Source organism: Scardinius erythrophthalmus (assembly GCF_964197995.2).
Source record: "Scardinius erythrophthalmus genome assembly, chromosome: 5".
Taxonomy (NCBI): domain Eukaryota; kingdom Metazoa; phylum Chordata; class Actinopteri; order Cypriniformes; family Leuciscidae; genus Scardinius; species Scardinius erythrophthalmus.
The window spans coordinates 23,744,210-23,816,298 of NC_138225.1; positions in this window are offsets into that span (position 1 = coordinate 23,744,210).

Below are 72,089 nucleotides of genomic sequence, written 5' to 3' on the forward strand. Positions count from 1 at the left end.
CTTAAATCTATGTTTTCATTTGTAATTTTAAATGAAGCCCAAACCTTGTCTACTTTTTTAAATTTATTTGACTTTGCTGACATTTCCTCAAACCTGGGTCTGTGTTAATCTGTAAGTATCGCCTACAGATTGCCAATATTTTAAAATGTAACCTCCCATGTGAATTTATCTCCTATGTTCATTCAGAATGGAATGTTTTATGGAAAGTAAACGTCTCTGATAGCAGGGCTGATAAATCAAGGTGCATGAAGAACCTTTGATAAAGTGGATATTTTGAACACTCATATTGGATTTTTAGTGCAGCCAGAGATGTATATGTTTGTTCAGTCAGTGACTCTAATCTGTTATCCTGAAGGATCTGCTGATGTAGAAATTGACTGAGAGCAATAGTTACTAAACAGATGTTTGTATCCAATGCAACTTGTATTATTGTTACTGGAACAACCCCATTGAACCCCAGTTTAAGTGTCATGCTGTGACACTGACAGCACAATGTGTGATACCTGGCCTACTTGTGGTGCTATTTAGCTAAAATGACTCTTGACCGTTTGGTATTTTGACTTAATGGAGGTCTAAAATGCTGCTTCACTGAAGGGGTTCTGGCAAAAAAATAGGCCCTTCCAGTCTTGTGAATTAATCGTTTTTTCACCAAAAATATATTTTTCATACCTGAGCAGCTGTACCGCACTGAATTGCAATGGTTGTGTGTACATGAATTCTTACAGCTGGAATTAAACGGCTAGAGTATTATACCATGAGTTTCCAGCTAGAGCAACTTTCTTGATCAACAAGTGCCAACTACCAGATGAGTGGTTTACTGTATGATAAGGTCAAAGATAAGACCACTGTCCAGACCAGTTGGATTGTTTGACATTGATTAAAATGAGAACAGACAATGATTCAGTTGGGCATGAACATAATTTGGATTCCATGTCAGTATATTTTGAGATACATTATACCTTTAGTCTCCGCCCAAAACTCCGTCCAAGTAGCAGTGCTTCGCCTTCTGAGAATATAGTTCCCAGTATGTATACAGTTAGAAGATGGCTGTGTCTCATGCATAGGCGTAATTTGCGGGTGGGACGGGTGGGACATGTCCCCACCACTTTTTGCTAAGGTCGATATTGTCCCCACCACTTTTGAAACATCTCGCGGCACGAATGTACAAATACAAATAAATAAAACATCTCCAGTTAACTAGCAGAGCATTCATTTAGTTCGTTTGTAGGAGGCGATCTAGCACTGAAATGTGTTGTTTTTGAAATCAAGTGATCAAAGTGCTCGTTGCCGCTGTGATCAGATACAGATACAGACACAGGCGCGGATACTGTGTTCTCTTGTGGCTCGCGCACAGTCTTCACTCGGACGCGTGCTTCAATCCGTTGTGGAGACTCTATTCGTTCCGGTGAAATTACAAAACAAAATGCTTGCCTGATATACAACCACTGATGATAAACATAATCGGTTTTAATGAAAAAAAAAAAAAAAAAAAAAAAAACTACGAGTCAACGATATAAAAATATAGCCTACGAGTGCGGATTAGAACCCACAACCTCTGCTTGGCAAAAGTTCTACCACTGGACCATTTCAATATACACATTTCTATAACGGATTTACCCAAACCAACATATATCAGACCTCATTAAACGACAAATTAAACCCATGCACTATTTCAATCGATTGCTGGACATCGTAATGTTATTGTACATACATCGATTTATGATTTAGCATTCATAAATCCCCCCCCCCCGGTTTTTTTTTTAAAAACCCGTCCCACCCACTTTTTAAAACAAAGTTACGCCACTGGTCTCATGTGACCTTGTTATTTGTACACGCTGGACTATACAAATCACAACATGTAAATAGGTAAATGTTGGCGTTATTTTGTCACTTATTGGGAGCAGTATGCTAGCTGGAGCCATTTACCTCCAGTCTTTGTGCTAAGCTAGGCTAGCGGTGGGTGCATCAGACAGAGTTACGGCATGCACGGAAATGAAAAGGGTATGTATGGACTTATCTAACTCTGGGGATACGGTGAATAATCTAAAGTCCCAAAAAGTTGGCATGTTCCTTTAAATTGACGCGTAAGTGGGTTATATATGGAAGGATACTTTACGTGAAGTCTTGAAATAAATGCAAATCTATTTATGTCCATAGCATATGTTCTGCTTTCATCAGCTCTTTCTTTTTTTCTGTTTCACCTTCATTTGTCATCACAATTTCTACTTACGTTCACACCTACATATTTTCTCATCAATTTCTGCTTTGGTTTTCTCAGGTGGACTTTGCTATTCTTGGTTTGGGCACTGGTGTGTATATGTGGCTTCATAAAACAAGCGTGACATCTTGGGCATTCATTTGGTTGGTAATAACTATCTTTTTGTCTTCTATGCATTCTGTCCATGTTAATGCTCTAGGACATACATGGGCAACATACGGCCCGGGGGCCGGATCCGGCCCATATATTGCTTCAATCCGGCCCCCGCGATGCGCTCGATGCACTCGCAATTTGGACATTCATTATTTATATGAAAACCCCAAATCGCACGAAAATCACACACAAAACACATAATCGTACAGATACTTAAATCGTGCATTTATTAGCTAATTGTTTCAGTGAAGAAATGTCACTTTAGCTTAGTTATCACGCATGTCCAAAATGAGGAAGTAGTGTATACAGGACGCGTCATGAACCACGTGACGTGAGATGATTGACAGGTCAAATCTGACGCAAAAGGAAGAGGACACACATCTAGCTCAGTCCGTTCGCTGTTTGAACTCTTCAGAACGCATAATTCAGTGGAAATGAATAGAAATGTTTTTCTGTATGACGAAATATTTTACTAACATGTGATAATTAATCATTATTTCTCCAAATATGCGCACCATTGGACTAATAGGCCTGGCGGATGCTGTATTTTTTATGTATTTTTGACACAAATAAACCGGAGAAGACGAGAATAAAGGTTGTGTGAGTAATGATTTCAATTCAAAATAACGATCGTTACAGATTCATTATTTTGCACTCCTGTCATAAATTAAGAAATTAATGTCACTGCAAGTTTAATCATAGTGGTCAAATATCGAAGCTGGAGTCTTAAACCTTTCTGAAGTTTCTAAAATGATGCTCAGATTGTCCAGAAGTAATAGTGTGATGTTTTGACGAGTAATGAATTTTGAACAACAATAATCTGATCTTTGAAGGGGTTAAAAACAATCCAACAGATGTCGCTGTGTGAAATTACAATTTGCGCCTTTACTTCTCTTCTTCACTCTTCAAAGTAACAAATTCTAAACGGCCGGCGGCATAAAAAAATTGTCAAAATGAGTGCAGTAAAAAAGAGAAAAGTTGACTCTGAATGTCGAGCATTCAATAAAGAATGGACGTCAAAATATTTCGTCACGAACGTCGGCTCAAAGGTGATTTGTCTGATATGTCAAGAGAGCATCGCTGTCTTTAAAGAATATAATATTAGCAGGCACTTCAATGCTAAACATGCTAATTATGCCGTGAATTTCTCCGCAAAGGAGAGGGAAGAAAAAGCCACGAGATTGTCCTCCAACTTAACTGCCAGGCAGAATATTTTTACCAAGCAGTCTAATGTACAGGAGTCAGCAACAAAAGTGAGCTATATGGTGTCACACAAAATCGCCAAACACAGCAAACCATTTTCAGATGGTGAGTTTGTAAAAGACTGTATGGTAGAGGCAGCTAGCGTGCTGTGCCCTGACAGCAAAAGTCAGTTCGAAAATGTGAGCCTGTCTCGCCGTACAGTTACTCGTCGCATCGAGGTAATTGATGATGAGCTGACATCTGCATTGCTAAAAAGGGCCACCGATTTCACATACTTTTCAATAGCGCTGGATGAGAGCACTGATATTAAAGACACTGCCCAGCTGCTTATATTCATCAGAGGTATTACTGACACATTTGAAATAGTGGAGGAGTTTCTTGCGATGGAATCAATGAAGGGGACGACAAGGGGTTCAGACCTCTATGATGCGGTGTCAGGATGCATGCAGAGAATGAACCTACCGTGGGCGAAGTTACTGAACGTGACCACCGATGGCTGTCCAAACCTCACCGGGAAGAACACTGGGCTATTGCGTAGGATACAGGACAGGGTGAGAGAGGATGACCCCAACTCAACTCTGATTTTCTTACACTGCATCATTCATCAGGAGGCCTTGTCTAAGTCGGTGTTAAAACTTGATCACGTCACCAAAACTGTGGTGAAACTTGTCAATTTCATCAGGGCCCGGGCGCTTAACCACCGCCAGTTTATCCAGTTGTTGGAGGAGAGTGAGGCAGAACACACTGATGTCCCATACCACTCAAACGTCCGCTGGCTGAGCCTGGGCACAGTGCTACGCCGTGTGTGGGACCTGAGAGATCAGATAGGGGTGTTTCTGGAGAATGTCGGGAAGGCTGGTGACTTTCCAGAACTTCAAGATTCTGATTGGATGCTTGACTTTGCATTTGCTGTGGATTTAATGGGCCATTTGAATGACCTCAATCGGAAGCTGCAGGGGAAGGATGTGTTTGTGCACGAACTGTATTCCAATGTGCAAGCATTCAGAGAAAGCTGACCCTGTTTTCCCGACAAATGAAAAACAAGAGCTTTACACATTTTCCAACTCTCACCACAATGAAGCATGTGCCATCCCGACTCACTGTCAAATACACCACTACACTCGAGGATCTGCACACTGAATTCAACAGGCGTTTCTCTGATTTCGGAAAAATTGAAAAAGAGATGGAGCTGGTGTCCGCCCCCTTTTCCTTTGACAGCGACCAAGCGCCTCCGGAAGCTCAGCTTGAGTTGATTGACATGCAGTGCAGTGGGATTCTCAAGGAGAAATTCACCTCGTCATCATTGGACAGGTTTTATGGTGCATTGAACGAGGGCAAGTTTCCTAACATGCGGAGGCATGCGCAAAGGATGCTCGTTTTATTCGGGTCCACGTATGTATGCGAGCAGACTTTCTCTGTAATGAACTTCAACAAGTCACGCAACAGATCACGACTAACCGACACACACCTGTCGTCCGTGTTGCGCATCTCAACGTCGAACACGACCCCAGATTTCGATGACTTAGTAAAGAAAGGCGACCGTCTCAATTGTTCACATTGAGTTACAGAACACCGAAAAAAAGCTCTTCATCTCAGTTCAGTTGCATAGGCCGAAATACATTTTTCTAAAGTAGGCCTAGCCAAAGTTCCATTAAGTTAACCTTGATTGATGATGTTATTTTTACAACATTGTTCAGTTTCATGTTGCCATTTCTTATGCATGTCCCGTAGATAGTGATGATACAGCTAAATCAAATTTAAATTTTGTGAGATGCATAGGCCTATATAGGCCCTTTATATCTTTCAAGCAAACATACGTGTGATGAAGTTGATCTGCACTTAAATTGTGTTCTATTTTATAAAAGATTTTAACAAAATATGTGAAAGAAATTACAAAAAAATTAATAATCACAACTGAAAACTGAATATGTTTTTCATTCAGTGATGAAGGTCTACCTCTGGTATATAGCCTCAATTAAATTTGATAATTCCAAGCCAGATTGCCTGCAGTCTGTATGTTAATGTAACTTGCACACATACATTTGCAGTTTTGTTAAGTTTTCTATCTTGAATAGCTACAGCTGAGCTGGTATGAATGACAGTTGAACAATATGCAGGGTAGTGTAGAAAATGAATCCTTGAAAGTAAATCCAGTTATTGTAACCTTAGAGTAGCCTAGGTCAGACAGGCCTAGCAAAAATAAGTATCAGGCCTTGAAATAGGCTGTCAAAGTAACTGTAGAGTAGCCTTATACATATTTGCATTTCATTAATTTGTACCATTTAATCATGTAACTATGTTTAATTGCAATTGTCCAAAGTGTGGCCCTCCGTTTACTTTGCCAAAGTAACTGTGGCCCTCAGACTAAAACTGTTGCCCACCCCTGCTCTAGGATGTATCTTTTATGGACCTATGCAATATAATATAATGAAGGGCGAGAGGAAAAAAGTAGAGCATATAGAATTACAATAGCCTTGCAGTGACATCTCAGGAGATTAAACATTCTTTCAGCACACACATAAATGTCATCAAAGATACCACTATACACTGTTAAAACCATCTAATTGTTATAGTGTATGTGCACACATAGCAAAATAGTTGTAATTGTGTACCCAAAGACGTGTGTGCAGACTGTGCACATGACATGATGTTAATTTGCCGGTCTACAATAGATCTGTTCAGTCTATAATCCTAAAGCCAGACACAAAAAAATAGCATTTTGTATACATGGGTTCTTTCTGGAGTTTGCTGTGCTTTTATAATTGCAGTTTTCAATTAATGACTAAATTAAGGTCTGTGGTTAACATTACTTGGAGAGACTTTTGTTTTGTTCTACAACATAAAGTACAATTAACTTTACAATTTACAATTTACAATTTACAATTAAGAGTGGTTGTCCAATTAACTACACATAATTTACCAAGCACACAGACGTGGGCAGTAATACTAGGCCTATTGAAGTAATGAAGAAATAAATGTAAAAAATAACATAAATTTCACTCTAGAGGTATGATTGAGGTGTAATTTTCAGGAAAATGGCTTCAAGTAGGCTAATGTTTACTCTAGCCTTTTTTTTTTTTTTTTTTTTACGCAGAAAACTGCTATTCTAAAATGTAAAATATTTAAGAGGGAATTAATTGCTAAATTAGCCTTCCTGGTTGGCCTACCATTGCAATTTCCTGAAAAAAAAGGGATTTGTACAATTTCTCTCCACTGACAAATGAAACGTCAATGGTTGTCTGTGTCACAATAGAGATGACTGATGAAGACAATGGACCCTTTTTACAGGCTGTGATGATGTGTTTCGTCAGTTATCAACTCCAGGTATTATCCCAGTTATTGCAAATCTAGTTGTCACGAACATTCACTTATTTTGATCTTAGTTTCATTTTCATGGACTTTTAGTTAGTCACATGTTCTCTGTTCTCCTTTGTTTAGTTTCCCGCCACTTATTATGGAGATTATATGGAGATAATTAATCATCACAGGTGTTTGTCATTACTTCCCTCATTTGCTTTGTATTTAAGTTGGAGTCTTTTCAGTGTTCATTTGTCCCATCCCGTCCCGTCCCAGCCGTTCCCATCCCGTCCCATCCGTTCCCATCCCGTCCCGTCCCGTCCCGTCCCATCCCGTCCCATCCCATGAGTGGATTATTAAAGACGTTATACTTCATTTTCATCGTGTTTCCTGCAACTGTTGGTGACACTAGTAAAGTTTTTCATATTCTCCTTTTTTTAAATTTCCTACATGGGCTATTTATAACACCGCACTTTGTGTTATATTACCTTGGCTGTAAATGACAAAAAATTAATTAACACTGCTGCAAGGGTGTTTCTAATACAATGGCTGGGGGAGTCTCTTTCTTCTGATCAATGTAATCAATCTCTGTAAAATGTTTTCCTCTTTTGGAAAGTCATGGAAATGCTATCATGATTTTTTGTTTCTTTTGCTATTGAAGTGAATGGAAATGCAAAAATTATATATTCTGTCTTAGAAAGAAAGAATGTGTTAAAAATGACACAACCAGTGTTAAATATTTACACATTCATGGGTGAGTTCCAGGACCACTAGTTTTGTGTTAATTTGAACTCATTCACTGTGTTAATGAGTTTAACACTCTAAATGTGTCAGAAAGGTTAACATAAAGATGTGTAAACGTGTAACATTACTACATTATGTGCTCTCCTTGCTACACATTGTGTTAAAGGTATCTAAATTCCTAAACAAAACGTTAGCATTTGACAAAATAAATATAAAGTCTGTGGTTGATTATCTTATTTATTATAATGAAATATCAAAAATTAAATTCAATCCAGAATAGAACAATACAATTTAAAGCAGTCAAAAAGGAAATGTCTAACATAGGACAAAACCGTTATTTTCACAATGTCATTATAGGTAACATGACACACAACCCCACCTTCAAAATAATTTCACTTATTTCCAAACATTTTTGGATTGATGTACATCGGTGGCCAAAAGTTTAGAAAATATTAAGCATTTCAATGTTTTTGAAAGAAGTCTCTTATGCTCACCAAATATTTAATTTGATACAAAAATACAGTAAAAACAGTAATATTGTGAAATATTATTACTATGTAAAACAGCTGTTTTCTATTTGAATATATTTTAAAATGTAATTTATTCCTTTGACAAATATGAATTTTCAGCATTATTACTCCAAGTCTTCAGTGTCACATGATCCTTTAGAAACCATTCTTATATGATGATTTGATGCTGAAGAAACATTTCTGATCATCAATGTCATTACTCTGTCTTTTCCACAGCATAGGAGTAAAGGTGATCATAAAAAAAGTCTTTAAAAAGCCAACCTTTGGGAATAAGCATATTTTGTCCACCTTTGGGAAAAAGTAAATGACCCTAAACCTAAATGAACTTCTCCTGTTCAGAACTTAGTCTTGTGTAGCCAGACCTATATCCCTAGACTCTATCGCAGCATTTCTTGACCAAGGACTGCCCAAGAGGACGTTTGACTGACGTGTAACGCAACCAATCACAGTCCGTTTTGTTCTGCATCATGTTTAGGGGCGTGACAATATTATGTCAATGTCCCTACAACAACAGACTGGTGTGCATCTAATAAATTATTCATTCAAGAACATTGAGCAAGTTTATTGCAACAATGGAGCCGCGAACTTCACATGCTTTGAAAATCCAGCGTTTAGTTGATCTTGGTAAGTGGTCATTGTCACAGTTGTAAGCACAAAGGCGTTCTTCTTCCACAAGGGGTTTTGGTGTCACGGCATTTGTTTCCAGGCGGACCGATAAAGAACGCGACACATCCCCCGGACATCCTGTAGAATTCAACCAATCAGATCGCAACTTTGAAACTCCTGAAGTGTTTCCAGAAAAGTGTGACATATGCATCAGTCCCCTGTTCCCTGGATGCATGTGTGTCCACAAACACAAATGTGCTCAGTTCTTGTTCAGAGAAGATCGCAGTTCCAACACTATATTAAAATATAAGAGGGAAAGAGAGAGAGAGGAGAAAGTTACACAAGCATCAAATTATTTTTAATCTCCACCATACTATAATTCAGAATATATATTTGTAAGTAATATCCTTTTGTCAGCATATTCAAACATTTCATCTGAACTGTAAACTAAATGATGCCAGATATTACTTACATTTCTCTCCAAAAATGGTGAGATTCATATACGTAAATACTGCAATCAAGGATTAAGCCAATTTCAGCTTGTTTGCAGTGAAGGAATAGCTGTTTGAGACAAATACACAGTGCAAGAAATCCATGTGATGATATATTTCTTTCCCTCAGTAGTTAACACACCTGTGCGCTGATATGCTGAAATCATATAGGCACCTTCCTGGTCAGATCGGAGTCGGACTCTTTCTGGTCAGGACGGACTCTTCGGCCTAATAATAGATCAAAATAATGCAAAAATAAAAACTAAAGGTGTTTAGAATGCTTGATTTGATATGAATTAATGATTTAGTAAGTTTTACTGCAATGCTTACCTGAATAAATTCAATCTGGTGAGACTGAACAAAGAAAATGGTCCATCTTCTGATTGGTTCATTTGCTGTGTAATAAATATTAGACATAATGCAAAAGTCACTTATTTGATATAAAGTTAGCAAATGTATCTATTGAATGCTACCTACAGTAGTAGCCTACTGCACAGCACCAGTGGCTCAAGAGCACTTATCACATATTGCTAATCATTTCAGCAAACTTTCAAATCCACTACGACTACATTTTAGACATAATCAAATCAATAAAGAGTACAGGTAACATTTTGTCTATTGTAAATCAAGTACAATATACAGTCTAAAGGTGCAGTCACGTTTACCATTGTTTGACGAAATTTTGTGTGCAAAATCCATTAATTTATAAAGGTCTCTTCATTATCGGGAATTTCTTGTGAAAGTGGAAAAAATGATCTCGATTTTGAATCGCGTTTTCCAAGCAAATTCGCAGCGTTGATCAACATAAAGCTGCTTGGTTTAGCCGTGCTTCAGCTACACTATAGCGATCTTCGCCCGTGACGTCACGACGCGGTTACGTGCGCTCTGGTTGGCAGAAGAAAAGTAATGGCCGCTAACAAAAAAGAAAGATGGTTGTATCGTGCTGTGTGATCAGCTGTGTTAACAGGTTCGATAAGAGTAACCCCAAGAGCTTCTACCGCGTACCTAAACAGCCTGAATCAAGAAGAAAGCTTTGGATTTCTGCAATTAGGCGTCTAGAACCCAGCGGAAAACAATGGGAGCCAGCGGACCACGATCGCATCTGCTACCTACATTTTGTCACGGGTATGTGCATTTTGCGTTAAAAATTAAAACTAATTTTGTAAATAAATGTTACTAGTAGGTTCTATCGCAATGATGGGTTAATTAATGAATGAATAACTGTACAAAATACCTCGGAAGACGTGTCAAAGTCAAAGTCTTTGTTTACATACATTTTTGTGTGCATGCTGTAAGTGTGACTAAGCAATGGAAGTATAATAACATTGATTATACTTCCATGGTGTGAGCATGTTGTTGACAGTGCAATTGTTGTTGTTGTTGTTTTTAAACAAGTTACGGTATTAAAAAACATAGCTGTGATATGCAGGTGTGAAAAGCAATGATCAGTCATCCCCTGATTATGTGCCATCTGTTAGGGATATGACAAGGATAAACATAATCCAGAACAACGGAAGGCAAGATTGTTGAGAGCGGAAAAGCGGGAGACTGAGAGAAAGCACAATGAGGTTGCATTGCCCCTCTTGGACGAGGAGAGTACTTCTGCAGAACCAGAATTGCCAGGTGTGTTTAAATTCCATCTCATTGAAATATATCTCAACATAATTTCAGTACAGATTTATTTTATTAATATCTGTTCATACAATTCCAGGTCCATCTGATATCTATCAGCATGACAGTTGTTTGAGAAAAATGGCTAAACTTAGACTGGAGAACCAACAACTTTACTCTGAAATGGAGAGACTTCAATCTGAGAATGCAGATCTCAAAGGGAAATTGGGACAGGTGTGTTTCGAGGAGCAAGTGACCCAGAGTGACCGCAGGCTGCTGTTTCATACTGGACTTCCATCTATGGCTTTGTTTTAGTGGATTCTTTCATATGTAACCAGCGACCTGCCAACAAGCAAAGTCATGTCATCTAAGAGTGTTCTTTTGTGCATATTAATGAAGTTAAGACTAAATTTACAACACCAGGACTTGGCTTATCGTTTCAGGGTTTCTCTCACTACAGTTTCAGATATTATTAATCAAGGTCTACCCATATTAGCCAAAAAATTGTGCTTTCTAATTCAGTGGCCAGAGAAAGAAAACCTGATACAGAACATGCCCTGTGTCTTTAAAGCATCATATCCAAAGTGTTGCAGTATTATTGACTGCTTTGAAGTTTATATTCAGCGACCTGGACAACTTACAGCAAGGGCACAGACATGGTCCAATTATAAACACCATAACACCATAAAGTTGTTAGTGTCCATTACACCAACAGGTGCAATATCCTTTGTCTCAAAAGCATTTGGTGGGAGGACATCCGACAAAGTGATAACACTTCGGAGTGGATTTCTTGACAAGCTTCAGTATGGGGACCAAGTGATGGCAGACCGAGGCTTCCTTAAAGGGTTACTTCAGGATTTAGCATTAAGCTTTGTATTAGTAGAAAACCTGTAGTATTTTCGAATTACCATGCTTTCCCCCCTCATATCCCCCTGAGAGGAGAGATTTATGTATTTTTTGTCTGGAAAAAATCCTCAGATGACGCAAAAATCTTCATTTTGCGTCATCGGAGGATTTTCTGTCCAGAGGCTAAAGACTACAGCCAGTAGATGGCGTTGTTCCGCATGTTTTCAGCTGGCCCATACAGGGTGGGATCTCACTCACAGAATGTACACAGTATCAGCCGTCTTTCTTTGGAAGCTAAGCTAGCATGCTCTTGTTCTGTGGAGAAAGCTGAATAATAGGAGAAAGCTGAGTAAGTAGGGGTTACCATCTTCCTTTTCCCGGACTTGTCCGGCGGGCGAGACTGTTAAAAATGTCCGGGTTTCGGCTTTTGCGTTCTGCGGTCGCCATTCATTGTTTACATGCACACCTCTCGTTTCAATCTAACTGAATTAATTCCGATCGGTGAATCTGACTGTAGTGTTTACATGAACGCTAAACAAGTGATCGGTTGATGTGCGTTTTAACATTGCTAAAAAAATTCCCGCTCCTCCGTGAGAGATGCGATACCCGGCGCGTCTCAGTGATGAAGCCACCGGCCTCGCGCCGTTCTCCCGCGGCCGTCAGCCTCGTCCTGCTCGCCACAGTAAACATGATGAATGGCGACTGTAGAACGCAAAAGCCGAATCCCGGACATTTTGGGTCTCTAAATCCCTGGCAAACTCATCACTTACTTAGGCTAGCCTTGTTGTTTTCAACTGTGCTCTCTAACCGGTAGGCGTGGCCTCCTAAGGCAGCGAAGCAAGTGCATTCTGGGAGTTGTTGTCTTTCATCCACATAAGCCAAAAATACATTTTCTGGCTTTTCTCAGTCTAGAAAGCTCCAAATTCAAAAATTTCTCCACATTTCTTCTACTTAAATGACCTATTTTAAATACACATTAATCTTCCCAGAGGTGAAGTATCCCTTTAATACTGAGGAGTTAGCGAATCATGGAGCAACTCTTGTCATTCCTGCCTTTACCAGAGGGAAAACTCAGCTTAGTGCAAGAGATGTGGAACAGACCAGGAAGATTGCCCATGTACGGATACATGTCGAGAGAGCAATTGAGAGGATAAAAAACTTTCACATATTAAGTACTAGCATGAGTTTGCATATGGTTCCACACGCTGACAGCATTGTGACTATTTGTGCTGCAGTATGCAATCTCCAGCCAAAGCTGGTGGCATGACTTTACAATGATTTGAATGGTCTGTGCCATTGCCTGAAATAAATGAAAATGATGATGATGATGATGATGATTAGTCATATTGCTTGTTATAGGGCTGATACGATGAATCGAGCTAATCAATTGACAAAAAAGCTTTGATTATAATTTCACTGCCTCGATTAAATCGGTTAATTTATATTATGACTTAAAACCATGTGAAACTGTAGTGCGTGAGCACAGGGAACATATTGCAATTGTAAATTTCAAAACCAAACCAATTTTGCAATTTACACATTTTATTTTACGCTTAAACTCCTTATTTGTATTAACAATGAATCATATTCTTTTCATATTTAATATACATTTAAGGATGTTTACATGTCATTTAGTTTGTCTGACACTGCAGCTTTATATGAATAAGCACCCAATACTACAAAAGTAATTACAAGAACAACATTTTATTTTAGCGTCTCTAGAAAATGCAAATGAAATTACCGGTAAGCATATGAACACAAGATAGATCTTGAGCTTTATCAGAAATAGTGAGACCTCAGTGTCAACAATAAAGTGCAGTAAAAGATATTTGTCACAAGAAGCACAAAACCACTGACCACAAGGTTTTCGTCGAATGCTAACACAGGGGTAGTGAAACCACTGATATGGACAGTCTTGACTTTCACATTTGATCATACGTCCGTATTCAGGCTCGTTACAAATGCACCAAGTGGTCCTCTCATGATTGTTGTTGTCATCGATTTCCACCTCTTTGTTCCTGGATGTCGGTTGTTCCTCCAACTTCCCAGTTAAGAGCTCTTTTAGGACGTGGTCCTTCATGAACAGTTCACATTTTTCCAGCAATATTTTGCAAAACTGCTCATCTATAGAAATCCGCACTATGACCATGCTTGCAGATGCATTGCACTTTGTGAACACAACAAAGTCACAATAGTTAGTGATGCACATCAGCAGCTGTACTTGGGTGTAATATTGGTGACCTTTTTCAGTTGTAGAGACTGATCCAGACAGAAGTCTTTATCTTTTTTTGCTGCCTCCTCAACTGGAATATCCCTATGTTTATAAGGGCACTTGATTTCTAAAACGCCTTTCACACAACAGTCACAAATTATTATACCATCTGGACTAACTCCTAAAAAGGGATGGGTAGGATCTATCACAAATCCAGAGAGTGCACATTTGAAATTCAGGTGGTTTATTTTCTGATGGTTTGAAAATACCTGCCTGCACTCTTCTTCTGTCTCTGTGCCCCATTTAACTGCAGCATTCTTTGACAAGTCATAAACATGGTAACCAGATATACGCCTTACTAAGTCATCAGGTGGTGTGGAGTCCTTCCTCACAAAAACATCATGAGCTTTAGATGCTGTGATCCTCCCCATTCTATGCTGGTACCACAACGGACTAATGTTTTGATTTCTTGTGGCCATTTCTAAGTTGCTGGCTTGAGCGTGAGACACTGAATATGATGCATACACTTCATCACATATCTTCGAGATGTCACCTTCACTGTCATCTTGTCTTAAAGTTGACAACAGCTTGGGATATTTTTGTTCAACAGGATCAGGGTCAACTGTTGGTCCAACACTTATGGATGTGAAAAATGCAGCATTTGGTGCGATGACGTACAATTCTTGAAGAACATCCTGTGGTGGAAGTGGTGATGAGCCATGTGCTTGGACGGAGTTTATTTCCTTTGTTCTTTTTCCCTTAATCTGGCCATACATTTCAGTAACTGTAGCTGGTATAACCTATAAAAAAACATAGCTATTTTAGACAAATATCAATAAGATAACAACAACAAGGGATTTTTTTAAAGTAAACACACAACTTTCACTTACCTCCTTCCGAAATGTACAGTTTCACTGGCAGGCTTTGCTGGTAGAGCTCGACTTTGTTAAACCCATCTTTACTGCCATATCCACCTTAAACAACAGTGCTCCTACGTGACTGCATACTTCTCCAAGCCTGAAATAATAATTACTCAATCAACAATATATAACAATATATAAATTGATTTTACACAATCTAAAAATTGAAATCTTGAAGATGAAAAAATAATAAAAATTTTATCCTACCCAGCCATGCAGGTGCAGTGGGCACAATACACTGATCCGTTAGCTTTCTCCAAATACACCCAGGATTCATGGGGCTTGTCTCTTGCTCTCTGTGATGCTGTCACTTTTGTCTTTAATGCCATATATGGACACTGGCCATCAATCTGATGAGATATAATTTCTTGAACATGTCCACTCAATACATACCTGGAAAAAAAAAAAAGTATGATGACATTAAAGACATAACCCAATGATTGGGTACTGTACTGTGTGTATCATCTGTGTACATACCCTTATAAATTAAGGGCAAATTATTGTATTTTCATACATTTTTACATATATGTTAACCAATGTTATATATCAGAGGTAAGATCATTTTGATTCAAAATAGCCCATGGATAAATTACACCTCTATTTTACTCTAGTTGTAACACATTTACCACTTATCCTTAGTTAAAACAAGTAATATTAGTAATTATGACTTACTTATAGGCATCTAAAGATTTGTACGCCTTCATCGACTCTCTGGTAAACATAGGCGTGTCGATGAGATACAGGCAGATGTCGCCGAATGTCAAATCTGGCCATGTGTCCGGGCTTTTGCTCCAATTCTCACTCAGGTGATATGGATCAGGCAGAGAACATGAACCCTTGTTATATAAAAGCTTAACCTTATATCTCCTTTTAGCTTCTTCGGACAAAGAATTAGCATATGCTGACAATGCACAGGTAGACTGCTGCGACATGTTTTGGTTCTTTCTGCCAACCATATCATATTCGCGCCCGCGCCCATATCGTGACGTCACATTTGACTCCGGCGAACATCGCTATAGAGAATGAGGATTTACGTCACAATCTTTTCACACAGCGTTGCATTCCGGGAAGGTGCCGCCATATTAGGGGGTTACGCTATCCATTGCCATGGTTACTTCGACAGTGAGGCTGAGAGAAATAGCGAAAGAAAGAGAGCGCACCTTAGTATTTGTTTACATTTTAGCGATACGCCGCAGTTTCTTGGGAGGATATGGTGAAGGAGGAAGCAAAAGAAAATGGGCACTATCGGGAGAGACAAAATAACAATGCTAGGCAGACAAAATAACAATGCTAGGCACTGCTTGACAATAAACTGACAGCAGTGACAACAAGCACTCAGCATGATTTCAAAAGCAACATATTTCAGCGCCAAATCGCTTTTTATTTAACACAAATGAACAAAATGAATACTCTGTTAGTCAACTAGAGTTGTTTAATTTGTTATAAATATATCTGTACCGCGAACTGTTTCAAAAAGACACTTTTTTTCAATGACGTACGACTCGCATTGACGGGAATGTCCGATCTGTCCGCTTACACGGCAGGTCCAAATGCACATCCAATTCATATCACATTTTTTTCCACATATAAATGATGCCTGAAACCTCAAGTATGACTGAGCTCTCGCAGTTTGTGGGTTTGTAAGTTGCACCCAGCCGCATCAGAAATATTCATAAGCTTCTAATGACTTAAAGCTTTGCATTGTGTAGGCAGTAGGCACTGATACCATAAACCAGGTAATTGACCTGTCAAGGGTGTGTGAAAGGTGGTAGTGGTTCTTGGTCTTTCATCCATTCTGTAGCTGCAGGTCGTTCGGGTCCATGTTGATGCCAAGCAGTTTCTCTAAATAACGCTGTCTGGCGTTGTTATTTTGTCTCTCCCGATAGAGCCCCTTTTCTTTCGCTTCCTATTTCTCCATTTATTCAACCGTATCGCAAAAATGCAAACGAAAATCAAGCTGCTCTTTCTCTCTCTGTCGCTATTTCTCTCGGTCTCACTGTCAAAGTAACCATGGCGACGGATAGCGTAACCACCTAATATGGCGGCGCCTTCCCGGAATGCAACGCGGAGTAAAACGCGTGATGTCCCATTCTCATTCTCTGTGGAAAATTTCGTCGTAACCAAGCGGCAACATTCTAATCTGAAAAATGAAGCCTACCCGGAAGTGCAAAAAACTGCAATACATCGAAAATCCGCTAGAGGGAGGTCCCAAAAGGGAGCAAATGTCAATAGACCACCATGTTAAAATGTCCGTTTTCACAGCATGAATTCATGTTTTTACAGGTTGGTCCCATGGACTTTTATTGTATTTCTCGATAGGTTCCGAGTGCCTGACAACTGTGAGGGGGGTGAATTTTTTTCTAACTCGTTAGTTTAGATCGTATTTAGATATAAAATGTATGACAAATAAGGGCGTGGTTAACTTTGATTGACAGCTTGATTGACAGCTGATAACGAGCATATGCTGCGCCAAGGAGAATGACAAAAAAATAAGAAGCGCCATTTTTTAACACAGTTGAAATATAATACTACTGTTTCTGTATCATGAAATGTAGTTTCAGGCGAGAATGTAGTTGTTTAAAGCTCAAATCTGTGGTTTATTTATAAAGATTTGTGAAAATTTTATCCAGTTGTGAGATCCAGACGATCACCGGGCGCTCAACGCTCATGTACCCCGCCTGGAACAGCCTTTCCTCGGCTAGTCGTTCTGACGTTTGCCACTGACTCTGGCGTCTCTGTAGTGGTTAAACATGAGATATAATTTGTCTTGTCTATATCTAACGGGCGATTTTTGGTCTCGTGAATCTATAATTTGTTCCCTGGCCAATCGTTTTGGCTGAGGGGAAGTTTCATAACTTTATAAGCTATTTAACTTAACCGTTGTATGGTTAGACTAGAGCACTGACTTTGTATGTTTGACTGAATTGTTTGCTTTATTTGTATAGCTTCTTGTACCTTTTACTTGTACTTTTATAATAGCTAATATTGATAAAACTGAAATTTAACAAAAAGAGACTGGGTTGAGTTTTGTCATTTTAAATTTTAATACAACAAAGATGATCTGTAATGTTGTTTACTGCAACATCTGTTGTTTAGTACAAATGCACATATTGCCTGGACCATATTAAAATGTTTAATATTTTTATATTATATTTAAAACGAAAAGAGGCAGGTTTGTGTTTTATATTTTGTTTTGTTATAAATAGGCAAACGTTATATGCAGTGAATTTAATCAATACGCGTTGCCTGAACCACATTTATGTGGCTATAATGTTTAAGATTTCTTTAAATGAAAACGAAAAGAGTTAGTATGGTGTTTTATAACATATTTCATTGCCTAAAATATACATACAGAGATAACTGGAGTTAGCAGAGCAAGCTGAGTGATGCGCGCTGTTCTGTACTTGGTATAGAGCTGGTAAGTTCCGCCCCTTCCGCTAACCCCACTGGACCTCTAGGTTGAAAAATCGTCAATGCAAGTGAATGGGAGAAAATAATTATTTTCTGGTCCCGTTTGAATTGTGCCATGAATGTGAACATATGTTGTCTGTGAATTTTTTATATTATATATACACTTGGGGTTTTACGGATGGGCGGGACTTACCAGCTCTATAACCGGACTGCGTCCTTTACCCATATATGGATTGGCCAGAAGGTGGGCGGGGTTAGGATTTCCCAAGATTTTCCAAGATGGCGCCGCCCATACCCCCATAAACAGCTTCAAAACCGTTCTTCAGAAAGTCTATGGGTGATGTCACAGACGCTTTGTCCATATTTTTTACAGTCTATGGTCGTAACCTAGCTTTTAAAGTATTAAAGTATTAAAATAACAGTAGCAGAAGATATTGTTTACTTATGTAAATAAACATAAGTAAAAATATGAATTCAATACAGCTTACCTCAAGAATCTTGCGAGCATCACCGGCGTGATCTCCTCCCTGGTAAAAATGTGGTTTTCACGAACGGGGGGCGCTAGATCGCCTCTTATTTAAAAAACGAACGAAATGAATACTCTGCCAGTTAACTGGATATGTTTTGTTTATTTGTATTGGTACATTCGTGCCGCGAGATGTTTCAAAAGTGGTGGGGACAATATCGACCATAGAAAATAGTGGTGGGGACATGTCCCACCCGCAAATTACGCCTATGGGCACAATGGCAGATAAAATGCAGCCAAAACTACCAATACCAGCTTTGCTTGTAACTACTCGCCCTGACAAAAAGGCTAAAAAAAGAAAGTCTGAGGCAGAAAAGGCTGCAACGAAACAGCCTTTGTTATTTCCATGATATACAGTCAGGTCCATAAATATTGGGACATTGACACAATTCTAATCTTTTTGGCTCTATACACCACCACAATGGATTTGAAATGAAACGAACAAGATGTGCTTTAACTGCAGACTTTCAGCTTTAATTTGAGGGTATTTACATCCAAATCAGGTGAACAGTGTAGGAATTACAACAGTTTGTATATGTGCCACCCACTTTTTAAGGGACCAAAAGTAATGGGACAGATTAACAATCATAAATCAAACTTTTACTTTTTAATACTTGGTTGCAAATCCTTTGCAGTCATTTACAGCCTGAAGTCTGGAACGCATAGACATCACCAGTTGCTGGATTTCATCCCTGGTGATGCTCTGCCAGGCCTCTACTGCAACTGTCTTCAGTTCCTGCTTGTTCTTGGGGCATTTTCCCTTCAGTTTTGTCTTCAGCAAGTGAAATGCATGCTCAATCGGATTCAGGTCAGGTGATTGACTTGGCCATTGCATAACATTCCACTTCTTTACCTTAAAAAACTCTTTGGTTGCTTTCACAGTATGCTTTGGGTCATTGTCCATCTGCACTGTGAAGCGCCGTCCAATGAGTTCTGAAGCATTTGGTCACAACATGCTTTTCTTCACAACATTTGGCCAGATCAAGAACACTCTCCAGGAGGTAGGTGTATGTGTGTCAAAGTAAAAAATCAAGAGAAGACTTCACCAGAGTGAATAAAGAGGGTTCACCACAAGATGTGAACCATTGGTGAGCCTCAAAAACAGGAAGGCCAGATAAGAGTTTGCCAAACAACATCTAAAAAAGCCTTCACAGTTCTGGAACAACATCCTTTGGACAGATGAGACAAAGATCAACTTGTACCAGAGTGATGGGAAGAGAAGAGTATGGAGAAGGAAAGGAACTGCTCATGATCCAAAGCATACCACCTCATCAGTGAAGCATGGTGGTGGTAGTGTCATGGCGTGGGCATGTATGGCTGCCAATGGAACTGGTTCTCTTGTATTTATTGATGATGTGACTGCTGACAAAAGCAGCAGGATGAATTCTGAAGTGTTTCGGGCAATATTATCTGCTCATATTCAGCCAAATGCTTCAGAACTCATTGGACGGCGCTTCACAGTGCAGATGGACATTGACCCGAAGCATACTGCAAAAGCAACCAAAGAGTTTTTTAAGGTAAAGAAGTGGAATGTTATGCAATGGCCAAGTCAATCACCTGACCTGAATCCGATTGAGCATGCATTTCACTTGCTGAAGACAAAACTGAAGGGAAAATGCCCCAAGAACAAGCAGGAACTGAAGACAGTTGCAGTAGAGGCCTGGCAGAGCTTCACCAGGGATGAAACCCAGCAACTGGTGATGTCTATGCCTTCCAGACTTCAGGCTGTAATTGACTGCAAAGGATTTGCAACCAAGTATTAAAAAGTAAAAGTTTGATTTATGATTGTTAATCTGTCCCATTACTTTTGGTCCCTTAAAAAGTGGGTGGCACATATACAAACTGTTGTAATTCCTACTCCGTTCACCTGATTTGGATGTAAATACCCTCAAATTAAAGCTGAAAGTCTGCAGTTAAAGCACATCTTGTTCGTTTCATTTCAAATCCATTGTGGTGGTGTATAGAGCCAAAAAGATTAGAATTGTGTCAATGTCCCAATATTTATGGACCTGACTGTATGTTACGTTAGGCAACGTAGTTACTGTTGTAGCTTGTATTAGCCCAATGCTAACATTAGCTTCTCTGTCGGTGTAAGCCAGTTGCGTTACAGGTTGTAGGTACATACAGCTTAGCTGACTTTTAGGACATGACATTTTGAACATATTGCACAGCCATAGTCGCAAGTGTTTCTGTATTATAAATGTGGATGCGTGTTCATGTTTGTGGGGGGGCGTAGCTTTGGACGGAGCACTGACAGGAGGGGGCGGAGCTTAGAAGAGGTGCCACTTTCAAATCTGGCTAGCTCTCCAACATTACCTACTATAGCTTTAATATTGACACAAAATGTGTCAATTAGAGCGTTACACATAATTTGTGTAATTTTTCTACACATTCCTTCTAAGAGTTAACCACTATAGAAGTTTACCCATTAAAACTTCTGAGAAAGCCTAAAGCTTTTTCTTTTCTTTTTTTTCTTTTTTTTGTGAAAGAAATTAATACTTTTATTCAGCAAGAATGCATAAAACTGATCAAAAGTGACAGTAAATTGGTGGTAAATGTATAAAATATTTTTAATTGTATTGTTCTGCATCCTAAAAAAAGATCAGTTTCAACAAAAATATCAGCAGCATTTAACTGTTCAATATTGATATATATATATATATATATATATATATATATATATATATATATATATATATATATATATATATATATATATATATATATATAAAAAAGCAAATCAGCATATTAGAATGTTTCTGAAGGATCATGTGACACTGAACAATGCTGTAATGGCTGCTGAAAGTTCAAATTGTAATATTTCAGTATACAGTTTTTACTGTATTTTTTATCAAATAAATACAGCCTGAGTGAGTATAAGACATTTAAAAAATTCATACCGACCCCAAACTTTTGAACGGTAGTGTATTGATAGTACAATCGCATAATTGATAGTTGAACAATACATTTGTTCAATACCATTTCAATCACATTTCAATGAGGATGTTAAACCATGACATGACTGATGATTTAAAATGCCAAGGAAATGCTGTCAATCATGACCAAAGTCATGACATATTTTACAGCCTGACATAAAAGACCGTTGATACTGTATCACACAGTCAGTCTTGGATTTTTAAACTTTTTTTTTTTTTTTTTTTTTTTTTTTTGTCAGAGCAATGCTCTGTTTCTCTTTCTTTTTCCAAGGTTCTTTCATGTATTTCTACATGAGTAAGAGTTCTGCAATGACTCTTTATTATTATCAATTACACAATGATGAGTATCAAGCACCTCTCCCTTTCTTTTCATGTCTTAAACTGTCTCAGCCTCATCCAAGAATGTGCCATCACATCCGATCTGGCTGTGTATCACTCACACTCCATAGATTTAATTAGCAGCGGATTGGAGAGGCTGCCCTTGGGAAACAAGTTTTCCTTAGTCTTAATTAGTCTGTTAACTTCATCAGAGAGACAGCACATTGTATAAACCCACAAGAGAAATGGAGAATATGACAGACTGGTTAATTTATTATGCAAAGAAGCATACCTGTGATAGCTTTTGCTCTTTTAGTCTTCAGTCGTTTATAATGAAAGTGATCAATTTAAACATGAAAATCTGCCTGGTGAGCATATGTTTGGTTTATATTTAATGTTGGCATATTTACCGCACATTAATTCTGTGCCACAGCAACACTGAACCACAGTACAAGAAGATAAGATGAATAATGTGACTTTACACTCAGTGCTCTCTAGACAGACATGATTGAAATCTTGCTTAAACACTTGGGATTATGGGAGTACTCAGACATGCAGTTATTTAAAGGATTAAAGGGATAGTTCACCCGAAAAATGAAAATGCTGAATCATTTACTCACCCTCATGTCGTTTCAAACCTGTACTATATTTTAAAGGAATTTTTCTGCAACAAACTGTTTTTGTCCATCCAATAAAAGTCAGTGGGGTCCACAACAACATTGACTTTCATGAGCATTTTTCAAAATATATTTGTGATTCACAGAAGAAACACAATCATACAGGTATGGAATGACATAAGGGTGAGTAAATTTTCATTTTTGGGTGAACAGTCCTTTTAAGGAATGCATTAAGACTGAAGGATTCCCTTGTTGTAACGTCTGACTAACATACCATATGCTCGCTGCATTAATTACTGTAAGTAGCGCTTGACTAATTAAAGTAAGCATGTTAGTTGGTACCCTCATATTTGAATCTATTTTTAAAATAATTCTTTCAAAAGACCTTCTTCATGTAATGCTCAAGATGTTCTCTTTTCTTTGTGTTTGAGACCCAAGAAGATGAATTTGACAGGTGCGTAGGGAAGGAGTGGATTTATGGCTGCTCTATCAGCTGGCATTTACAGACAGTAATGACAAGTGACAAAGAGAAGAAAGATGAGGACTACGAGAAAGAATGACAGAAAGACTGATAGAAGGTAAAATTGAGAAGGTGGTGGCATTTTAATGTTTGCCAAGAGCCGTACATGGTTGACAGATCCATGAACAAGTTGAATTTAGCAATTGAAAAGAAATTGTGTGTGTGGCTGTGTGCATGTGTGTCTATATTTCTCTACGAGTGGCTGAAGCTCACTAATTATGTGTTGAGGGTCTCATAAGACACGCTGACAGCTTACTGTTCTCAGAGTTTATTTATCGGTAGTTAGTCAGAGTCCTTTCACCCTTGGTGACGTTCCTTAGTCCCTCTCTCGGCCTGAGTTTAAGATAATTAAATGCTCTAAATTGCACCAGCAGCCCTGACCTGCAACATGTGAGTATTACCGTGGCCTCAGGCGTGCTTCAGGGATGTTAAATGTTATACACCATTTCCCTAGCGTACGTCTCTGTAAACGTGCTGAGCTGTGAGGCTTTTTTTGCAGAGCCTTACACTCTAAAAACTGCTGGGTTAAAAAATAACCCAACCTTAACCACACGGCTGGGTCACTATTGGACAGAACACGCGCTGGGTTGGTTTGACCCAAGTGCTGGGTTTTACCATTTAACCCATATTTCTGGGTCATTCATTTGACCCAACCAGTGGGTGAAATTAACCCTCTTGCTGGGTTAAGTCTTACTCATGTGCTGGGTTATTTCTTGTCTCATTGCCTTAATAAAATTAGAAACAAATATTTGTTATATTATGAACTAAAATAATTATTATCTCTGTAATACAATAAACCAGAGAGGCCACTGTATGATTTAAATCTCATTTTTTTTATTTTATACATTTCTTTAATACTTTTCTTTATCGAATACAAATGTTAATCAATGTCAAAGGTCTGACATGTCCCCCTCATTTCATCCCTGAGGCACAGAATGTGCAGCAATTCACCAGTCATCTCATTTTGTAAATATTCAACCATGTTGATCCTCACCTGTTGATTACACAAGTCAAGTCATCTTTATTTATATAGCGCTTTTTACAATACAGATTGTATCAAAGCAGCTTCATAGTGATACTGTAACATGAATATAATACAACAAAGTTTGTTTCTAGAAGAATATTGCATCATCATCCACCTTAAGTAAGGCAGATCAATAATATCGTTGAATATTAAATGTCCCCAACTAGCAAGCCAAAAGCCAAGGCAACAGTGGCAAGGAATCAAAACTCCATCAGTGACAGAATGGAGAAAAAAACCTTGGGAGAAACCAGTCTCAGTCGCTCAGTTCTCCTCTGGCCAACGAGCGAACAGTGTATGATTATGATCCAGGCAGCATTACAGGTCAAAAGTCAGATTGAATAAGAACATTCAGAATATTTATCCAGTTTCATCTGGTTGGAAGTTGGAGTCATCACACTGGTATGGAGACGAGTTTGTTGAGGATCAGTCATGTCGATGAGGCCTTCACAGGGCTGATGAGGCTGGTCCTTCAGGGATGCGTCATGGATGGGTCCAGGCGCAGGTCCACCTTCTGATCTGGATACGGCCCGGATCCGGCTGACTTCAGTAAACTTTAGAATGAACAGAAAGACAAACATTAGCATAGATGCCATTCTTCTTATTAAATAATGAGTACATCAGGTGTGAAAGCATCCCTGGTTTCAGCTGACCTATGTTAAATGTTGACCTATGTCAAGTTAAGCTTTTTTTGTGGAAGTATCAATTTATTATTGAATATGCAATTAAAATTATTGCAAACATTACCAAATGACCAAATGTGAAAAACAAACAAAATGTGTATTCAGCATTTGCAAACTGAATTATAGTAATAGTAATAAAATAGTAATTTGGACAAATATTATCAACATTAAGGCATTAAAATAAAACATTATTTTATTAAAAGTAAAATATTACTGTAATGTTGAAAGTGTCTTTAACATTAAAACTCACAAACCCACAAAGCTGCTCGTTAATCTCCTGACTGGCAGCGCTGATGATCGCCTCGTTTAGATGTTAACTTACACACAATAAAATGAAAGATGACATGCATCATGGTAGGGTAGGCTATCATGTAAGTTTACATTTTTTAAGTTTTAAATATTGACGATCATTCGTTCAACTAAACGGGTATACTTTTCTTCTCAAAACTGGCGCCTGTCCATTTATTTCTGCTTTCCTCAGTCGATGTTTATAAAGATTGCAAGTCATAGATTTACTAAAAAAAAACTAGGCTATATCAAGCTCTTGAAAGCCTTTTTTTTTTTTGTCAGAAACTATGGTTCGAGACATTACAGAAGACACACGCAGACTGTGCTGGAACTTACCTCAGTCATTTCTTCTGACGAGTATTTCTAAAACTACGCCAGCAGACTTTTCACTCACAACTCACTAGCTAGCCTACATTAGAGACTCATTTCCCGCTGATTTTACGTGCGAGCCCTGTGAGGGAAACTGCGTGTGTGGATTTCATACAAAACGCTTTTCTCACTTTTAAATACAACGTCCACAATGAATAGGCCTACGATAATTACATGATGAATTTAGAATTTAAACTGCATGTTTCAAAAAGGCTGCTGATATAGCTGGTTTAATTTCAACTAAGGATTTAACGATGCGGCATATTGTCAAAAATTCTAACCGGCTAGCTGTGGCTAATTAATGTTTCACAGAATAAATACGTTACCCCTCACACTTCCATATCAAAGACTGTATGTTGAACAGTGAAATTAGCTTGCTGCTACCACCACAACTTATTAAAAATATAGGTAAACATCATATTAACTTACCATAAAACACTGCCTGCTCCGAGTGGCGTGCTCCTCGAGTCAGGTCAGAAGTGAAGAATCCAGAAAGTTCCGCAAAGAATGAAAAAAGTAACCAGTTGCTGGGTCAAAATAACCCAACCAGCGGTTTATTTGTGAATGACCCCCTTACAACTCATTTGACCCAGCATGAGCAACCCAATAATGTGTTTACAGTACCCCAAACAACCCAACTTTTTGACCCAGCACAATCAACCCAACAATTTGTTTACAGAAACAACCCAGCATTTTTTTGAGTGTATCTTTTACCCTCAACCACACTCATTAGAGTCTATTAGATTTGTAGGACGTACGTCTGAGGGTTCCAGATTTACTCTATAGACTCACATTAATCCATTTGGGATGTGTAAGGACTACAGTATGCATGGAAGCCCTTTCTAATTCAGATTTAAAAAAGGGTAATTGGGTTATAGTTTAAAATAAGAATTAAAACTCACACTTTGAGAAATTAAGTTGCAATTGCTAGATATAAAGTCACAGTGTGATATCTTAAGCCAAAATTACGAGAAATAATGTCAAAGTTGTGAAATATACACTACCGTTCAAAAGTTTCTATAAGTTTTTGAAAGAAGTCTTTATGTTCACCAAGGCTCCATTTCATTTATTTAATCAAATATACAGTACAATCAGTAATACTGTGCCATTATCATTATATTATCATTTTAATATTCTGATTCTGTGCGCAAGAAACATTTATTATTATTATCGGTTGAAAATGGTTATGCTGCTTAATATTTTTGTGAAAACAGTGGCCACGTTTACATGCAACCAAATAATCCGTTAGTAATCGGATTGACGGCTCAATCGGACTGAAAAGCCTTCATGTACTTAATCGATACGATTGAGCTCAATCCGAATAAAATTTCGATCGGATTGAAAGGGGCGGTTTATTCCTTTTCTAATCCAATCGAGAGAACATGTAAATACTTGATCGGATTGAAAACCAAAACTGAAAGGACTGCCCATGTGCAATGACGTTGAAATAGCGTAAAGACGTATGATGCGCAGAACAAGCTGTTCTTCCTGTTGAATAAAGTGTCATATAAATGAGTGTCCCATCATTCTAAAATTCTCCTTTGACTCAGCGTCTGTGAAGTGAAGCAGGACAACATCCCACCAGTCCTTGTTTCAGATTCTCATCCACAGACGACATGGTTTTGGGCACGGGCAGGGGCATTTTTACTGCGTGATAAATATAAGCAGCATGGCATAACGGTTCATATGCTCATTGACTCCAAATTATGACCAAAAAAGTATAAATATTAAGTCTGCTGTTTAAAACAAATAATGAACCTATGTAGGAGAATAGTTATTATGCTCAAACAGCAGGAAACTGTATATTCATGCAGTGCGCTTGAAGCTTGTGACATATAAAATGCGCACATTAACCCGATCACGTTTCGCGTTGAATTCAGTCCGACTGAAACAAAGTTTGTGCATGTAAACATAGCCAATGATACATTTTTCAGGGTTCTTTGAAGAAGAGAAAGTTCAAAAGAGCAGGTTTTATTTTAAAGGTACTCTATAACTTTTGACCCTCTAGCGGTCAAAAAACAAAACTGTAAGCATTTTGCGGGAGAACATTGTTTTGGTTGTGCTTTGGCTCTGCGTGATTGGGCGGATGAATATGGTTGTCCTACTGCTCATAAAACATTCACTGCTAAGCTTAAGAGAGATAACCAGTTTAGAGGGAGAGGATCTCAAGCTGACTAGCTGAAGATGGTACTGTAGCTAAACACATTAATAGACACAGTGCTTCTTTGAAAAATAAATTCCAGTACAGCGCTATAGCAAACATAATGAAATGACTCTTCACAATAGATAATGCTTTTACAACATTTCAAATTCATCAGTTCTCACCATCTCCAGTCTTGATTCTTGTTTTATTACGAGCTCTGTCACGTTCTCTTTTTACAAGCAGAAACTCCTCTGTTCTGCATTTTTTTTTTTAACAGGTGAATTCCTGTAGGTTCGAGATTTAGCTGTTCCATGCTGCTCAATCTTTCTCACTCATTGTGACTAACCAATGCCACTCCCACATACGCCAAAGTATCCAAAACAACTTTACTCTATTTTCAGAGACATGCGCAGATGAGTGACGAAAGTATGCAATTTTGTTTGAAAAGCATCTCGCTCAGCCTAAAATATAAACACTTATGACGGGGTTACCATAGTTAATCAGGGTAAGACAACAACACGTTTTGGAGGAAGGATCGATGGTATGTTGACTCATTATTTCAATTGTGTTAATTTTGCACCAAAAAAAGTCACATAGTGCACCTTTAAATAGAAATCTTGTGTAACATTATAAATTTATTTACCGTCGTCACTTTTGATCAATTTAATCCTTGAATAAAAGTATTAATTTCTTTATTAAATCCTTTCTCCCAAACTTTTGAACAGTGTTAAGTCACGTAAGTTAAGTCACAATTACAAGAAATAAAGTCAAAATTGCAAAGAAATAAAGTCACAGTTGTGAGTGAAAATGTAATTTAATTTTAATTTTTAGCTGAATTAGTACTATTTTGAGGTCAGGCATTGCAAAACACATTAGCTGCACTCAGATATAGTTCAACACATCTAACTGCAAAAATAATATATATTTAGAGGTGCTTGCCAAAAAAGCAGAAAAAAATATATTTTGTGAATTTCAAAGGATGATTTTAAAATTATTTTATGGCACAAACTTTTATTATTCATTTAAGAGGTACTGGAATCTTCTCTTAGTCTTGGAATGATGGTGACAGATTATTTTTGAAAGCATGTGACAGCTCGTAGGTTTTCTGGTAGAGAGATCCAAACCTTGGGGCCATAGTGACTAAAGGCTGATGTAATAAGAGCTTGATATTTTGCACCATGACAGAACTGACAGAACAGTAACAAGTCTGCATCGATATGTGTTTATAACCAGTTAGTCTGCTGTTCTGACTCTGATTCAAGGATCCAGCTTTGATCCAGATCCATCCAACCATAAGCACGCCTCATTCTGTGTCATATGTTCATATCCCTATTTCACTTACTGTTTCAGTCTGACCTTTAACGCCATCCTAATCCTTTCATCATTCCCCTTTTTCAAAATCAGAATACATTCTTTTTTAAACATATTACACCATTTACAATTATGTTTAATATAAACAATTGTATACCATTCAAAAGTTTGGAGTCTGTGACATTTAGGGCCAGAGTTACTAACAGTTTGCGTCAGCCACACAGTATGGCTTGCGCACACCCTTTTAAATCACAAAATATCTGCCGGAATATTATGGCACCTTTTTTTCTTTGTTTTCACTCAATTAATGGTTGTAAACTGAGGTCGGTGTCTTTAGAATAATCTGTGCTGAATTGTACATAAATCATAACAATCCTGTGCTATGGGCACAGCCATAAATACAGGCTGCAGCGGAAATTTTTGTACTACTATTTGAAGCTTCCGCTTTTCGAACATGGAAGTGTGATGTAAATACAAGTCTATGCTGTATTTGTTCTGTACATTGCAATATTCTCTCACCAATTCATGTAGCTACAATAAACCATAGACTGTAAAAAAAGATGGACGTTGCACCTTCACTCTCTTCCATTGTAGAAAAGGTGTATCCGCCAATGTCCAAATATGGCACTAACATCTTGGAGCCCGAGTCTGCGCATTAGTGAGCGTGAAGTAGAGCCAAGGTATCAAGGCCCCAGCCACACTCCCGCAGAATCAGTTAGTATGGTTTACTGCAGAACAATCATTATGTTGGTGTGAAATAAACAGTAATGGAAATATAGAAATTAAAGTTGAAGCTCCAATCTCCTCCCAAAAACCCCCCAAAAGTCTTTTGGTGCCTCAGTGACAATTTCGTTCTGAGAAGCTGTCAATCACAGCTGTCAACCATGGCGTCAACCCCCCATTTTTATAGCATCAAATAACTAACTAAAACAAACTTATTTTTTTAAAAACCGAACACTTGAACTTAAATCAGCGTGATAAAAAACTACCTAAAATGACAGAAACCATCTTTGGAAAAAAAGTTTATTTGAAGTGTAATTTGATTGTTTAGTTTGTCTCACGTCCCATTGGATTACATGGAGAGGGCGGGGTTTATTACATATCTGCATCCAGCCACGTGGAGGCGATCAAAACGTTTTGGCTTCACTTTTCAGGACTTGTGCGGCACACTTGCAATAAACTCCCGAAGCACACAACCACAACTCCCTTGAGCCCTTGAGCCCTTGAGGGAGGGGGGGGCAATCACAGTCAAGATAACGGCAGCTCTTCTTTGAAAAGCCCCTGGCTGCAGCTTTCCCGCGGATGAATTCAAGTTAGTGAACATGTTTAACATTAACGTTATAATGGAAACTGCACATTTTATATGTCTCCTTTATCTGACACACCCAGTTCAGTTCATAGAGCTCTTTCCTAACGAGATGATGATCTGAATCAGGTGTGTTAAATGAGGGAGACATACAAACTGTGCAGAGCTGTGGGTCCCCAGGACCAGGATTGGGAACCACTGAGCTAAGGTAAGATCAGCAAATTGTGTTGTTAGCCTACAATGTTAGTTCAATGTGATGGATTTTGGCAAGGCTATCTCATTCCACTGCATTACAGTGTTAATTTCGTTGATGAATAATTTCCGTTATTATTTTCATCAATTACATTTTTCACAGACGAAACCGAGACGATAAAGAAAATTATAAAAACTAGTTTTGAATGACAAAAACTATGACGAAAATCTATTGACATTTTCGTCAATGAATAAAAACTAGACGAAAATGTAGTGACGATTTGGGAAGCGATCCATTCAGAACTAATAGTAGATGCGCACATTTGTACTGAACTCATGCATGTCTCATGTCTCATCTTTCTGTGCGCACGCACACACCCGACCCAAAGCGTGCAGCCAAAGGCACCTATTAGCGTGCGAGTTCTGAATTGAGCTCTGTTTCGTGGTTGAATGGACAAATACACACAACATTATGTCTAAATGTCCGTTTTGGAGAGTATTCACGTAAAATATGTCGGTTATGTCTTAAACAGTTGTGAGTGTATCGGATGTGCTTCAGTGCAATTCTGGATCCGCATGTCATTGGAAATGATCCGATGTCTTAAAGTGACAGTGGGTAATAAACCTAAATGCGGTCTGTGTCCTTAAAGGGATAGTTAACCCAAAAATGAAAATTCTGTGATCATTTACTCTCCCTCAAGTTGTTCCAAACCTGTATGAATTTCTTTATTCTGCTATACACAAAAGAAGATATTTTAAAGAAGGTTGGTAATTAAACAGTTGCTGGTCCCCATTGACTTCCATAGTATTTTTTTTTTCCTACTATGGAAGTCAATGGGGTCCATCAGACATTTGGTTACCGACTTTCTTCAAAATATCTTCTTTTGTGTTCAGCAGAAGAAAGAAAGTCATACAGGTTTGGACCAACTTGAGGGAGAGTAAATGATCACAGAATTTTAATTTTTAGGTGAACTATCCCTTTAATATTGATCAAGCAACAAAAGAAAAAGAAAAGCATTCACTGCTCGTTAATAGCTTTAATAAGGATTAATTATATTTAATTCATTTAAATATGTCTGTTGAAAGAATAAAGAATGATGTATGCAAGAAGTTATAAAGAATGCATATATCATTAATTGAAAAAAAAAACTGTTCTACTTTAGGAAAAGCGGTTTAATTTAATTTTAAGATATTTTTTAAGTCACAGTAGTTAAATCTGTATTTATAAATTGTGTTACCTTTTTCAGACCTTCTGAGTTTGCAGGTATGATTATTACTTTGTTTCTCTGTTCATCTCTACTTTTGATTTTACAATGTTTTACTCATGAGACCTACAGTATATTAAAACATTCTCGTGTGTGGGTGAGGCAGTAATGGGTTTCTTCAAAGAACATGGATGAATAAGTTTCTCAGAAAGGGCAGAAAAACACTCACACATTTACTTCAAATCTCTATATTTCCACTCATGGAAAGTGACAAGTATATTATGCAGTTTTTTAGAATCCAGACATTGCAGCCACTGTAAATGCTGTTTGGCTGAATAGACAGGCAATAGTAGCGCTATGAGAGAATTATAAGAGAGTTAATGAGAGGATAAGCAGAATGAAGAATCCTGACAGTTGCTGTCTTAACACATACCAGGAAGAAGGTTTTTTTAGCACAGAAATGAGCTGAATGCTCTTGACACATGAGTTTAAGGAAGGCTGAGTTATGTTTGCATCTCAGACAGAAAAATATATGTTAGAAGACAGATATTATAGGTTCTGTGACAAGCAATGCCTCATCACCATGCCCTATGCATAAGAGGTGTATGGGAAAGTGTGAGGGAAGATATGAAAAAATCTTGCAGAGGGGCACAAGTGGGCAGGCAGGTACGGCTGAGAGGAGCTTTTCACATGCACACAGGATCCAACTGATATTTCATTTTCTGTTGAGAGAGATTGGGGAGACATGAAAGAGAGAAAGGAGTAGCGCACATATCTGAGTCGTGTTGACAGCCTCAAATGGTGACTCGAGATCTACTTCCACGTCACATTTGTGTCAAGGTTTTATATACACTCACCGGACAATTTATTAGGAACACCTGTTCAACTGCTTGTTAACGCACACTCTCAGAAAAAAAAAGGTACAAAAGCTGTCACTGTGGCGGTACCTTTACAAAAGGTACACCTTTGTACCTAAAGAGTGCATATAAGTCCCTCAAAGGTACATATTGGTACCAAACATGTACATATTAGTACCTAAAAGGTACATATTAGTACCTAAATGGTACATATTAGAACCCTTTTGAAGGGTACCGTCCCTGTGACAGCTTTTGTACCTTTTTTTCTAAAAGAGTGCGAATATCTAATCAGCCAATCACATGGCAACATCTCAATGCATTTAGGCATTCGGACATGGTCAAGATGATCTGCTGAAGTTCAAACTGAGCATCAGAATGGGGAAGAAAGGTGATTTAAGTGACTTTGAACATGGCATGGTTATTGGAGCCAAACAGGCTGGTATGAGTATTTCAGAAACTGCTGATGCCTTGTTGAGAATGGCCAGACTGGTTTGAGCTGAAAGGCAGCAAATTAACCACTCGTTACAACCGAGGTCTACAGTAGAGCATCTCTGAATGCAAAACACATCAACCTTGAAGCAAATGGGCTACAGCAGCAGATGAACACACCCATCTTCTGATGGCTACTTTCAGCAGGATAATGTGCCATGTCACAAAGCTCAAATCTTCTCAAACTGGTTTCTTGAACATGACAATGAGTTCACTACACTCAAATGGCCACCACAGTCACAAGATCTTAATCCAATAGAGCACCTTTGAGATGAGACTTGTATACTCTATGTGCAGCCGACAAATCTGCAGCAACTGCGTGATGCTGTCATGTCAATATGAACCAAAATCTCTGAGGAATGTTTCCAGAACCTTGTTGAATCTATGCCATGAAGAAATAAGGCAGTTCCAAGGGGGTTCAATCTGGTACTAGCAAGATGTTCCTAATAGAGTGGCCAGTGAGTGTAGTACTGTATATATAAATGTTTTTATATATAAAAACAAAGTGTCTCTGTAACACTTTATTTTATAGTGTCCTTGTTGCATGGTACATTTAGTTACTAAAGTAACTGCATAATTATATGCAACTAAACCTAAAAAGCACCCTAACCCATAGTATGTACATGTAGTTAAAGGTATAGCGGAGGATCTTTCCTAATTTTAGATAAGACCCGCCCTCTCCACTTTTTTAAAAGTTTGATTGATTCACCAGAATGATTGACAATTAGGAGGACCAATAGTATAGGTGATCCACCCGGAAGTAAAAAATCCTCCGCTATACCTTTAATCATTATTACTCAGTACCTAAATGTATTTACTAATGAATAAATGTATCATTTATTATTTTATTTGTTCATTTATTATTTCAAGCTGTTTAAGTTTAGTTTTTCATTTACAAATATGCTGAAAAAATTCAATATTTACAAAACATTATTTGCATATACAATAACAACTAGTTTGTGTACACCTGTTTCTCACATTTACCTGCACACAGTTACAAAAAAACAAATGAAACCCAGCCACACTGTTGGCCTAATGACACCTATTCATACTGTTGGCATACTTTTCTCTCAAATTAAATTGGGTACAGCTCTAAGACAGCTTGCAATTAATGTCCTGTAATAAGAAATTTGTCATTTTCAAATTAGCTCTCTCAGACAATTGAAAATGACTTGCATATATCTGCATACCCTGGACTTCGAATATGTGCCACAAACGTTTGTCACTCTACAGATGTAGCACACGCACCCATAAGCCCAGCTAACACCCTCCATTCACTTCATTTCAACTGCACATTCCGCTCTCGCTGAAGACATTCTCTTGAAGAATAGTGCAGCCTTGGAATCTAAATTCTCCATTTACAGTCTGTGTGTGTGAGTAAAAGAGAGATGAAGACGAGCATCCTTTGTTCTTCTGGGTCTTTTATTCAGTCCAACATCTATCATCAGTATGTATCATATAACCTTCAAAATTATTAAAAAAGAAATAGAGAGAAAAGTGTTTTGAACACAATAAAGTAGCTGGCAAAAGAAGGAATGGACTGGACTTTGTGGATAGATGGGAACAGTTGTATTTGATGTGTGTCTTTGTGAAGGTCAGGCATTTTCAACCTTTTCCAGGCCAAGGGCCTCTTTGTGGATACTTTATAGGGATACACTGATATTAAAAATGCTGGTCAATACCCACAAGCGGATTTATTTTCTTTTTATGGCTTTTCTTTTTCCATCAAAATATGTTATTTTTTATTTTATTTTATTTTTTAACATTTATACAAGGCAAGGAAAATGAAAAAAGCAACAATAACGTTAAAGGGGTCATATAATGCCATTTTTGTACAAGCTAATATGATTCTTTAGGGTCTAAATTAAAAGTTTGTAATATACTTTAATTAAAAATTCTCATTAGTATTGTAAGAAAACACAAATTTTACCTGGTCAAAAACAGCTCTGTTTTCAGCACACCGTTTCAGTGCATGTGTCTTTAAATGATAATGAGCTTTGCTCACCCCGCCCCTCTGTTCTGTGCGTACACCGTTTTTAACACAAAAACCACGTGTTGTTCATTATAAACGTGGGATTATGAATTATATTGAGAATGTCGTACATAGAAAACATGCCGTAATGTACCCTGAGTGTAAACCTTAGACGCATTCATCGTGAAGCCTGCAGCAAGGTTTGCAAATTTCGCAAAGATTAATATAAATACTAATATAAAGGTTAATAAAACATTACACTCACATCTTCTGGAGGTTCAGCAGGAACACGTTGGTACCGATCCGTTTTTTCTCGTTTGTAAAGCTGTCTGGTGTGAAATGATTCGCGCAAACATGAAAGCAGGATCGTGGGGAATCCCCATGAGGGAATCCCCGCGTCAATCCTTTGGGCATATCGCTTCAAAAACAAAACTCAGCCACTGCATCTTAGGAACAGTAAAATGACTGCTGTGTTCCTTATTACATCTAAGAACTGAACACCACAATCGCTTAGACGCCATTTGCTCCAGCATATCAACAATGGCGGACTATTATGACGACAGCTGTCACAGCTCGCTCAAGGCGGGTCTTGTGTTGAAACACGGCTGTCAATCATCACCGTGGGAGGGGCGTTGGATATTATGACGTCACAATATCGAACGGCTTGATTTCAGAGAGGGTCAAACATATAAGGAGATTAAAACAAAACCACTGGATGGATTTTTATCATGATAGGATGGTTGTGTACAGGCACTGCCAACAGACATTTCAGTGCAATCAACTTGTAAAAGTGCATGTACCATTATATGACCCCTTTAATAACTGTATAAAACATTTTTTTTTTTACCTTAAAATGGCTCAAAAAATTGTTAAGGGAGATCTTCAAGTTGCCAAAATAGATTTACAGCAGTAAAATGTATTCTAAAATGATCTGGGAAATGTGTATTTATTGATGAATGTCAAACAATATAGCTTTTCCTGCATGCCTAATATTTGAAAGAGGTGGAAAAAAATAATTACATGGATTATGTACGCTGGTTTGCGTCTGTAAGCTGCTCCGCATAGCTTTCCGTTTTGAATCTCTATTTACTATCATTCCTTGTTGTTTATATCGCTAAATATATCGTACTTATCAACCAGATATCTGCCATTATCCAATCCAAACTTTGCTCTGACTTCGCTAGCTTTAATCTAAATCACTATCGCTTGCAAAACGCGCTAGCCTTCCGCTACTCTGTTAATCTGCCATCCGTGTTCTTGCACGCGCTCGCGCCTTTTTGAGTCCATCAAACAACTGTGGTGAGTAGGATCAGTCAACAAACATGGTGAATCATGTCTTCTCCTATTATTGTCACTTGCACTTCATGTCACATGTATAGTATAGCCTTCAGACAGAGAAGATTTCAGAACTAGAGACATGCATCCAAGCTTTAATCGAGGATAGTAAGAATGCAAGGGCTTTAGATACTGCTTTGGATGCGACTAGCTTAGTGAACTCTGAACATTGTTCAGTTCCGGCTGTAGAGCCCGTGCAGTAGGGCAACTGGGTGACCGTGAGAAGCTGTAGTCGCGGGACAAAACACCGCTCTTCCATTCCGATTACAACAGGTTCTCCCCACTCAGTAAAACACCCACTGTGAATCCTGTTGAAAGTGCCCTAGTTATTGGCAATTCTATTACACGGAACGTGAAAATAGAGACACCAACCACCATAGTCACATGTTTGCCGGGAGCCAGAGTGCCTGACATCAAAGCAAATTTAAAAGTGCTGGCTAATGTTAATCGTAAATTCTCTAAGATTATTATTCACGTCGGCACTAATGGTGTTCAACTTCGCCAGTTGGAGATCACTAAAATTAACATTAAAGAGGTGCGTGAACTTGCAAGTACGATGTCAGGCACTGTAATTTGCTCTGGCCCCCTTCCTTTTCGAAGGAGTGATGAGATACTTAGTAGACTGTCCGCATGGCTGGCTGTCTAAGTGATGTCCGCAAAATAATACAGGGTTCATAGACAATTGGACAAGTTTTTGGGGCAGACCTGACCTGTTGAAAAGAGATGGTATTCATTCAGGGATGGTGCTGCTCTTCTCTAGTAATATGGCACATAGGGCCCTATTTTAACGATCTGAAACGCAAGTGTCAAAGCGCAAAGCGCAAGTAACTTTGTGGGCGGGTCTCGACGCATATCTAAAAGGGGTTGGTCTGAAGTAGCTTCATTATTCATAGGTGTGGTTTGGGCGTAACGTGAAATAAACCAATCAGAGCGTCATCTCACATTCCCTTTAAGAGCAGACGCGCTTTTTCCTTGGCGTATTGCTATTATAACGGAGGATTTGCCAGGCGCGCGCCAGGAGCGGTTCACAGCCGAGGAGAGCAACGCTCTCGTCACGGCCGTAAAAGAGAGATAAGTGACATTGGGGATGGAGAAACCCACCCAAATTAGCTTCGGTTAAACAGGTATATAATAATGTGGGTAAATGTGTAAGCTAGATGTATGCTTTTATAATAAATTGTCTATCTATCTATCTATCTATCTATCTATCTATCTATCTATCTATCTATCTATCTATCTATCTATCTATCTATCTATCTATCTATCTATCGTTTGTAATAATATGATTTGCAAAAATGAAAACTGCTGCTTCTGTGTAGATTAGAGAATCAAAGTGTATGCGCGTTGTGCACGCTATACATTATGATACAGCATGCGCCCTTAAAATAGCATAATGAACAACGCGCCACTGACTTTAGACTAGGTTTTTTCTGGCCAGTGGCGCAATTGTTTTATGGAACAGTAAAATAGCACCAGGGATTGTTTGCGCCGGAACACGCCTCCTTTTTTGCGCTGAACCGCCCAGGGAGCGCAAGTTCATTCCCTAGTTTAGCGACGTGCTTCTGTGAAGGGAAAAGCGCGCTTTGCGCGGGTGCAAAATAGGAATGAAACATGCGTCGGTGTACAAAGTCAGTTGCGCTGGGTGCAAGATAGGGCCCATAGTCTTAGAGCTCAAACATGACAATCTGGGGCTCAGGTCAGGAAGCAGACAGACTGGCTAAACCAACCATCTGCTAGCTGTCTCACGTCACTGAGGTCAGATAAATCCCATCACATAGAGCAGTGTTCTTCAACCCTGCTCCTGAAGGACCCCCAACACTGCACATTTTCTATGTCTCCCTAATCAAACACATCTGATTCAATTCATCAGCTCAGTATCACATGGGTTAATGAACTGATGAGTTGAATCAGGTGTGTTTGATTAGGGAGACAAAGAAAACGGGCAGTGTTGGGGGTCCTTCAGGAGCAGGGTTGAAGAACACTGACATAGAGAATCTTTCACCTACTCTAGATATCATCGCATAGAGACTGTGTCTGTTCAGCGAACTAGAAAATACAAAAAACTCCCAAACCCATTTAAGGGTAAAAATTTTATTGATGTTCAACAAATAAAAAACAAATATAATGCAAATGAACAAATTTTTATCAAATTTGTATAATTTTTTTATCAAAGAATTTGCTGATTTTCTATCAGAGTAGACACAGTTGCTCCATTGCGCTTAAAGAAGATTAAAGGAAATAGTCCAACACTATGGTACAACGAGCACACTCTGGCCCTAAAGAGAGCAGCCAGAAAAATTAGAAAACAAAATTAGAAGTTTTTCGCATTTCGTGGAGAGAGAGCACAATTGTGTACAGAGAGGCCTTAAAAACTGCTAGATCTGCTTACTTTTCAACACTTTTGGAAGAAAAAAAAAACACAATCCTAGGTATTTATTCGAAACAGTGGCTAAATTAACGAAAAATAAAGCTTCAACACTGGACGTTTCCAAACAGCACATCAGTAATGACTTCTTTACTTACAAGATTGATAATATTAGAGATCAAATTATAACTATGCAACCGTCTACTATAGTATCGCATCAGACAGTGCATTTTAGTCTCCCTGAGGAAAAATTTCCTTCATTCATTGCTATAGGAGAGGAAGAATTGTCTAAACTCATTAAATCATCTGAATCAACAACATGTATGTAAGACCCTATACCGCATGATTCAAATCCTACTTATCTGACCATTATCAGTTTGTAGCAGTAAATGAAGAGATGTCATATCGATCAAAAGTTCAGTATGGAGTACCACAAGGCTCAGTACTAGGACCGTTGCTGTTCATCCTGTACATGCTACCCTTGGGAGATATCATTAGGAAGCATGGAATTAGTTTTCACTGTTATACTGATGATACTCAGCTCTATATTTCTGCGCGCCCCGACGAAACGCACCAATTCACAAAATTGCGTCATCGTCCACCTTAAGTAAGGTAGATCGACAATATTATCAAAGAGATAGGAGCTGTACTTGCATGACTGAAATAGCTGCCTGAGAGGCATTTCGAAGATGGCTGCCAAGTGAAATGGCTTTGACCATTATAATGTACAGTATTTTAATATCAATTTTACATTTACATTTTTATCCTGTTTAATTAATGTAGCCTATTTTATTTTATTTTTTTATGTGGGACAATAAAACATGGCGGAACTTTAGCTCATTATATTTTCTTGATTTCTTGTTATATTTTGAATTTTATGAATTTTTCATAAAAAATTTGTTTAAGATCAAACAATAGTTGTATCCCCCACGGTATTGCCTCAGTTGAAGAATCCCTGCTGTTGGAGAACGAAAAAAATTATAATAATAATTAAACAACGAGAAAGTATTAAAAGGTTATTCCTAAATGTGTGCGTGTGCGTGCGTGCGTGCGTGCGTGTGTGTGTGTGTGTGTGAGAGAGAGATACCTGAATGTAAGTGGATGTGTGTTGTCTTTGTACGTGTTCATGTGTGCCCATGTACAGCATGAAAACAAAAGCTGGCATGGCTCAGATAGCTGCAGTGTTGCTTTGCACTGTATTGTTGTGCTGATACCAACTCTGGGTGTGAAGAAATTCATTAAGAAATCATTTAAAACTCGCTCTCTCCAGGAGTGGAAATTCTGGGCTTCATTCCAGCTTGAGATTTATGTGCGACATGTGAAGCGTCTCTCGGCCCTTTGAGACAAGAAGCTAAAGATTTTATTTTATTTGTGTACACATGTAGCGGCTGAAATAGGGAATTAGACTCAGCAAGAGGCAATCTGTCAACATCTATATGTATGTTAACACATATTTAAGCATTTTTCATTAACCTTGAGAAAGCTGTAAAAATTGGGTCAGTGTTTTTCTGCATCTGTTGAAGTTGCTGAGATTAATGTCTGTATCCACTTTATTTAGCCCGCAGTCCTCATTTTAATCTGTTTCGGGGTTGATATTTATGTCAGTATTGAGACACAATAAGGATTTTGAACACTGTATTGCATTTTTGCTGGATTAATAGTACTTACTGAAATAACAACCTAGGCTCATTGGAAAAATGCCTCTACCTCACTGCATTTCACTGCATTTACCAGCTGAAAGCAACACTAGTGGACATAAAACACCAACAACTTGTATTGCTTTACACACAAATTATGGTTACAGGGGCAGATTATCGATTAATAAAGACATATTTCAGTGGGGTTCATTGCACAATACTATGTTATGATCACAAAACACTTTTACCTTAAGCAAGATTTTAAACATACAGTTTTACGTCTGCGTCACTTAACCAGCTTTTCTGACATAGTAAACTTGCTCTGTACAGTAGCTCACCTGGTACAGCACTACATTTGCAATCCGCTGAGGATGAGGGAATTTTATTTAAGGGAGGAAAAATAATTAAGGGTAAAATCTATATATTTTTTTAAACGTAGCCTAGTTATGAGTTAAGGTGTCTTCTAAAATGATTAGGGATATGTGTATTCGTTGAATGTCACCAACTCCCAATCTCCTTGTATTGAGCACAGGAGATTTGATTATTTCCTCCTGAAGCCACACGTCTAATCAGAACCGTTACTTTGCGTATCGACGGAAGGTTGTTGCTGTGGTTTCATTGTTTTTTGTCTATACAAAGTAATAGCATATTTCACCTTTAAGCACTGATTTTCAGTGATTTGAGTACTGCAAGTGATATCTTTCCCATTATCCACCATTTCTATCACTCGTCAGGTACTAAAATTTACTCAATGCCGTTTTATATTTTTGGTACCCCTTTATTCTTCCAGTACATTAAAAGTACTAATGTAAATACTAAGAAACATGCAGCAAAGTCAAGAGCTGAAGCTCTTGATGGATTGAATAAGTAAAGCAGATCAATTTGAATTGCTGCTCGTCAATTCAAATTGATATGCTTCTACTTATTCAACCAGAGCGTGCTGGCCGAGCCAGAAACGAATGAAAGGTCCACTTCTCCAAATGGCCTCGGGATGTACTAGATGTATGAGGAACTTCGTTAAAGATCAAAGTAACATGCAAGAGCAGGTCTGAAGGTGAGAGGGTTTTAAATACTGAACTCAGTCTCAGATAAAAGCCGAGCGGCTTCTCTTTGAATTCTCAGAAGAAAAATAGGTTTCGATATCGCCCCACATGAAAGATATGTCAGTCTGAATTGTATACAGGTCAGAGAGGCTTCAGTGCTGGACGGCCCCCCAGATGAAAGCAACACAATTAATGGGTCAAAGCGTTTAAAGTGCTCTTGCAGCGGCGCGTTTGTGTGCATGCTTGCACGCACGTCATTGCTTGATCAAAAGCAATATTCTTAATTTGACTCCTCATAATAACCGAGACACGCACTGGCTTTCTGATCTACTGCTTCAGTGACTTGCTGCTCTTCTTGAAATGCACATTTTAAACTCATAGCCCTACGTCAATATTTGAGGTTAAATGATGGTCCCAAAGAAAGTAAGAGGGTAACTTGTTGAAAGTTGTGCATGTTTGAACTGTACTTGTATCAGTGTTTAAGATATGCCTTTATGTTTCACAACTTTAACTTTTAAAGGATGTGAATGACTTGCATTGAGTTTTCTGGTGGTTGCACTTGCAACACGGGCTCATTGGAAAACTCAAAAAAACATACCCACTATTGATGGGCTTTGGAATTTTTGATACAACACTACTGACGTTTAACATGCTTGGTTTGCTTGGTTTACTTATCTCAAAACATTATGCCTCTCATTTATATTTTTCATTTTATTGGTTGGTATACGCAAAGTAAGCCCACCAACAGCACCCTAACTATTCTAATTTTGCAGGTATACTAACAAAAAAAATGAAGACCTGTAACCTTCCAAGCAGGCATATGAAAGCCTGTTTCTGCCACATAAGGAAACAAAATTATGAATTTAAAAGTCAAAATTATGAATTTAAAAATCTAAATTATGACAGTCGAAATTATGACTTGCTGACTTGGCGGAACAGTATGGAATTGGTCTGAGAAAGGATTTTAAGCAAGAACAAGTCATGACTATAGATGAATACTTTCAAGAGTGTGTTTGCTCAGAACTTAGTTATGTCATAATTTCAACTTTTAAAGTCATAATTTTGACTTTTAAATTCATAATGTTGTCTTTTTAATCTCATAATTTCAACATAGTATGTCATAACTTTCACTTGGTATGTCAAAATTTGGAAGTCATAATTTTGACTTTTAAAGTCATAATTATGACTTAAGTAGCCTATGTTATAATTTCCATTTTTTTATTTAATATATATTTTTTTCTTATGTGGCAGAAATGGGCTTCCATACTGGTGTGTTAAAGCAGGTTGAAGCTAAACTCCAGGAGCAAGATTGGACTCCCTTGTTTTACTGTGTCAAAACTAGCCAACCATAGCTACTTGTTAATAAGCCTGACACTTCACATAATGGAACAGAGTTCACTTCCGCCATAATTGTGACCATGATAAAGCTTGAGCAGTGCAGACTATTGAACGGTTTAATTGGAGCTAATCTATCATAGTCTTCTCTCCACCCGCTAAACTCTGTCACTAAAGTCCGTATCACATGTTAATATAATGAACCCCATAGAGGTTTGAACTAGATTACAGCTTTGAGGCACTGTGGTTTAGCTTTTCCTGTCACCTGCTGATTTATCTTGATCGCTCCATTCATGTTTATCTTCATTGTTTACAGCTGACTCCCTGGTTTCTTCAGCTAATTATACAAGGAGGCCATTAATATCAGACTAATTAAAGGAAGATGATTATTGTCATTATTAGTGTGTGTGTGTGTGTGTGTGTGTGTGTGTGCGTGCGTGCGTGTGTGTGTGCGTGCGTGTGTGTGTGTACCTGGTATTCTGTGCCCTCACTCAGTTTATTGATGTTAAAGACGAGCTTTAAGCGTGTCCTCTAGAGGGCGCAGAGGACCTGGCTTTTTTGAGGGAAACTTGATCTTTTCACCTTTACATTTATTCATTAAGAAAAACTAATTTTCAAAGAAGAATATGACAATATAAGTGATTTATCCTATGGAGACAGTAACATGTGAAAAGCTGCAATTCTGGGTTCTAATTTTTTTTAGTTAGTATGATCTAGTACAAAGGTGTAGATGTACACTGTATATAATTTAGTAAAATAGTGTTTTTTTTTTAATATTGTATTATTTATTATTAATATAATTGTTATGGCCTAATTTAATATTTTTTTATACTTCCAAAAAAAATATTATGTGCCTCACACATTGACTATAGAATACCTTAAAGGAATACTCCACCGTCTTTTCATATTAAACTATGTTATTCCCTTAACTAAGACGAGTTGATACATACCTCTCTCGTCTCAGTGCGTGCACTCAATCGCTCTGGCGCTCGGCGAAACTTTGTTCTCTCAGTTCATTAAATACGGGCCAAGCTGAGAAGCTACTAAACACCTCCACGTTTTCCCTATTTAAACACAGTTACTCGCGTAGTGTAACTCGACCTAGGACGGTGACACAAAACAAAACGTTGCGCTTTTCTAAGCGTGTAAAATGGATAACTATATTGTATGGCGGAATACCATAGCAAGTGCTTGTAAGCACTTCGTCTTGGCGGAGTAATATCTTCACCAGAGGGAGCGGGGGCCGGTGAGAGGATTTTTCACGAGTGAAGATATCACGCTTACAAGCACTTGCTATGGTATTCCGCCATACAATATAGTTATCCATTTTACACGCTTAGAAAAGCGCAACGTTTTGTTTTGTGTCACCGTCCTAGGTCGAGTTACACTACGCGAGTAACTGTGTTTAAATTAGTGTTGTCACGATACCAAAATTATTGTTTCGATACCGATACCAAGTCAAGTATTGCGATTTCGATACTTTTTCGATACTTTTCCTGAAAAGGGAGAAACACTCTCAAATATCATTGCTGTGCTTTATTTTAAAACCGGGACAACATTTAATCATATAACACACTAATTAATGAACATATGAACAGCAGATATATTAAACATTTGAACAAAATATGAAATATCAAAATATAAAAAATAAATTAGAGCAATGACATTCAAGGTAAAAAAATATATACATTTAGCAGCATTATCTCATTTATCATAAGAAACAGAAGAGCTTTATCTTGATTCTGAACTTTGAATAAAAATATGAACAGCGATTATATTAAACAATGTTTAATATTGGTATGATAAGCCTTATTGGTGATATATTTGACGTGGGGAGAGAGTTGTGGAAGGCCTATACTTCATGTTAAACATAAATATATATAGCAGCAAAGACAACGTCGGCAGTGTTGACTGCAAAATAGGCTACAGAATAATTCGTTCAGTATTGAGAGGTGCAATATTTGAAAATCGATCATATGTTTTAAATTACATTTTATATTGTATTTGTCAAATCTTTCAAACATCAAAATGTCATTGATTAATATGTATTCGTGTCAAAATGACATAGAAACATCTTTTCCTATTCTATTTTGCCTGGAAACGCTTCCAACACGTGTGCGTGTCGCGTGAAAAATAGATTTCTAGAATGCACGCGTTTTCCGCGCGTCTCGAGCTGCACCCAGACGCGTGTGTCACGCAGGCAGTTAACATCATGGGAGCCGAAATAAAAACGGACACGACACGCAGCCAGTGTGTGTCAGGCCTTTACAAATCTGGAACGCGGTCATTCTTAGAAGCGATAGCCTACTAATAAATTAAGGAATCGTGACGTATTTCATTTCCGGTTTTCTTTTGAAGTATCGGTGCACCGTGCAACAGAGCAAGGTAGGCAACTTACTTCCATATGTCACTCCTCCTCGCGTCATCTTTTTCTACGAGTCGTGGACCACTTGTGCTCATAGACAGTATATAAACGATTATGCTCGCACATGCAGCCATCTCTGTAGTGTTTTGTCACATGAGACTGACAGCAGCAGGTTCTTTGCTGCGTGCGTCAGGAAAAAAACACAGACGTCCATAGGGAGGCTTTTTTTTTTAAGTATCGATACTGATAAATTCAGGTATCGTGACGTTTTTAATTTCCGAGTATCGCGATACTTTTGAAGTATCGATACATCGTGCAACACTAGTTTAAATAGGGAAAATGTGGAGGTGTTTGGTAGCTTCTCTGCTTGGCCCGTATTGAATGAACTGAGTGAACAAATTTTCGCCACGCGCCAGAGCGATTGAGTGCACGCACTGAGACGAGAGAGGTATGTATCAACTCGTCTTAGTTAAGGGAATAACATAGTTTAATATGAAAAGACGGTGGAGTATTCCTTTAAAGGGGGGGTGAAATGCTCATTTTAACTCAATCTCCTGTTAATCTTGAGTACCTATAGAGTAGTATTGCATCCTTCATATCTCCAAAAAGTCTTTAGTTTTATTATATTTCTAAAAGAAAGATAGGCTGTATCGAGTATTTCCGGAAAAAAACGAGCGGCTGGAGGCGGGCCGTGTGGGCGAAGCTAAAGCTGTGCTTACCCGCCGAGCAAATGTCTGTGTAACAATACACAGACATTTGAAGCAGTTTTACTCACCGCCCGGTTCCAACGAACGACCGCGAACCTTTATCATTGTGACTGCTCGATCCTTAAGCATTAGACGATCTGCAAATCCGTCGATCTGGGCTTTGTTTATAAAACAAGCATCTTCGAAATGCAGGGAACAAACAAAAACACTTGCACAACTCCGTTGATGCTCTGTAAAAATAAACTCCATCCACCGGTCCCTTAATGCTGTTTTTTTTTTTTTGGTAATCTGTGCAGGGTTGTCTTGCCCTGGCAACCAAAAACACACTTTGGTGACATTTCGCTCTCTCGCTCTGGTCAGTGAATGTCTCTGCTCTGGTCTACGTGTGCGCGCGCGCTCTTCCGTGAGAAGTGCCCTTAGGACCCATATAAGGAAATTCCGCCACATCTGACGTCACACATGCCCATACTCGAAAAAAACTTTCCGAAACTTGTGACAAACCGGAAGAAGTATTTTTGGAACAAAAATACTCCTTCAAACGTACAACTTAATTTTTGAAACTTTGTCCATGTTTAGCATGGGAATCCAACTCTTTAACAGTGTAAAAAACTCAGCATGCATGAAATAGCATTTCACCCCCCCTTTAATAATAATAAGCTTCTCAGGTCCAAGTTAAATATAGAATGTTGTGTTTGTTGCCCATCATTCAATTCAATATTTTCTGTTGTAATGTTTCCACCTATTTTGGTGACGGTTTTCTTGATTACCAACATTCTTTAAAATATATAATATATTCTAAATCAAATAAAATTAGACATTATCATACACTGTGCTTCATCTGTGAAATCACAAAAACAAAAAACAAAAAACAAAAATTTCAGGCAGCTAAAGCATGTTCTGCATTAAACAAACAGGTGACTCGCTCTTTTATCTGTAACGTGGGATTTCAGCTGCCATAGAAGATATTTTGAAGAATGCAAACAGTTTTGGTGAGCATTGACTTTGGTGAGCATTGACTTCCATTGTATAGAGCCCCCCCCCCCCCCCCCCAAAAAAAAAAGACTGAGGCATCCCTTAAAACATATTTCACAAAATTCCAGAGACTTTTCCACAGAAAAGTCATAAAGGTTTGGTACAACTTTGTGATGAGTAAATGATGACAGAATTTTTATTTTTAGCTGAACTATCCGAATCAGACTCCACAGTGAAGGAGGTTAAAGACACTTTAAAGAGTCTCTTTGAGTCAGGTCAACATCAAAAGAAAACTACATCCCTGAGGTTGATACTTTTATCACCAAAATAGAGAGAAAAAATTGGCAAGGGAAATATTTGAATTAAAAAGATGACCAGCTCTGTTCACTTGGACACTACTAAAATCAATCTGAAACAGACAGAACCCATTCACTTCAACTGCATGGACAAAATATTTCTCAAAATATTATTTTGTTTCACAGAAGAAAGAAAGTCATACGGTTTAGTAATAACATGAACAAATAAGTCTGTCTAACTGACAGGTTTTTTGTTTTGTTTTTTCACATGATGTTGCTTCATCTTTGCTTCATTTTATCTCTCTATATTCATTTATCTGAGTGTATCTCACTTTATTCTCCCTTCATGATTCTTTTCACGTTCCATTTCCAGTGCTGAGCATGCAGAATTACTTGAATATAATAACATATAACCAATTCTGGCTAAAATCTTAGCATTATACATACTCCTAGTAGCCACTTCACAAAATAATCCCATTACTTGTCCATTGCAGTCACTGAAACATGCATATTGACTCAGATATACAGTAAAATGGCTTTAAAGAATCTCAGAGGCATGACTGCCTACACTTTTAGAAAAACAGGTTCATTAGGCATATATATTGAATCATTTCTTCTAAGACTGAAACATGAACCCTCCACAAAATTGAGATGAGTAAAATGATTATGTATGTTTAATAAGATTAGGTATTTAATGTCCATGAACAGTACTTTCAAAAGTGTGGAAAAAGCAAGTTATAAACAGTCTCCACACAAATGTGAGCTTGATGCACAGCCTCATAGAGGATGATGTGTCTCAGAGGGTGGCTGGGAAGAAATAGACGTTTGAATCAGAGGCTAATGGAAAGAGCTGCAGAGTTTTCAGCAAGGCTATAGGAGAAAAGCTACAACTGAATGTCGATCAGACGTGACCTGAACCACTGCAGAGTGCAACATCATCCTGATGTTTTGATTTGCGCATCTAATAAGTAGTCGTTAATAAAAATTATGTGTGGAAGGGGAAGATAATGAGTATCAGAGAAACTGTGCCAATAAGGGCTGTTCACACTGACAGCGATTTGAAGTGACACAGACCTTAAAGGGACAGCCCATCCAAAAATTAAAGTTATGTCATCATTTACTCACAAACGTGTCATTACAAACCTGTATGACTTTCTACTACAGAAAAAAAGAAGTTTGGTAAACAAACAGTTTCAGTCCCCACTGACTTCACACAAAACTCTTTGATTGCCAACATTTTTCATACTATTCTTTTGTGTTCTGCAGATGAAGAAGAAAAAAATGCATACAGTTGTGAAGCGACATGAAGGTGAGTAAATTATGACAGAATTTTTTTTTTTGGATGGATTATCCCTTTAAGTTGTTCAAGTTCAACCAAATTCTGGTGTTGTGCAAGCCCATCCTTCAAACTTTTCATAAAGGGATAGTTCACCCACAAATGTTAATTCTGTCATCATTTACTCACCCTCGTGTCGTTACAAACCCGTAAGACTTTCATTCATCTTCGGAACACACAAAAAAATATTTTTAATCTTTATCTGATAGCTTTCTGTCCCTCCAATGACAGCTCAGCAGCTACCACTTTGATGCTTCAAAACTTTCATAAAGGGATTGTAACTATTGATTAGTTTTACAATCTCCTCATGAACTTTTTGAACGCCAAAGTGGTAGTTGCGTAGGGTGTCAATGGGGGGACAGAAAGTTCTCAGATTTCATAAAAAATATCTTTATTTGTGTTCCGAAGATGAACGAAAGTCTTACGGGTTTGGAACGACATGAGGGTGAGTAATTAGGCCTAATGGCATAATTTTAATTGTTGGGTGAACCTTTAACCAGTTAAGACTTGTTTTCAACTACTGTATACTGTAGTCTTGTCCTGTACTGGTAGATTTCACTTGCTTTTAAGTTATATTTAAAGCAAGACTGACAGAAAACACAAACATGTTTTAGATAATCATCTTTACTTTGTCAAGAAAGACCAAAGAAGACCATTGTTAACGCGAAGTATGCTACTATTGACAGTGACACTTCCAATGCAAGAAGAAACAACAAAAGGAAGCAGAAACAGTATAACAGACACAGTACAAATGTAAAACTATATGAATGGATGAAAATATAACGTTCAATTTGGCAGCTGCAATCCCACCTTACAGGTAAAAGAGCCAGTAGAACGTGCTGTAGCTGGCTGAAAAAAGTTTCAAAGTGATTTAAGTTTAAGAAGCACAGTGATTTTATTTCCGATTGGAAATATTATTGAAACATAATTTCGACAGACACAGAGATTACGGTCTATCTAACATTCAACTAGGTAGGAGCTGCACTTGCCTGACTAGAAATAGCAGCCCGGGGGGCATCACAAAAATGGCCACAGAGTGAACAGACTTGCCTTGAGGGACTTCAGAGTGAGTTACTGACCCATCATTGTCAGGTTCAGTGAAATAGTGAGAAATGTTCTCGTTACCTTCTACATCTCTTAACGGGAGCTATATCGAGCCGCATTCAGGGTCAGTTGTCGAGGTGGAATGAGCCGGTAATTAAGAAATGATTTACTCTTTAGTCGTTTGAAAAATGGGCAGTTAGAGAGTAGCTCATTTACTTTCCCTGTCAACAGGACATGTTGTTCTCTCTGTATGAATCCTGAAGGTGAATGATATATATTTATGTAGGTGATTCTTGACAGCTCTATAAACGTAATAATCGTAAAACACCCATAGGCGCACACGTTGGACCTCATTGAATGGTTTCATGGCCAAGAGTTCTTAATCTGTCCATGGGTGTTATTAAGCATTAAAGCTTTACAGTATATCATGCCATTCTAATGCACCTTGAGCCTTTTGCATATATACTACACCCATTTGATCAAAAACAGCAAAAACAGGAATATTGTGAAATATTATTACAACTTAAAATAACTGGTTTCTCTTTTAATATGTAATTTTTGATCAATTTAATTTAATGCATCCTTGCTGGATAAATGTATTAACCCTTTGATGCGCAAGCTATGGAAACCCCTTCTAATGCACAACATGGGTCTAAAAACACCCGTATTCATTTCCTATGCTATTTCATGCATGGCTGGACTTTTTTTTTTTTTTTTTATCTTTTGAGATCAATTTATTCAAGCATTTAATATTCCATGATCTATAAATTCCATGATTTATAAATATTAAAAATGTCTTGTTTTCAATTTCCAAAAATGATAATTTTCTAGGTTTTGTGTTACTATATCAAATTTACTTATCAAGCATGTTAAAACAAAAGAATAAAGACAACATTTTGTCAAATTAATCATTTTAGCTGTCATTTAGACAACACATTTAACACTTGAAATGTTTATTTGCCACTTTGTCTCACATTCACATATCACAGATAACTGATAACACTGAAATTGAACCGTGTAACTGTATTGAATTGTGGTGAATGTGATCAAATAAAATAAAATACAAAAAAAACAAAATAAAATCACACTGGTACAGCGGCATCTCCAATTGCCATCTTAGTGCTTACATAGGTTTCGCTCAGACAGCTAAGATATACAGTGAGGAAAATAAGTATTTGAACACCCTGCTATTTAGCAAGTTCTCCCACTTGGAAATCATGGAGGGGTCTGAAATTGTCATCGTAGGTGCATGTCCACTGTGAGAGACATAATCTAAATAAAAAAATCCAGAAATCACAATATATGATTTTTTAACTATTTATTTGTATGATACAGCTGCAAATAAGTATTTGAACACCTGTCTATCAGCTAGAATTCTGACCCTCAAAGACCTGTTAGTCTGCCTTTAAAATGTCCACCTCCACTCCATTTATTATCCTTAATTGTTTAGCTGCATAAAGACACCTGTCCACCCCATACAATCAGTAAGAATCCAACTACTAACATGGCCAAGACCAAAGAGCTGTCCAAAGACACTAGAGACAAAATTGTACACCTCCACAAGGCTGGAAAGTGCTACGGGGAAATTGTCAAGCAGCTTGGTGAAAAAAGGTCCACTGTTGGAGCAATCATTAGAAAATGGAAGAAGCTAAACATGACTGTCAATCTCCCTCGGACTGGGGCTCCATGCAAGATCTCACCTCGTGGGGTCTCAATGATCCTAAGAAAGGTGAGAAATCAGCCCAGAACTACACGGGAGGAGCTGGTCAATGACCTGAAAAGAGCTGGGACCACCGTTTCCAAGGTTACTGTTGGTAATAAGACGTCATGGTTTGAAATCATGCATGGCACGGAAGGTTCCCCTGCTTAAACCAGCACACGTCAAGGCCCGTCTTAAGTTTGCCAATGACCATTTGGATGATCCAGAGGAGTCATGGGAGAAAGTCATGTGGTCAGATGAGACCAAAATAGAACTTTTTGGTCATAATTCCACTAAACGTGTTTGGAGGAAGAAGAATGATGAGTACCATCCCAAGAACACCATCCCTACTGTGAAGCATGGGGGTGGTAGCATCATGCTTTGGGGGTGTTTTTCTGCACATGGGACAGGGCGACTGCACTGTATTAAGGAGAGGATGACCGGGGCCATGTATTGCGAGATTTTAGGGAACAACCTCCTTCCCTCAGTTAGAGCATTGAAGATGGGTCGAGGCTGGGTCTTCCAACATGACAATGACCCGAAGCACACAGCCAGGATAACCAAGGAGTGGCTCTGTAAGAAGCATATCAAGGTTCTGGCGTGGCCTAGCCAGTCTCCAGACCTAAACCCAATAGAGAATCTTTGGAGGGAGCTCAAACTCCGTGTTTCTCAGCGACAGCCCAGAAACCTGACTGATCTAGAGAAGATCTGTGTGGAGGAGTGGGCCAAAATCCCTCCTGCAGTGTGTGCAAACCTGGTGAAAAACTACAGGAAACGTTTGACCTCTGTAATTGCAAACAAAGGCTACTGTACCAAATATTAACATTGATTTTCTCAGGTGTTCAAATACTTATTTGCAGCTGTATCATACACAAAAATAGTTAAAAAATCATACATTGTGATTTCTGGATTTTTTTTTTTTTAGATTATGTCTCTCACAGTGGACATGCACCTACGATGACAATTTCAGACCCCTCCATGATTTCTAAGTGGGAGAACTTGCAAAATAGCAGGGTGTTCAAATACTTATTTTCCTCACTGTATATTAATATTAGTTTCTTTACAGTTTCAGTGTGTCTCTTCTATTTGTGTATGTAAAAAGAAATTATGCTTTTGAAGGCCAAAATTTGCATAAATGGACAGTATGTGAGCCCTTTACAATGTTAAAAGAAAAAAGGGGTATAAAGTCATGGGAATTTAATGGGGTTTTTTTGTGTGACATACATTATATTTCTTTGTTAGCCTACTTAGTGGAGTAGAGAAAAGTGTCCTTAAATGAAGAGAGCTGCTCACACTTAAATGTAAACTAAAAAAAAGGTAATGACTAGCAGGAAACCACTAACAACTTGAACGTTTAAAAAGATTTACAAAGATTAAAAAGATATTAAGAAATAAATAATTTACCTGTTGAGGGTGTCTTGACAATATGTGTAATTGGATGACAGTTACAGACTTGCATCAAATATACAAAAGCAGCTGTGTTAAGTTGTGAAATGTGTGGCAGGTGAATAGTATTCTGCAGTAAATGTTCCTACTTGTAAAAATGTGCCAATATCAAAGGTTTCTATATGGGTAATTTTTGACCCATGTATGTAAAATTGATGTAGAAATAAAAAAAACTGTGTTTTTTTTATAAAGTAAGAAAGGAAACATTAACATAATGATTTGTGGAAATCAAAAACAAAATATTTAATGAATACCTGGAATAACAAATGATAAAATACATAAAGATTCAGCAAAGAAACACTCAGCCATTACTGAAATAACATAGGAAATGAATACGTGTCTTTTTAGACCCATGTTGCGCATTAGAAGGGTATAAAAACGATTTTTATTCAAAAAGTAAGAAATGAAAAATTTCAATTAGGATTTTTAATGATTTTTAAAACAAGTTAATTGAGGAATACCTGGAATACTGAATGATGAAATTAATTTCTTGCAAAGATATAGAAAATGAAAACTCAGTCGGGTCTAAATGTTGTGCATCAAAGGGTTAATTTTAACACATTATTAATATATAATATTAATATTATATAATAAAAAAAAAACAATAAAAAAAATATATATATATATATATATATATATATATATATATATTGAAATCTGGAAATTCTATTTTCAGTGGTAGCCTATGTACAATCGTTTGATAAATGTTTGAACACATCAAGTATCCATGTATGTTTATATGGAAAATATGTTTGCAAAGGTGTGTGGTTAACAGCAGTGCTGAATTGCATCTCATTTAGGATGCAGAGAGCCTGAGCGCCAACTATATAGTCGTGATTCTCAGTCAGAGGTAATATAGGCCACATGGCACACAACCTCTCGAACCCGTACTGGAGTTTTTGTGAGTGTGTGAAGGGAATAAAAGTGTGGGGGAGAGATGAGTCTTTGCTGCCCTCAGGCTGTAATCTTCCTGCTTGGTCTCCCTCATTGAGTGTGCAGACGTTGCCAGTGCAAAGGAATGTCAGACATGAATGCACTTAATCAATATGGCTACATCCCGAGAGGAGTGAGCTAAAGGCAGAGAGTCCATACTTCTATACACCAACACAATCTACTTTACCCAGACAATCACAATATTCAGAGTCTAACATGTCTAGATGATAAAAAACCCACACAGATATAGGGTAGAAAAACAACAGAAGCATATTGTGGCCTAACAAACACCACACAACCCCATGGGCCTGGTACTGACGGTCCACTTATTATTCTACAATTAACGCTCCTCAGGGGGGAATTAGCCGGAAATCTCATTACTACACAAAAACCATAACTCCACATGAGTGATGTGAAACAGTGGTCAGTGCTTAGGGAGAGCTGATGACAGTGACAGCTTCGCTTTTTCATTCCTTATTGACAAAAATTGCATGCTTCCTGCACAAGTCGTCTAATCGCAGCACACACCCCATAAATCACATTATGGCTTTTAAAACCCCTCTGTCAATTGAGCATGTTTGATAACAGTGATTGAATTGAGGCCTGGGTTATTTGCATAAAGGTTAGGCTGCATATTGGAAGACGGTTTTGCTTTAAGTATATTTTGTAATTCAGACTGAAACTGATTCATATGTGTTTGGTAGATGATTTAGTGATGTTTTGAGCACAAAAAGGAGAAAGTTCTAAAAGGGCAGCAACATCACTAACTATTTTTCCATCCAAGTTATTTGTGAGCAAGATGTTTTATTCAGTCTCATGACTTTTTTGAGAAATGTAGGAATTTACTCTGGAAATGTAAATGTGCTTTTGTTATTGTTTATGCCCAAGACTAATTCTAGCTCATGCAACCATATAAGATTCTAATGAGCATCCAACTTTCCCTTGATACAGTATACTATTATATTATTTATTATTATTATTTGGAATTATATATATTTTTTTATAATTTCACTTTTTATTTTAATTTAGTTTGAGTGGTAACACTTTACAATAATGTTTCATTAGTTAACATTAGTTAACTAATATAGTTATCATGAACTAGAATGAACAATACTTCTACAGCATTTATTAATCTTAGATAATGTTATTTTTTTGTTAACAGTTAATGCACTGTGAAGTAACATGAACAAACAATGAACGACTGTATTTTATTAACTAACATTAACAAAGATTAATAAATAATGTAACAAATGTATTGCTCAATGTTATTTTCTGTTAGTTAATACATTAATAATGTTAACAAATGAGACCTTGTAGTGTTACCGTGTAATTGTAGTATTTTTGTTATGTGCTTTTGTCAATTAATTTGACTTTTTTTTAAAATCTTCATTCTGATTGATAAGTTGCAGCTATTTATGTTATTTTTGGTAAGTTATTTTTAACTTAAAGGGTTAGTTCACCCAAAAATGAAAATTCTGTCAGTAATTACTCACCCTCATGTTGTTCCAACCCCGTAAGGGGTTGGAACACTACTTTTACACTACTTTTTTTTACGTAGTGTAACAGCGTAGCGCGTCTGTGTTTCACGTCACCACGTATTACACATGACCAGAGTCGGCCAATAGTGAGCCTACGTGGTGACGTGAAACACAGATGCGCTGCGCTTAAACACTACTTAAAAAGACTCGAGGTCCAGAGAGAAGGAAATCAAAAGTGGAATAAAGTCGTTATTTTTGTTTGTTTTTGCGCACAAAAAGTATTCTCGTCGCTTTATAAACTTAAGATTGAGCCACTGGAGTCACTTGGACTATATTAACAATGTCTTTAATACATTTTCTGGGCCAGCAAGTTATAGTGTCCATAAGCCTGCAGGAGGAGTGATCCAGCACTCAGATTTCATCAAAAATATATTCATTTGTGTTCCGAAGATGAACGAAAGTCTTACGGGGTTGGAACAACATGAGGGTGAGTAATTACTGACAGAATTTTCATTTTTGGGTGAACTAACCCTTTAATGTGCAGTTGCTCTTTGCACACCAAACACTTTGACCATACAAATGTTCAAATTTCAAAAAGATAAGAACATAGAAAGAGAAACAGTCTGAAAAGCAGACAGTAAACATGAGCATTATTCAGTGTGTGAGAAGAAGGTTCAGAGTGGGAATGCATTACTGTAAAAAAGCAGAAGAGATGCAAATATCCACCTGAGAAGGGGTTAAAGACTGGCAGGAGAGACATGTGGACCAGTGTGTGAAGAACAGCTCCTTCAGACTGTCTTATCACAGAGAACGGGCTCTCTCTGATTGACTGACTAATCTCCACTTCTGACAGCAGAACACCAGTGTGTGCATGTTTGTGTGTGCGGCAGAGAAATACATACAAAGGGCACAAAGGAGCAAACTGATGAATAAATGCACAATTGCCCAAGGCACCTTGCCTCAGGGAGCGAGAAAGAGCGAGAGAAAGTGAGAGTGAGAGAAATGTATGGAAAGAAGTGAGGAAAATGAATTCTGACAGCTCCTGAAGAGGAAGACACAGAGCTAAAACAAGGATTACAGAAGTCTGAGGAAAGATAAACACAAATGCAAGCAAACACACTGTGAGCAGATAAATAACGCAATGATTGTCCTGAGGTAAAACAAGGGGCCAGCGTAAGTTTTGCCTGTTGCGAAAGTGTTACGTTTTGGTTGAAGCAGAGGAGGAAGCAGGATCCAAGTGCAGTAGACTTATTAAATAAACTCAAAACTTCACGTATATAAACTCAGGACTAAGACTCAGGAACAGAACAGAACAACCACCATGGTGCAACAATCTACAAGAACTGACCAATACTGAACTAAACAGGGCTTAAATACACAGACAGACAAGCTAAACAAGATAACAAGGGGCGTGGTTAATCAGAAACACCTGGGGAGACTAATCAACATAAGAGGGAACTGCTAAACACAGGACAAGACAGAGGAACACAGACATGAATCATTACATATAACGTTGAACGTATGAACATTTATAGGGGGGAGGAGACGACCCTGCAGGCGGCCAGGGGGGAGGAGACGACCCTGCAGGCGGTCAGGGGGGAGGAGACGGCCCTGCAGGCGACCATGGCACAGGAACAGACACCGGCTCAAGGACAGGAACAGACACCGGCTCAGGGACAGGAACAGACACCGGCTTGGCGGAAGCCATCTTGTCCGGAGACACTGGCTCGGCGGAGGCCATCTTGTCCCGAGACACTGGCTCAGCAGGCGTGACGTGAACAGTCTCTGGATCGGCAGAAGTGACGTGAACAGGCTCTGGATCAGCAGAAGTGACGTGAACAGGCTCTGGATTGGCAGAAGTGACGTGAACAGGCTCTGGATCGGCAGACGTGACGTGAACAGGCTCTGGCTCGGCAGACGTGACGTGAACAGGCTCTGGCTCGGCAGGACTGATGTGAAGAGGCTCTGGCTCGGCAGGACTGATGTGAAGAGGCTCTGGCTCGGCAGGACTGATGTGAAGAGGCTCTGGCGTGAATGCACTGGCGAGCGGTGTGAGTACTGGAGTTGCCAATATTAAAGTGGGCATGATGTGAATTGGCTCAGTTTTAGGTAATAATGTGAGCTTGCGTGGCTCCTCATTTGTAAAGCCCACAGTAACTGATGAACCACTCCAAGGGCAAAGTTAATAAATCCTGCAAGCAAGCTTCGAGGACCATCACAAACCAGTTTTGACTGGTAATATTTATTGAGCCCATAACAATAAAAAAAAAAAAATCAATTCTGGAAAGTCGATGAGGTGTGAAAGGTCTAAGAAATCTCGGGTGTGGTCCTCAAGTGGTCGGTTACCTTGGCGGAGTCGAATGAGGCGTACTGCTGGATCCATTATTTGGTCAGTTCTTCTGTTATGTTTTGGTTGAAGCAGAGGAGGAAGCAGGATCCAAATGTAGTAGACTTTTATTAAATAAACTCAAAACTTCAAGTATATAAACTCAGGACTAAGGGAACGGAACGGAACGGAACGGAACGACCACCATGGTGCAACAATCCACAAGAACTGACCAAGACTGAACTAAACACAGGGCTTAAATACACAGAAAGACAAGCTAAACAAGATAACAAGGGGGCGTGGTTAATCAGAAACACCTGGGGAGACTAATCAACATAACGGGGAACTGCTAAACACGGGACAAGAGGAACACAGACATGAATCATTACAGAAAGGCCAGGTTTTCTTTCCCCTGAAACTTCCATTAGCCCAATTGTCATTATAAGAGGTTTTCCTACTATACCATACACATTTATGACCCCATTATATATTATATTAGGGATGAAATATTTAACTAACAGTTTGTTTGGTAAAGGGCATGAGGCGTCAGTATTTTACATATTGGTAATGAATAAAGTGGGTTAAAGTTTCCATTCTGCTCTTAAAAAAGTCTGGAGCAAGGATTTGAATCTTTCAATTAGTGATGAAGATTGTATCAGATTATCCAATTTAAAATATTGAATTGCTTTTATTGGACCACAAGCAGGCTATTTAGTCTCGGTCTGAAGGACTCTGTCGAATTTAGTCTATTTAGTCTGTTGGTTCTGCTCTAAAATACAGGAATTTTGGTCTAAGGTTCATAATTTTATTCAAATGATATCAGAATGTTGCTTTCCATTCTGATCAGGTTTTAATGTGCTTGCCCCATCTTTTATAAGATCTGATGCAGAGATGAATGTATGGATTCAAATAAGTATTATGATTGGACGACAAATTATTATGAGAGGCTGGTGGTCACCAGGTTCGCCATCTTTCAAAAAATGGGTTACAGAATTGGGGTAAGTTGCAGCATATGAAAAAATGTCATACCGACAACTTGTAAAATGGAGGTAGTTGGGCATTCATGCAGGCAAAGAAAACAGGCAGAGAAGAGGATTTAAGTTAGGGTTTAATAATACAAAAGAGAAACTATAGAACCAGAGCATAGCAAACAACAACTGACAAAACACAAGTGAACCACAAGCACTATTGTAATACTTGTTTGTGGGTGTTCTCGGGGCTTTAATCCAAAGATAACTTTAGGAATACAGCAATAAAACCATCGGACACAGACAAGTTATTCTTTAGCCTCTTTTCTCTCTTTATTAACTCTTTCTCTTCCGCTCTCCTCTCTGTACCACCGTCATAATAAAAGTCCTCACAACAACATCCACTTTAACACAATATATACTGCTGAATTAACACTGAAATATTGTAATATAATGTGCAACACTTTTAACTCTTACACTACTTCCCCCTTATGAAAAGAAACGTCCTCGTTTCCTGATATACAAAACAGAAACAATACATCTGTAACAAAATATGCTTTCCTTATATTTGCAATTCAAAACAAAACACTTTGGGGGTACAGGAAAAATGCGATAAAAACAGTTCAGAATGTGAACATGAATCTTTAACAAAATACAAAAACACTGTTGATCATCTGTCCATCATTGTATAAAGCCCACCCTGACAATTTGATTGGTCCGAACAGCTTTTGTTCGGGCATAATAGCTCCACAACGGATCAAGTCCAGACTGAACTTCCCGACCTAAAAATGATGTGGGTGGGGCTAAGTTCGGCTGGCATCCAGGCTAGTTAATCCTTTTAGGCTTTGACCTAGAATCAAGCAGATCTTTCACTTTATACGTCACTCCAATGTCACCGGTCGGTGAGACCAACCTGCTCAAGACTTTGTATGGACCAGTCCATTTTGGAGAGAGTTTGTGTCTTGACATAGCTGGAAGATCAACACATGTCGGACATGACGGTCGTAGTAATGCTTTTGCTGTGCTCCAGCTGTCTGGATGTTATCTGCAACGGTGGTAAAAGCAGATCGAGTCGTCCCAGCATAGAATGTGCATATTCAGTTGGGGTTCTGGGTGTAGCCCAGGAAGTTGCTGGAGGTACACCAAGAAGAAAATCAGCAGGTAGGCGAGCTTCTCTGCCATGTGCTAAGAAGAAAGGTGTATGTTTGGTTGAGGGATGAACACTAGTATTGTAGGCAAATTCAACGTGTTTTAAGTGGTCATCCCATTCCCCATCTTTGGTATACAGATATTTTGCAAGCTGATCTTTTATGGACCTATTGGCACGTTCTACCATACTGTCTGACATGGCATGATATGGGGATGTCCGTGTTTTATGAATCCCAAGCAGGGAACACAGTTCTTTCATCAAATCAGAATCAAACTGTCGGCCTAGGTAAGTGTGCAAACTCTGGGGCACATCATGTTGGCTCATATAGTCTTCAAACAAGCACTTGCACGTTGATCAGTAACTGCATAGAGACTGAGGTATTTGGTGAAGTAATCCATTACTACAAGAACATACCGATTCCCTTTCTGTGTAATGGGCAACTCCGTTAGATCAGCAGCAACTTTTTCAAAAGGCATGCTTGTGACTATGTTTTGCATTGGGGCCTGCTGATGAGGTGTTTGTAGTCTCCTTGATTCACAAGTTTGACATTGGGCACATCATTGTATAATGTCCCTAGACATGTGGGGCCAGTAGCATCTCACTAGAGCATGTTGCAATGTCTTTTGTGCACTGAAATGTCCAGAGAGTGAATGCCATGCATAGTCTCAAACACGTTACGTTGCAGTACAGGTGGAACTACAACCTGCAGAATCTGTTCACCTGGTGGAGGTCTGACTCTTCGACAAAGGACAGAATCTACAAAGGTAAGCCTTGCGAACTCTTTCCAGAAATGCCTAAATCCAGTGGTCAGTAATGATTAAAAAAGAATGACCCATGAGATACTGACGGAAGTGACGAATGGACCAAACAATAGCCCACAACTCCCTGTCATTTGTTGACCATCGTTTCTCAGTAGGTGTCAGGATGTGACTGCCATAAGCGATGACACTTGTCGTCAACATTCATCTGGGACAGAACACTTCCGATAGCTGTGTTGGAAGCGTCTGTGAAGAGCAAAAACTCCTTTGAAAAGTCTGGGTAGAAAAGAATTGGAGCATTGGTAAGTGCATGTTGCAAAGAATTGAAAGCTTCCTGTTCTAACTCAGTCCAAACAAACAACTTCGCTTTCTGAGTTAGAGCATGCAGCGGCTGTGACATTTGAACAAAGCAGCGAATGAAACGTCTGTAATATGAACACAGGCCTAAGAAGGCTCAAACTTCTGAAGGATTTCCAGGAGTAGGCCATTCCTTAACCTTCTGAATGTTTTTAACATCAGGCTAAAGACCGTCAGAAAACACAATATGGCCCAGAAATGTCACTTGCTGTTGAGCAAAAGAATATTTAGCTGGTTTCAGCTTCAAGTTTGCTGCTTTCAAACGCTGGAAGACCTCCCTCAATTGTTGAATGTGCTCTGCAAAATTCTTGCTGTAGATGATGATATCGTCTAAATACACAAGACATGTTTTCCAGGACAGACCCTGCAACACTAGCTGCATCAAATGTTGAAAGCATCACTGTAAACTGATATAAAGAACGACCAGTAATGAAGGCTGTTTTTGGTTTGTCTGCCTCATTAAGCTGTACTTGCCAATATCCGGATGAAAGATCCATGGTACTGAATTTACAGGAACCTCTAATTCCATCCAAGGTGTCATCTGTTTTGGGTAAAGGATGTCCTTAATGGTAACAGAATTAAGGCCCCTATAATCTACGCAAAAGCGCCAGGTGCCATCTTTTTTCCGCACCATAACGACAGGTGCAGCCCAAGGGCTATGACTGACTTCCACAATACCTTTTGGCAACATGTCATCCACCTGTGACTGAATCACCTCTTGCATCTGAGGAGAAGTACTGTACGATAGGCACGTTTTTTTAATGGGAATTGCATTGTCGGTATTGATTTTGTGTTTGACTGTATTCGTACTGTATTCGTACCAAAATCTGTAGCGTTCTTACTAAACACATCACAATACTCATGCAACTCTGAATCTCAAATGGAAGAGGCTGTGTAGAAGGGGTGGACACATTACATACAGAATCTGAGTGCTGAACGACATCATCTTGGTTTATTGGAGTGAATTCCCCCAGCTGCATACCTGGTTGCAGTACAAAAGGGCTATTTGTTGGATTCATGACTCGCACTACAGTTTGACCATTTTCAGCTACTGTAAGGATGCATGCAACTGCAATACCATCCAACTTAGATAGATATGGCTCAAGCAACCCACTGTAACCGTCTGCTAAACCTGCTAAACCTGCATTAACAGCAAACAGGATAAGCTGAGCTGTACAGTGCATCTCACATTGGGGAGGAATGGTAGTAATCACAGTAATTTGAGCTGTGCAATGTACAGGGGGAAGTTGAGATGTGCTTAACAATTGTAAAGTCTGAACATAAAAGCAACATAGCCCCTTACCAACATTCAAGATTACCTCATGCTTCTACAGAAAATCCCAACCAAGTATGATACCCTGACTCACATTTCTGATGACCTGCATGTCATGCTGTAACGTCAGTGCACCTAATCTTAGGTTAACAGTCACAGGCAATTTGTGGCGTGAATTTGGAAATGTTTGAAAAGACACAATTACATCCTTCTGACCAAAAACATCTTGTAATTGTTTTTCCGCTGCAGCAAAAGAGTGCTGGATTTCGGATGAAAAAAAAGGTTCAAGGGTTCGATGTTTGCAAGCACACATGCACATATGTGTACATAAACATAATGAACATGCTCCTGAAAACTTTTCAGTCTCTCCTATTCACTTTCAATGGCCCATTGAAACAATAGCCCTCAATGTCCCTATTATTAAAATTTCAAAACATCAAATGAATCAAATAAGTCAAATGAACACTAAAGCTGGGCTCAGACTATAATCGATCCTAATCGATTAGGAAGTCTGGTTGCATCAAGCACATAAGTAGAATCTTTACAGATTGTCTTCTCTCAAATCTCAAATATGCACTCACTACAAGATTTGAAAATTGTGGTGCATCACACACTAAGATATCATTACAATTATCAAGCACCTTATGTAATCTAATCCGGAAGTGGATATTTTACATTTTTTACATGAACTAAGCCAGCTGATTTCCCTAATTAGATCTATCTCCTGGCTGAAAAACTGTGCTAATTAGCAAATCCAGGTGATTGGAACAAAATACTGAGGACTTTTACTTTCTTAACCTGGACTTTACACCTCTGTAATTATGACAATACATTAAAATAATAGGGCATGAAATACCAGTTTGCAATATCAAGCAGCATAACAAGATTTTTTGTACAGCTAAAAATAACTGGAAGCAAATGACACCGTGTGACGGGGCGCTTAGCTACCGTCACGGCGGTGATGCGCTACCTATTACAGTTCACAAAGACTGAGTGCAAATGTTGCTTGTATTTGTTTGTCAAGCGTGTCAAGGTGTTTTGTTAATCATTATATTGTTTCAAATTAGCGGTAACCTAGCCTTTTATCAAAACTCCCACAGTAATCCCGTAGTTTCGTGTGCACACTTATAATATCTATTACTACGGTGATTTATATGCTATAGCTACTATCATCAATACATATCTTGCTGTTTAAAATCTTGTTATTTATTTCACAATCATGATCAGTTTCAATAACCACGTAACACATGTTTTCGTTAATTATGTATCTGTTTATTTAGTTTAAAAGAACATAGCTTTGACATACCATCTTTGTGTCTTACTGGCGTCTCCGGTTTGTTTGTGTAAAGGAAATTTTGCCGCAATTGGGGGGTTTAAATGACGCTATGACTTCCGGGTCAATTGCAAGTGAACCGGAGTTTGAGTTATTAATTGTTTGACTGTTAGTATGACTTGTGGCTTTGCCAAATGTTAGCTGGAATCATAGAAATAATATTTTGTAATTTTCTAGTGTTATAGATGTAGCATTTCGGCTGTTTTTAAGCATTTATGGACTATTCACCTGAGCATTGTAATATTGTGTTGGTATGTGCCAATTTCAGGGGTACCTTTAGTCCTATAAAGATGAGTAGCTTTATTCTCTTGGGGGGGCATGAGATGAGAAGACTTAAGTCTGTGTGGTGCTCTATGTTTAGTGGCTTGTGCAAAGGCTGCAAAATTGTGATTGTTTTTTTTCTTTTCTTCTTTTTTTTTTTTTTTTTTTGACTCTTATGTCAATTTATTTTCTTTACTAAACAGTTTTTTTTTCTTTTTTTTTCTTTTTCTTGTAAATTTGTAATGCCTTTCTTTGGCCTTAATTGGGGTAAATAAAAATATCCCATCTGTTCAAACTCATCCAACTTCTCCTGAGTGTTTACATCTGCTCACGACGACTCAGCCACATTTACCCTCAACACACCGGAAGCCAGACACATTAAATTCACAAATGGCCACACCCACTCCAACGTGAAAAATAAAGTGGACAGTGCTAGCAGATTTCTAGACTCAATTGGTACGTTCAAAACTGAGGCGATTTCTCCCCAGCTTTTCGCTTTGTCCATACCATGGTAGGTTTCCGAAGATAGGCTACATCATGTAGGCTGACAGTCGTGTTGTTGCCACACTTCCACAAGCGGTTCCTCCATATTCGCTGTCCAACAGAACCATACGTTAGCTTGTTTCGAGGACGCTGTTTCAAAACCTCTTTTTGTAGACTTGTCTCTAACTGGCTATTGTGAAAGAACTGATAGTTAACTGATAACTGATAATCATCCCAATTTAAAATCCTAAATATTAAACATATGTGTCTGCGAGCAGGATAGGAAGGTTTTGGATTGGATCTGTAAACGCCTCACTTTACCAGATAATCTGGGCCGAACATCGTAAGATTCTGTCATCATTTCACCCTCAATATGTTCCAAACCTGTATGAATTTGATTGTTCTGCTGAACACAAAAGAAGATATTTTGAAGAATAACAGTTGTGGGGCACCATTGACTTCCATAGTTATGGAAGTTTCAAACATTCTTCAAAATATCTTCTTTTGTGTTCAGCAGAACAAAGAAATGTATACAGGTTTGGAACAACTTGAGGGTGAGTAAAAGATGACAGAATTTTTAATTTTTGGTGAACTATCCCTTTAAATTAACAGCCTCATGTGAACTACAGTAACTCTCAGTACCTTTCTAAGCAAAGACTAAATTCAACTCTTTATTTATGTCCTGGTGTCCCATCCATGGTGTTATATTCCCCATCATGTGACAGAACATTTTTATGAAAGTGTGGTTTTCCCTAGAATATTTAGAAACATTGAACACAGACATATTCCTTTTTTCATATTCATTTTTAAAAGACCTCAAAATGCACTGCATAGCAAGAATAACGCAGTAACCACCTTACCACACCACTTTTTCCAAGTCACTTGTGCTCTCTCTAACTTGTCGCTTTATGCTGATGACATTGATTTTTTTAGTACTTGAACATCCACAAATTAATTATCGGGTTAATACAATGCAGTGCTATTAATTATTCATTTAATTGCAATGCACTAATGCATAGCAGCAAGCTGTCACTATTTCTATGGAATTTCAATTGCGGTTGGTTAAGGTACAGTCATTACAGCACAGTTAATTTACCGGGAAGAACACAGGAGTAGCACAGCGAGCCAGACAAAAGATGATTTTAGCAGTAGTGCATGTATTATTCACTTAGAAGGTTGTTGTTAATTGTATAACGGTGATATTAGCCAAGATTGAGGTATGATGTTATAGTAAAATGAGTAATAGGCCTTTATCTCATTTCCTGGTTTCAGAACGTTCGAAATCGCCAAGCAGTGTACTCGCACTTCCGGTGGTTACTTAGTTACACATTTAGATGAAAAGTAGGTCAGTAAACTTAAATAAAATCGCGATATAGACCAGTGTCTGTCAATATTAAACCGCATAAAGACTATTTAAATAGGAATCGTGCATGTTCTGCGCGTCTCTGTGAATGAATGGCACCGACGCATTTCATTCACCACACACACACACTGAGGCACGCATGACGCTCGTGATTTTTTTCAGCCTTACGTATTAACATTAATGCACTTCATCAACACAGCCGCTCTGAGAGTCACTTCAGCAGCATTTTTAGCCTTATTTGAGAGAAACTATCATCATAAACACAGAGAGACTCAAAGGTCTACAGGGCAACCCGTCAAAATAAAAGTTTGGTTTAACCGTTGAAGAAATTTTTGCTTAAATCATTACATTTTAAACAATTGGTTATAACAATTTAATTAAACCATTCAACAAAAAAAAAGAAACTTTTGGGAGACGCGAGAGCGAAGTAGTCCAGTGATAATTAACATGCAGCCATGGTGATTGCAATTACCGGAAGACGTTGTACACTGCTTCGCGGCTACTTCCGGCGTTCTATTGTGTTGTGATAAAGGCCTATTATTGAACTTCAGGAGACCTAATTTACATTTATGCTCCTAGCAGACACTTACTTACCAAAGAAACTTATAATAACGTGCCTAATATCACATTAGAGGAAATTAACAAACCCAGAAGGCAAGAAGGTCAGTACTCCAGACTGGGGAGAAATAACTAGGGAACCATTGGCCAAATTACTTTTTTAGTTGATAAATTACAGTTTAGCTTGTTCAAAAGCAGTTTAGTTCCCGTTTCTAGCTGTCTGTCAGTCATCTTAGAGTTTTACTTGGAAACTGAGAAATTATTTTTGTTTCAGTGAGGAAGTCAGTTGTAAACTCAGTAACGGCTCTGAACAGTTCACTGACTGAGTAAATCTGATTCAAGCCACTAATTGACGTGCAAGTTTGAATCCTTTTGACTGACTCATTCATAAGAGTAATTTTTTAATGAAATGGACTCACACTGTGTTCATTGTTGTTCACAGGAAACAGTGACATGCATTATCACAGCATAATATCTGAACTGTGTGGATGCACACAATTTTTGGTGACATATGTGATTATTTAATCACAGTCTAGAGACCTGAATCTACTATATTTTCTGGAGTATAAGTCACATTTTTGTTATCATATTGATAGATTTTGTATTTTCAGTCAACAGATTCATTTACATTGTGACTGTGTATCAGATGTAATCCACTCTGTCTGTGTCTGCAAAGGTGTGTGTCAAATGGCCCATTCAGATGTATGGCCCATAGAAACTGATTGGTGTGAATGAATAAAAAGAATCAGCATTGCTCAGAGTGGATTAGCAAGTTAGATCGATCTCCTGTGGGAGGCCCTAACAGTTTTCCTTTGTTTGTAGCCCTTTTGTCTTCATGTATAAAGTTCAGTCATACAGACAGAACTTTGGGTTAAGATTGTTGAAGGGCGACATGCTAACATCGCTGCTGAAGGACTGCTACACTACAAACCTTCAATAAATTCTTCTCCCCACAAGAACTCTGGTCAAGCTTACTTATTTTATGTATTGGAGAAATCTAATACATTGGTGAGCCACCCAAACGACTGCTCGGCCAAACACACCAAAATCTAACAATATGAAACATGTTGTTTCATATTGTTAGATTTTGGTGTGTTTGGGTGGCTCACCAATGTATTAGATTTCTCCAATACATAAAATAAGTAAGCTTGACCAGAGTTCTTGTGGGGAGAAGAATTTATTGAAGGTTTGTAGTGTAGCAGTCCTTCAGCAGCGATGTTAGCATGTCGCCCTTCAACAATCTTAACCCAAAGTACCTTATATTCCAAAGCGAGTTACAAATTGTGGCTAATGTCAAGCAGGCAAAACACGCATTTGGATTAACGCCGATTGAGAGAGGTAGGCTACGTGAGCTCAAGTTTTCTGGTATTGCACCTTTCCCGCTGGCCTGTAGTTTCAGTTTTGATTGTAATAAATTCATTTAGACTAGGCATTGTTATAAATGATAGTGCTGCTGGGTAACGATTAATCGCGATTAATTGCATCCAAAACTAAAGTTTGTGTTTACATAACATATGTGTGTACTGTGTATAATTATTTTGTATATATATATGTATATATGTATGTATATATTTAAGAAACGTTTGCATGTATGTACTGCATATATTTATATATAATTTATATTATATATATTTTATATATAAATAACACATTTTTCTTAAATATATGCATGTGTGTGTATTTATATATGCAAAATAATTATACACAGTACACACACATTATTTTGGATGCGATTATTTGTTGCCCAGCACTTAATGCTCTTTTTGCACCCTTGAAGGGCACTTTAGGAAGGGGCAACCATTTGTAAGAGCACTCCCCACTAAATTGAACAACTGAATCCTTTCATGAAGGGCCCCTCCACAAATCTGTTAGTGAGGGGTTACATATAATGGTTACTTCAAAAAAGTAAGTTTGACTTAATGTATAAACAGAATAATTCAGGTTGTTTTGTTGTGATATATTACACACATTTTTGTCATGCATTTCATATAAAGTTTCATGGGTAAGAAATACATTTAATAGTAGATAGTTTTATAAAGTTGAGAGCACACACATATACAGCGGGGGAAATAAGTATTGAACACTTCACCATTTGTCTCAGTAAATATATTTCCAAAGGTGCTATTGACATGAAATTTTCACCAGATGTTGATAACAACCCAAGGAATCCATACATACAAAGAAACCAAAACAAATAAGTTCAGATATTAAGTTATGTGTAATAATGTGAAATGACAGAGGGAAAAAGTATTGAACACATGAAGACAGGGAGGCGCAAAAAGGCATGGAAAGCCAAGACAACAGCTTAAAACTATTAGTAATTAAAAAGCAATCCAGCCCCCTGTCCGTGCAAATTAATAACTGCTGGTTCAGTCCCAACGGATGGTCTACAAAAAGGTCTCATTGCCAAGGTGTTCCAAAACATAATGATGGTATTGGTTAGGCACCATTCTAAGCTTCTAAATTTTCCAAAATTTGCACGGACAGGGGGCTGGATTGCTTTTTAATTACTGTAAGTTTTCAGCAGTTGTCTTGGCTTTCAATGCCTTTTTGCACCTTCCTTTCTTCATGTGTTCAATACTTTTTCCCTGTGTCATTTCACATTATTACACATAACTTAATATCTGAACTTATTTGTTTTGGTTTCTTTGTATTTATGGATTCCTTGGGTTGTTATCAACATCTGGTGAAAATTTCATGTCAGTAGCACCTTTGGAAATATATTTACTGAGACAAATGGTGACGTGTTCAATACTTATTTCCCCCGCTGTATAAAGAGTGTTTAAAACATAAACTATTTTAACCCCAATATTAAGAAATTCATTTTGTAAGAACAGCTAATGAGGTGATGGATGCTGTCCTGCATTGTCATGGTAACATTCCAGGTGAAGATAATGGGGAAACTACAATTGCCCTGCTTCTTCCAAAGTCCCCACTTCAAGGGCTCTGCCCTTCAAATCCCAGTTGGAATTCGGTCTTATAGTCAGGTACAACTTATTTTCCGATAAATATGATATATGAAACAGAATGACATTCACAAGTAAGTATGAGCAGGTGAATCTTAAAGAGATGTCTTGAGACTTGTAATTTTTTGGTGGTGATGTAATTTGTCTCATCTGGCTATGTATGTCTTTTGAGATGACCACGTGTAAATGTATAAATTTAGTCTTGACGTCCTCATGCAATTAGGTAAGTATTGGACTTACTCTCAGGGGTGGCGACAGACAAGATCACCAAAGCATAAAAATGCACATTTTCGTGGTGATTTGAATATTCAAAATAGTCAGACATTTCATTAGCATGTATTGTGCATATCCAACTGCACATACACGTGTGAGATGGGGTCCAGAGTGTCTCTTGAGGCATGTCAAAAATCAGTTTCAAAATTAAGGATGACAGCTATAAACCAAATTCCACTAGAGATGTGCATGTTTGTAATTAACAAAAATCAAATCAGTCAAATGAATATATATTTTAACCGCACTCTTTTTCTAGTCTAAATCTGTCATTCATTGTTTTGTTTTTTTTCTGTCTATCATTCTCCCCCTTTCCAACCACAGCCATTTTCCATTCTTTTTTTTTTATTTCCTCCCATTTTCGCTCTCTTTCATCTGTGGGGTACAGGGTTGATGCTATGGCTTCCTGCTGGGTCTTTTACTTCATTTGAAAAATAGCCCTGTATGGAGAGAAGACAGATGAAGAGAAAAAGGAGAAATAGGGGGATGATGGTTCCCACCTCTCACTCCACAGAGACAGTCTGGTCAAGAGGAACAATAATGACCTTTTGGATTTTGGAAAGGTCACACACACACACCCTGAATCTAATACAAAATTAAGCATAGCATCAGTTCTGGCAGGTCACGTTAGTCAAGCTCTCATCAGCTGATACACGTCTACCTATAGGAATATGATGCCCATCACTGTATACATATATAAGCTCCTTTGGTATTATCAGTAGCTATCGTGTTTCTCAGGAGCTAATTAAATGGCGAAATTCGGCAGGCAAACCGCATCATCTCACAAGGAATGGTGCACTCAAGAATTTAACGAGAGGAATTCGTTCCCCACAAGTATTTCACCTCAGATTAATTCAAGTTTGTGAACTTGAACACGAGATTCGCCTCATTGATCACAAGCTACCTGATTTTGAAGTGACCTCAGTCTGCATTGCTGCTCGCATCGCTGCATTTTTGGCATATGACTTGATGTGATTCACTCTCCATTCAACTCTGAAAGTCTTCTCGAAGCTCAGCTAAGTTCCTTTTTAATGCTCATTGCTAAAAGCTATCAGGGTATTGGCAACATGCTTGTTGCTAATGCTATCCATGTTGCTTGGGCTTATCTAGTCATTTTCATTAAAGGGGGGGTGAAATGCTATTTCATGCAAACTGAGTTTTTTACACTGGTAAAGAGTTGGATTCCCATGCTAAACATGGACAAAGTTTCAAAAACTAAGTTGTACGTTTGAAGGAGTATTTTTGTTCCAAAAATACTCCTTCCGGTTTGTCACAAGTTTCGGAAAGTTTTTTTCGAGTATGGCTCTGTCTTACGTAAGATAGAGCGGAATTTCCTTATATGGGTCCTAAGGGCACTCCTCCGGTAAGATCGCGGGCGCGCGCGCACTCGTAGACCAGAGCAAGAGAGTGAAAGCAGTTCGCCATCAAAGCGCCCTGCCCGGCTTTTGGGAAGTCAATGTCACCAAAGAAGTGTGTTTTTGGTTGCCAGGGCAAGACAACCCTGCACAGATTCCCAAAGAACCCAGCGTTAAGGAACCTGTGGATGGAGTTTGTTTTCCTGAGCATAAACAGAGTTGTGTAAGACTGTTGTTCCCTGCATTTCGACGATGATTGTTTTACAAACAAAGCCCAGATCGACGGATTTGCAGATCGTCTAATGCTTAAGGATCGAGCAGTCACAATGATAAAGGTTCGCGGTCGTGCGTTGGAACCGGACGGTGAGTAAAACTGTTGAACAAATGTCTCTGTGTGTTGTCACTAGCTCGGCGCGTTAGCACAGCTTTAGCTTCGCCCACACGGCCCGCCCCCAGCCGCTCGTTTTTTTTCCGGAAAGACTCGGTACAGCCTATCTTTCTTTCAAAAATATAATAAAACAAAAGACTTTTTGGAGATATGAAGGATGCAATATTACTCTATAGGTACTCAAGATTAACAGGAGATTGAGTGAAAATGAGCATTTCACCCCCCCTTTAAAATGCTCTTGCTAGGCTTATGCAATCATATTTGCAATGTGCGTTACTTATCTGTTGTCATTGGCAATTGCTTGCTTTGCACATGCTGTGCTTTTAGCACTATGCAGCACAGATTCAAGCAGCTTGCGGTGATAGTTAGGAAATAACAATTCAATAGTGATTGATACCAGAGCTTAGATGCCCCAAAGCAGTTTGAAGCTTCGAACGTCATGCAGTATCGGAAGGTCGGGACAGCGGGTTTAAAAAAAATTGGCGCTTCGCGACCCCACCTCATGCATGAAAAGGGAAATGATTATGGAGGCATTATTCAAATGATTTAACACTACACCTTTCCTATAACATAATTTATATATATTTTAAACAGAACACCCTAAATATTTTTCAATTACTATAATTATAATCACATACTTGTATATTTTATATTATTGATCAATATATGAATCCGTTGACCAGGCTACACATGACACGGGTTGTGGTCTCTTTGGCACAAATTCATTTCGATGAGATTAGATTAGATAGAACTGTATTGATCCCCCTCTATGTATATGTATGTCACAGACTTCTGAAGCTTTGTTTGGTCACGTGCTTTTTCTGCTCTGTGGTGATTTGTTAGATATGGTGGATAAAACAAGTCTGAACACCAGATCACTAATGCACATTGTGTTAAAAGCTTTGAGTAATGAACTTTTTTTGGCACAATTTGAAAGACTCAAATGCTTCAGAAAGCCTCGGTTTCCGATTACTACAATTCATGGTGCAAACGGAATCATTTCTGCTGTGACACAGCTCTAAAAAGACATAGTAACAGTCACTATTCAGTTGAGTCAGTTCAGCGTTGATTGTCGGGCATCGGACACGCTTGGTTTATGTAGTTCTTGGAAACACGGCGTTTCTAAAGCTATAGTGTATTGGAAATATGCTTGCTCTAAAGGCTGTATGTTGTTATTGAAACATGATTGTTCTTAAGGCTATTTGGTAGCTATTGGAAATGCTCAGATAATTTTTTATTTTTTTTAAGGTTTAAAGGGGGGCGTGACCAAAAAATGTTAGAGAACCACTGCTCT